This window comes from Parus major, chromosome 1, assembly GCF_001522545.3.
Source record: "Parus major isolate Abel chromosome 1, Parus_major1.1, whole genome shotgun sequence".
Taxonomy (NCBI): domain Eukaryota; kingdom Metazoa; phylum Chordata; class Aves; order Passeriformes; family Paridae; genus Parus; species Parus major.
The window spans coordinates 74,888,651-74,946,127 of record NC_031768.1 but is presented as its reverse complement, the minus strand read 5'-3'; the positions used below and the strand labels follow the sequence as shown (position 1 = coordinate 74,946,127).

At 36.1% G+C, this 57,477-nt stretch overlaps 2 protein-coding genes across 2 annotated transcripts; one reads left to right on the top strand and one right to left on the bottom strand.

Annotated features, from left to right (window-relative positions):
- Positions 1-2,874: 2,874 nt before the first annotated feature.
- ANGPTL5 (angiopoietin like 5) lies at positions 2,875-13,505 on the bottom strand. The gene is made up of 8 exons (XM_015633076.2): positions 13,373-13,505; positions 11,527-11,671; positions 10,452-10,555; positions 9,946-10,039; positions 9,067-9,167; positions 6,412-6,532; positions 5,199-5,384; positions 2,875-4,099 (listed from the first exon to the last, which is right to left on the bottom strand). The coding sequence occupies exons 1-8, from the start codon at positions 13,472-13,474 to the stop codon at positions 3,780-3,782; spliced, it is 1,173 nt and encodes a 390-aa protein (XP_015488562.1). The 5' UTR covers positions 13,475-13,505; the 3' UTR covers positions 2,875-3,779.
- A 2,675-nt stretch (positions 13,506-16,180) lies between these two features.
- Positions 16,181-54,571, top strand: CEP126 (centrosomal protein 126). Its single transcript, XM_033514284.1, has 12 exons — positions 16,181-16,237; positions 16,295-16,788; positions 17,531-17,656; positions 26,325-26,470; positions 27,783-27,903; positions 31,267-31,465; positions 41,368-43,480; positions 47,378-47,502; positions 47,834-47,921; positions 48,446-48,655; positions 51,002-51,065; positions 53,681-54,571. Coding segments are annotated over exons 1-12 (3,744 nt in total). The 3' UTR covers positions 53,682-54,571.
- The last annotated feature ends 2,906 nt before the right edge of the window (positions 54,572-57,477 follow it).

Genomic DNA, 57,477 nt, shown 5'->3' with positions numbered 1-57,477 from the left:
GAAAGGAAAGGAAAGGAAAGGAAAGGAAAGGAAAGGAAAGGAAAGGAAAGGAAAGGAAAGGAAAGGAAAGGAAAGGAAAGGAAAGGAAAGGCCCGACCTCGCGGCTCCCGGCGCTTTGGCGCCCCCTAGCGGCTGCCCTGAGCAGTCGGCGGCAGCGTGAGCCCCGCCGGCTTTGGAGCCTGGTGGGATTCAGGCAGAGGACAGGAGACCTGGAAAAACACTCACAGTTTTGAATGGTTTTTGTAACAAAGCTTTACTGGACTCAAAGCTGAGCCTAGTCTTTGCTTCTAAAGGCTAGTTTTTGACTTTGTCCTCCTGACAAGGATAGCCTGCCACAAGCACAAAACACAAAACTGTCGGATCAGATGAGGCTCGGGAAAAGCTGAGGCAATGGAGGATAACACATGGAAAATGTATGGTTGTGAGCCCCTTTGATACGGGTATTAGCAGCCTTCTTTCTCACTGGGAATTGCATTGGAAATACACACGTGGGTTTGTCTGCTTGTGTGTGATTTCTACGCACACAGACACACGCAAAGCTAAAAATTGAAATGACAGAGCAAAAAATCTTTCTGTAATTAAAGGACTAGTCCCTTCTATACTTGTATCACATCTTTGTACGATTCTGAATAGAACGGTGTCATTTGCACTGTTGTGTTTAAAAAATATTCATTTAAGCATGTAGCAAAGTAACAACTTCTGTTTGATGAATATGAAACACATCAGCAAAATCTGTTTCCACTGAAAGCCATTGATGCCTTTCTTTCCTCAGTTTTAACTCAGTTTACAATAAGCTGCTAAATGAAGTGCATCCTGCCTTTATAGATCAGAACACCTGGCAGATCAATACCCAGCTTGGAAATGGATGTGCAGATTTCCAGTGCCCCTTCTGTAAATAACTTACATTTGCTGTACAGCCATACCAAGAGAATCCCACAAAAGACTTCTCCCATGCCAAGGGATTGTCTCTGCTGGCTTCTGGTTTGGCAATGGGGACAATACAGGGCATACTTCAGAGGGAGACATGTGAAACAAAATTAAAGTCATCAGAAATGTTTCTTGTGACCAGAATGACCAAATAACTAAACAATTTGAGTTCACCAAACTGAGATTTACAAGTTGAAGACATACTATTGGAAAAAAAACAACAAAAGAAGTGCAGTTTTTTAGCATCACAGATTACGTGTCTTTTAATGGCAACTTCTCATAGTTTGAAATATTCCTGGAATAGATACTAAGCACAGTTGAAACACTGAATTGATTTCTCTTAATAAGCATATTAAGACACCCTACATGTTTCCTTATAGTTGAAACAAGACTGTTTGGGAAATAACCAACTGAATATCAGTCCTAAATATATGGCCACATAAATCTTATGCTATTTTATGACAGTTGGGAACCATCAGCTGAAAATATGAAACATAGGCCCCTGGAAAAAGTTTAAAGTACCTGAAAATTCTCTGTGTTTAACTAAAAATTTGTTTTCCCAGTTTTTTTGTTACAAGGGAAAAGAATCTTTGAAGACAATAGCCATTTATCACACAGAAAATGTTCTCTTGTCACTGCTGTATTTCAGATATGCACCAGGAAGCTGCCAATTAATCTCTAGCACTCTGATGTTCTAGGCATATTCTACATTTAAAAACAATGTCTATTTGCAAGAATGAATCTTTAATCCCTAATTATCTTTTCAGGTCCATCTCCTTTAAGATTTGTTGCTGCCAGCTAATCTAGCCAATGCTGACAATGGGGAGATTAAACCTCATAATTAAATGCAGTAATATCTGCCAGCACAAGTCTGCAATCTTCATTTGCCACCTTCATTTTTAAGTAGGCATTCTAAATAGGCCAAAAGCAGCCTCTGGGTGTCAGTAGAATATAGCTATATACATCCAAAGTACCTACTTGGACTCCTGCTCACAGGCTTGGACCTGGTTGTCAGAACAGAGGCCACACCATCGAAGTTTGAGGCTTTCATTAAAGCCATTACATTTCCATGAAATTTACCCACAGGCATTCTCCAGTAGGATTCTTGTGCCATAGGCTGAGGACTCTTTCTGACATAAGAGCCCTAATACAGTGACAACATCCAGACTTGCAGTCAGAGTTAATCTCCTTTTTAAGCTCCAGTGCTTGCTAATCTTAGTGCAGAAGCTCTTAAGAATCTACCTTTATAAGTCTGCTGGGTCCAGGCTGCTGTTCAAAGCAGTTGCATTCCTAATAAGGCTGGTATGAGGGCAGGTTGAAGAGGGTGTACAGACAATTTATTCACCTCTAATTTCAAAGACTGCAGTATCTGACAAAAACAAACCCCCACTGTGCTCAGAGAATTCAAACTCCCCAAAGAGCAGGACCTATCTCCTTTCTCACAATGCCTCTACAAAGCATGGTATATTTTACAAGGTATCTGTGATATTTTTCCTCAAGCTACTTCCTATCGTGCTTCTCCTGTAAGCCTACCCATAAGGATAGCCCTCAGTTTCCCTCTAGCAGAGAGGAAACCTGCTTTTAGCAACTTCAGCAAGTTTAGCAACTTTTTGTTAAGGCTAGACAAAACCACATACTAGAAAAATACAAGAAAAGAGGAATCTTTTCTCCCCTTTAACTTTGTAACATACCCTATGAAAAACTTTGTTTCCTCCTATGGCTACATAAATCTTTGGGAAGAAATCCTAAACCGTGGTGTTTCTGAATTGATGATGATTTCTGCTTGTTGTATTAATGCTTGGTTAAAATAAAAAACAGCAAAGAGAAAATTAATGGAGTTTTTAACTATTTTCATCCCACATGCTACTACAGAGCTGAAACCGAAGCAAAGATGAGAAATACTATGCCTAGCTGCTACAGATTTGATGCCAAGTTCCAGAAACACTGTACTGACAATATTCACATTTTTATTGCTATTATTGTATTTTTACTGACAGAAATTCAAAGAATCACAATCCTTAGTTTTAAATGTGCTCACACAACTTAAGTTGGTTTTATTCATTACCACATGATCGTTCACAAAGTGAAAGCCACTAAGAATAAAAAACATAAGATCAGGCCCATATATCGAAAAATTAAAACTGCAAAGGTTCTATGAAAAGCTGTAAGTTTTCTTTGAAAAAAAGGTTTTCATTTGTAGTCAATTGTGAAATAGACAATGGTAGAGTCAAAAATGGATTATGAAATACATTGACTGTGAAAATTAAATATAAAAATAGTCATAGTTCTTGAATGTCGCTATCAGCCTTACTTGTATAAAAGTTGGGCCCTGATGGTATACAAAACTTTATTTATACATTGAAACAATTGTTCTCTTGCCTGATAAGGAATATAGAAAGAAAAACATTCTGAAAATTTAATTTAAGTTGAAGTATTTTTCCAAAATATTATGATAAAAATGGTACTTTTTTTTTTTAATAAAATTTGCTGAAACTTCTTCCGCGTTTATATTGTGGAGAGAATAGAAAGAGCACATACAAAAATCAGCATTACATTTCTTTTTATGTTTTTTCTGCTGGTTCTGAGATTTTCTTAGAGGCAGTTGAATAAAAGCTGACAAACACTCAGCTTAATCCTTTTTCTGAAAATCCAGTTTTTCTCAGGTCTTTCTTTCTCAAGCTGGAGCACTATAAATGTTGATGTTTCACAATAAAAATGAGTAATTGTATTACAGAAATATCTAATGAAGTTTTAGGACTGAACTGTTCAAGTGAACATGAAAGGTATTTATGAGTGTTGTGATACATCATTCCACATAATTGCAAGGAGAGATATGTTTCTGTTTTCATATGTTAATGGAAATACGGAAAATTGGTTCTCCGAATTTTCATTGAAACTGATTTAATTTTGACTGGTTTTTTGTTCATTGTCCATGTATCCCAGTGAATCCCAGTTGTAAGGAATCTACCTGTGTAGCGATGAACACCATTAAGATTTGCAAGGCCACACTTGTTGAACCACCATCCAGTGTTGTCACTGAAGTTACTGCAGCTCTTTACAGGCTGTCCTTTAATAGTGCACATTGGCCTGCATCCATCATTATCAACATCAAAAGTGCTGAAAGGCATGGAATTTTGGTTGTCTTCTCTTCTATATCCTCTAAATGCATCACCTAAGTGCAATAGATAAAACAAAATAATAAAAAAGTTATTTCCGGAGAAATGTTCCTTTCTTGATGCACACCTCACAAACTTTTCCTCTGAATCTATTTGAAAAGTAGAATTTTTCAGAAGTGGTTCAAGAGCATCAGCTAATGAGTTGTAAAAGTGCTAAAGATGCTGGAAATAAAAGAATAAAATACTAAGAAATATGGAAGAAACTGGAATTCAGTGAAACGCCTTTGTATTTTTGCTGCTTTTAGCAATGCATGCTGGCTATGAAGGTAAAGGCTTCTGTTCTCAGAAACAGAGGAAGAAGAAAGTAAACAAAAAGGGTTGTAACTTCAGATTTTCCAGTAACATGCCCAAAGCCCCAGAATGAGTCATGAAACAAGATGGAATTGTTAAATCACAAAGGTCAGTTATTACTGTCTTTGTTGTCTTACAAAACAAAAACAAAAAGAACTTACTGAAGTAACAGTATTTTTCACAAATACAGAGTAAAGCACAAACACCTTTAGAGAGCAACTATTTCATTGATAATAAGAGCCATTCTTGCATAACATGGAAAAAAGCAGTAAGGCATGAGGCAATGCTTAATGCAAAACTCTGCACGCGTAGTATATTTATGCTGTTAAGGGAGGTCTGGAATTAATTTGTATCTATGTATACCCAGCAACTGTTACACACTGTAGGCCAGCTTTGCTCCACTCTGTTTCTTTCTCTATCCTTTGTACATGACTATCTGGGCACTTCTGAACTATATAAAGCATCATCAGGAACACTGCCAATAACATCCATGATGAGATAAAAGTTATCTAAATAACTGCACCATTAGGTAAATAAATTAATTGTACATTAGGTAAATAAACACTAACACGCAAAAAATCCCTTATTTATTTTATATATATATCTCATTCAGTTTACTTTTTTTTATTATTACAGGCATAAGTGATCACCATATAATTAATACTTTATCTGCATAAGTGTTCATTATATACCAGAGAAAAACACATTAGAAATAAAATTTCTGAAGTTTATTATTTTTTTGAATGCATTTTTTTTATATCAAGAAAGGGAATCTTTAAATACTTCAAAGAAGAAAGTTCTTACCAGCATTTCCTGAATAATGCCCCAAATGGATCTTAAAAGAACATGCTTCATCCTCTATCCAAAATCCATCATATGATGCATAGGCACGTTTGTCGTTTTCTGATTCCAAATCCACATAAAGACTGAAATGAGTGGCTTTTTGATTCACTATGTCAAAAATCTTCCTCAGTCCAAGCCAAAATTCTCCTTAAAGAGAAATATATTATATAGTCTAGAAATGGAAACTTTACAAGAAAAAGTGATTGCTCCTGCTTTTTTGCTTTCCCACCTGAACCAAATGTAATAAAAGTTGCATGATAGGCTTATATTCCTCTGAAAGACTAATGAAGGAACAGAGTAATCTTCCTACTTCCTTAGGAAATCCCTCAGAATTCCCATGTGTGTATCATCTTTTTTTTCCCTGTGATATGTTTTAGAAAATTGTCCAGACTATAGATTTCAAATATTCATCTTCAGTATATCTTAGAAAACCACAAAAACTTGATGTGCTAAAGATCCACTTGCATGAACAGAGCTCAGTAGCACTCCTAAGGGCAATACTGAGAAATGATAAATGTTAGCATCCTATGAAATGCAAAAAAAATGCAAACCCTATTCTTGAAATTTAAGCCCTGCTCTTGAGATTTGCTGCCTCCATAAATCACACTTGTAGCCCCATATGAGGTGCACTTCTTTGTACAAAAAAGCTGTGTGCTTCCATTGCAATCCCAGATAAACTTCTGAAAAAGCCAGTGGGTTTAGACTTGTGGGTTATTAAAGGTGGCAATGAAAAATTAATATCACAGTTGTATTGGTACAAGCTACTGAAATATTTCCATTGTTTATAACTTTGCATGCCCTATGGTGAAATATTATTGAGTTTTGTCTGTTCTAAGGAAATACTTTGCAAAAGTGATTCAAACCAACAAAACCACATTTTTTTTAAGCTGAAAATATAGGAAATACAAGCTATAAACTATTTCAAGCAGAAAACATTATATTTGAAACACTTTTGTGAGACTGCAATAGCTAAAGACTATAGTGGAGTAATAGTCACTATTGGGAAGATCACACAATAGGTTTGATGAAAAAAAATCCTTAAGTGAAAATAAGACTTTTAAGAAAAAAGAATTTCATACTACTAAAACTACTGCACAATTTAGAGGACTGTAGCTCACATAAAAGCAGAAGAAATGTGGAATCCAAAGCATTTTAAAGTATTTAAAATTAATACCAGTAAGGTCACCAAATCCATCCAGATATTCAGACCATGTTCTCTGAAACTTAACGATTCCATCAGTTCTTTTCTGAACCACAGTCCATCCACCTCCTCGAAAATCCATGTCACACAAAACCTAAAACAGACATAGACATGATTAAGCATTCTTGAAGCAGCTATTATGAAAAACACATTTTAATTAAATAAAGGTGGAATATTCAGAGTTTTGCTAAGTAACATACTTCTCAAATATCTTTTAAAAAAAGCTCTAAGAAAATAAAAAACAAGCTGCAGTATTTTCTTATATGTTCTTGTAGAACTTTTGGATTTGTATATTTCTTCAACCGATAGAAACAGCTGTGTGTAATAGTCTTCTCATAACAGATATAATAAATAAGCTTTGATAAATGTCACTGTAACATTTATAGCATGAAAGGGAAGTGATTTGCAATGTCATGTATTAATCAGGCAAAATATCATTGATACAGGTAGCAACACTGAATGAACTTTTATTTCAGCAAAGCAAAATAGACACAACTTCTTGTATGTTCTCCATCACCATCATGTCTTCTTCCAGAAAATACTGTGTTTGTGGTGCCTGGGAAGTTTAGAGCCTTTAATAAAGGGTGAGGAAATGGAAAACAGTGATAGCAGTAACCCAGCATGTAACAATAATTTGCAGCAGCAAAAACCTCTACATAAGAAGTGGCCCCAATCCAGGGAAGCCCCAATGTGAACATATAACTGCCTGCAACTGAGCAGCACCACTGAATACATAAGATCAGCTCTCAAATTTATGAGTCTCTATAAGTCTTTGCTAAAATTTGTGCCCAGCAGTTTGTCAAATGGCAGGGGTCCAGCTGCCATCTGCTCTGTTTTGGAATATCACATTAAGTGGCACGTTTTCTCCTCAGCCCATCTAACTTAAGATGTGTAATTGACTTTCCTAAGTAGATCTGCAGTGCCAAATCTTGATCAGTTCTAACCAGGATTATAATGTCTGGGAACCTAATGTAGAAAAATCACATGGCACATTTATACACTGCACTACCTAAGATAACCAAGGAAGTTCTAAGGGATAGTATCCATAATTAGCATTTAAAAGCAGGAGCTCATTTTTGTCTCCAAATGTGACTAATATCAGGAGAATTAACCTGGAAAATGCTTATAAGTAGTGAGCCAGTAAGCTTCTTGTAGTAACAAAAGTAATTTCAGAATATAATGTTGCTCTGATAACATTAAGCCAATGCACAAGTGATGGAATAAAGAAATTTTTTTTTTTATGTTACAGGAAATGTACAAAATTAAACGTTTCAGAAATGAGAGATTTGCAGTCTTAGACAGCTGATAAAAGTGGAAACTAGGTGTCAGTTAACCCTCAAAAAAAATTATGGCAGACTGAGAATTTTATGTTGCACCTCCATTGCCTGTAGTAGCTAGATAATTTTCAGGAAACCAGGTGAACACTGCAACATGTATTTGCCTTTCTTTTACATAGAAGGGAGTTGTTGATGAGTTACAGATCTTTTCCTGAGCTCACTGCTTTGTATGGAGAGAATGACAGGTTTTCATATCAAAGGTTGCAGAATCAAGTTCATTTTTCCTTTTGAGAAGCCAGCATAATTCTGAAACCTTTTCTTAACCAGTTTAAGCTCCTTTTTGTAGCATTTTGAAGTGCCCCGGTTGGCTAAAGATAAAGGGATTCATCCTTCCTTTGTTACATATAAAGGAATGATACAAAGTTAAATATTAAACTTTACTGGTTATTAGTTGGCTTAAATTCCTCATTTTTTCTTCAAAAAATAATGACCTCAAGCTGTATGGCAAAGCTGAAGGTTTGAAAGTGCCATATCTGCCTTGCCACTATGCATAAGGCCTTCATTAACTAGAACAACCTGAAATGGAAATAAACGCATAAAATAAAATATTCCTTGTGTTTGCAAGGATCTTAATATTCTCAGTCTCAAGAAATTAGCCCAAAATTCCTTTCTTCTAGATGAGCACTATTAATCTGAGCAATTACATAAAGTGCAGGCAGTGATAGGAAGTATGATTGCTGCAGCTTGTTTTAGGGATATATATCCTTGTTTCAGGAATATAAATCCTACAAACTGGAGAGAAAAGACACACTTTTAGATGCCTCTGTGCCTCGAGATTGGATTATAATGATACTTAGACAAGAGCTAAGCACCTACTCCTCAGACCAAGGCACATCTGCACCTACACTTGGATGACTCTGCATCAGTGGAGTCCCATCACAAGAGAAGACAATGTTATGCAGCAGAATAACTCAAAATCTAAAAGTCCCATCTTAAAAGCAAAACGGATCAGTCAATTGCTCTTCAGTTTTCCATCTCTAAAACACAGAAGAACAACTCTTCTCCATACCCAAAAGAGGTGCTGGAAAATACCTTGGGTTTTCCTCTTTGCTTTCCTCTGTGTTTCACTGCATATAAAAACTGACAGTGGGCTCTTATGACAGAGATTAAATTTCTTTGTAGAAAATAAGAAACTTGTCAAATTTACAGTAATAGCAGACATGTACAGATGATTTAATATATTTTTCATTCATCTGTTGAGAAATTGTAAAGGAAAACGCTTTAAGTCTACTAGAAATAATCTAAATGCATATTCTCAAGCAAATTGTGACTGTAATAATAAATGTATTACCTCAAAAGGATAATTTGATCCTTCTGGATGGATAATGTACAGACCACTTGGAGTTTTTGAAATGGAACCAACAGTATCTTTAATATGAGTGCAGTCCAAACCTAGAGACAAAAGTTATTCAATGAAGTTCATTAGAAAAATATGTTTAAAAAAAAAATACAGATTAATATAGGAATATTACTTTTCTTGATGCAATGAATTATTTAAAATATAATTTTCTTCTCATGCAAACTTCAAAATCAGGCTTTGTCATGAATTTACCTTGTAAATTAAAATTCTCTAAACACCATTCAGTTTCTAAGTACAAATGACACTGTATAGACAAAGTTCTTTCTAATCTTAATAGACACGATACATACCTACGCAAAATTAAAGATTATGTATCTGGGCCAATTTACAGATTATTTTTTCATTTTATTTATAACACCTGTACTGTGAAAAAGACATTATCTGGGAAATGAAATATTTGTCCTACAGATACTTGTATTTATACTTGTAAAAGCCTTTCCATCATAAAGTATATGTGGAAACCATTCCATTTGAATAAGGATACTCTAGATGCAGAGCACACTTTATTTCACTGCAAAAGAATATGCCATTCAGCAGCCTCAGGTCACTTACTAGCTGATAATCATTCTTGGTATTTTACATAAAAATCAGCATGCTTAACAGGATGTCCAGAGTTATCAGCTGCAAATTATTTTAAGCAGTATTTATGATAACACTTTTAAATAGTTTCTTAAGTTTCCAAAGTTTATATGTTACTAACACAGGATAAATGTCAATGTTACAATTGCTTGCCTTTGCTTTAATTAGCTCCTTTTCAAGATACAAAGATAAAAATGGAGGGTGTCAAGACTACATCTGAAAAGTACTTACCATGAGATTGAACTGCTTTGTAAGGAAGTGGATCTAAATGTTTTCTCAAAATTACTGTGTTCAAAAGAACAATTTTGTTCATGAGTTCATTCACCTGCAAATTCAAATAAAAGATCTTCAATTAGGTTGCAATTAGAAATTTTGCATCCTAAAGGTTTTTTATGAATCCCAGTAAACATAATCTGAAGTTAACTTTTGTGATGTGTAGTAATTTGTACCAATGTGAAGAAATGGTCCTCCACTTACCCAACTGCAATGCATGACACTAAATTGTGAAGCAGGGTGCCTACCACTCCTCACAGAAATGGAACTCACACCCTACCAAAGGTACAAGGACTGGTGATAAAACACTCTAATCCTACTGGTTTAATGGCAATTTAATGAACCCTATTTTTTCCTCAATAATTCCTATAATTTCCTATTTCTCACAGCAGGTGGTGTTGGAAAGACACCACCTGCTGTGAGAAAAAACAAATGCAAATCTTTATAATAAAGAAAAAAAGTACCTGATTAGAAAGGTAATCCAGTGAAGACTGTTGATCATCCATCATGTCTCTTACAAGTTTTTTTGTGCTTCTGGCATATTCAGCAAGAGAGTTCTGCAAATTTCCTTCAAAAGAAATATGTTCATCCACTTTCTTTTCATAGCTCTAGAAATATTCTTGACTAAATGTCAACATTTATTACATCTTAGTGAATACTGAACGTGGTTTACCTTACAGCACCTAAAAGTGAAATGAAAGTAATACAGAGACCACAGATTAAAGCCAAAGCTGCAAAAAGCTTCAGACTTTCTGACTGCAGTAAAGACATCTTAAGTGATGGGTCTTCTCATGTTTTGAAGAAGAAATTAATCTTATCCTTGGGTAAACTGGACAACCAGATAATGGATATCACAGAAATATAAATGCGTATGATAAAAGACAGATATATATATATAAGGTTTCTTGTCACCTGACATTTGCTCATTCACTGTACTACTCCTGGTTTTTGCCTTGATGCTAAAAATCATCATCACCATCATCATGGCATATAATTAATAGTGTATATTTTTAAATCATATGTGGAAACCAAGAATTTGCACAATTATTTTCAGAGGCTGATTGTAAAATTTGCTGTGCAGTTTGTCAAGGTAGTGAATAGAGAATATCCTGTGTAAGCCTCTATAAAAGGTAAGGTGAAGTACACATTTACTCCCATGTAACTCACTAACTAATTAACTACCTCCCACTTATATCCCCACATCCAGCTATGACCTTTGAATGAGGAACAGACATCCTCCTCTTCCTCTAATTGAGATACTGACATTCAGAGGGTAACAGATCCAGGTGGGTTGTGCAGCTCCTTGGATTTGCCTGTCTTCACCAATGATTATGCTTTGTCACACCAGCTGCATCCCAAAAACAGGACATCCCAAATTTTCTGGACAATACACAGTTTGGGCAGCAGGGTCACAAGGGTGTCACATGCGCTCAAGAATATTAAAAAATAAATTTGCACAGCATAGCGTAGCAGAGGAGAGGATTGCATAGCATGGCACTGATTAGCTCATCACTAAAAGTATTCTTTATTAATACATACTGCACATGTAATGTTTGTCCCCTTGTAAAATTTTAGCTTGAGCATCACATGGTACAAGGCATTGTTCTTTTTGTTTTGAAATATCTGCAGATTTATTCTCTTCTGCCTGGAGTGGTTCCTCCACAGCTCCACCATTCCTTGTGTCCTGTTGTACCAAACAATGGAAGGGGAAATAAATGGAACATGAAGGACACATGAAACAGCTCAGTCTGCCAAAATGAAGTAGATTGCTTCACAGGACTTCCTTCAAAACCTGTTATTTAAAAGCTTTATCAAGGGATAATTGACAGAGGTGAGACCAAAACTGATTAGATGTTCTCTGCTTAGCCATATCTCACAAGAAAAAAGTAGAGTCAGAGATAAAGAATAACCTCTATAAATTAAAAAAATACCACCACCATTTGTGGTGAGGTATTCTACTTGTGAGCACTGTAAATGGGAGGCAAGAACCTGCAAATCCTGCATTTTAAGAATCACCACACTCAATAGATATCTCAAATGCTAAGGAACTTATTTTCACTGGAAAGGAGTAGGCTTTCCCATTTACCAGGTATTAGCAAAATACTTTTACTCTTGAAAACACCTAAATTCATTATTTAGATACTGATTGGGGAAATACTTGCATAAGTTTTTAACTTATGCACACAAGCAGTCATGAGAAGATTTGCAAATTAATTCAGCATTAAAAAAAATATATTTTAAATGTTCTTATAGGGGAAAGAATACAGGAACAGTAATCCTGGGCACATAATTATCTGAAATAGTAACAATAATAGCATTAGTAAAAGTAGTTACACCTATTACTGTTATTTTAAAATTATATTCTCATATTTAATAGTTTTTCTTCCATGGTGCCACATGAAATAAAATAAGGGAATGTCTCTGAATAATCACTTAAAATAATTACTAAAAGTAATTCCCAAAATATGTGTCATTGTCAAAAGATTAAGTAACATGTTTTTGTATGAGTCTTTGTTTGATAATTTCATAATCTCAGCAAATCATTTGTAGTATGTTCATATATTGTGTTTTCAAATGTAAATAGGATCCTTAGAAACATCAAGATTTTAATTAAAAACAAAACTTATTTAGACTTGAATACATTTTCAACATAGTTGTTCTTTCCTGCTTCATTTTTCTGATTCTGAAATTGGCACTATACCAGCAAGCACTGAACAGGGATTTTCCCCCTGATTTTTGCTCTTAAAAAGTGAAAGTAAAAACTACAAAAATCTGTTAACAAAGGAATTTTGTAAAAACAGTTTTCTGAATTACTAGTATAATTGCATTTTGTGCCTGGAGAATGGTAGAGAAGTAAAAAAAATATGTTTCTTTAATACTGAAAAAAGCACAAAATAAAGAAAGAAAAATTATGTAAGAGTTATAAACAGATCTCTAGAAACTTATAAATAGAACACTTGAAAGTATGACATGTTCCAGGGCTATCACAGATGTGCAATTAAACACTGTTAAGCAAATATGTTTAATCAATATTTATCTTTAACAAAAGCCAACATGAAACAAGCAATTAAGTCTGATCTCAGCAATTCAAGCAAAAACTCACTCTGCCAAAAACAACAGTAACTCTGCATTTAAAGTCACGCAGATGAGATTAAAAATATGACATAACAACTGAGCTGTGATATTAACACACAAATGTTCTAATATGCTGAATTCCTACAATTTCAATATATTTTCTTTTGTCTATCTTAAAATAGCTGATTTTTCTCTATTTTTATATCTACCTTGAATAAGACAATCCATATTTTTAAAGGATGTCACTTTTCTGAGAAATCATTCAGTTACATTCCTTATCTTATCTAAACAAAGTAATAGAAAATCTTACCTTAGGTGAACAAGGTTCGCCATTATTTATGACAGTGTCTCCTAAACTGAACAAAAAAATATTAAGACAAATAAATGAAGTGACCCTAAAGTGGTGGTTCATCTTTTACTTGAAGAAATGCAAATGTTTTGATGGGTTTCAAATTTCTGTGGAAAGAATTGTACACTATAAAGGCCTGATCTAACTATTTGGGAATGTCTACAGCACAAAGGGCAGCCAACACATCACTCCTTTACTGCCTGGATTTAATAAACCACATTTCAACTGCACAGTAGATTTTATATATTACTGCTTGCATCCTGAGGAAAACTACTGCTTATCACCTCTACATGACACATCAAATATATGTATTTTCATTGTGATAAACTCTGACAAATTTTCTTATATGATACTTCTGAGCATTTGTGTATATTTGGTATGAGTGTTCTGGGATACTTGAAAGAAAAAGTAGTATTACTTGATGTTTTCAATTTTTTATCAAGTTTTTTATCATTAAAATTTAGGAGTCTGTATTGTTGTGGTGTTAGTGAACTACAACAGGCTGTGGAGGCAATTTTTGAACAGGTCATCAAAATAAGTTCAAAATAGAAAACATTATTTTAAATTAGTACTTTGTATTACACAGAAAATCTTTTACCAGGAGAATAATAGTAGTATTTTGGTGTCACTGGTAGCCCATCAGCTTCCAATGTACCACTGGGAAATATACTGTCTAAAGGATTTTCAGGATACGCTGTTCAATCACGTGTTACACTGGTACACAACAAGACTGTGTTCCAAATTTTTCTTGATAATGTGGTTCATCTCCACCTCTATCTACAGCTGGAATACACTGGAAATAGCTTTTGCTACTAAGATTTGCTGGGAGCAACCAACATTTGCTGGAAATGGGGATTAATACACTTTTTAATCCAATGTTTTATTTTAAAATTACTAACTAAATGGTACTAAGAACCTGTAACTGAGAGGAGTATATTCAACTGCCTGTGAAATTATGAACAATTTTGGCTCTACTGTATCTCTCAAAATCAAATTTTTAATTTTTTCTAAAGGACCACATGGTACATAATAGTTTTCCAATATGAGACTTACTAGGGTTTAATTAGTGTGTCAGTTGAAGCTCTGTCAAGAAGATGTAGGTTGTGATCCTTAGTTCAGCCTCAGGAAGAAGATTTCCATGGCTTTCTATATATCACATTAAGGGCAAATTAACAGTTTTTCTTCTTCTTTCTATGTACATAAATAGGCAGAGTGACAAAGTTCAGGCAGGAATGGTTAAAATAGTCAGAACATTAACTTCTCCCATGCATTTGCCTACACAGGTTGGAGAAAAACTATAGGACATCAGCAGATTAATCCTTCACTGGAACAAGAAGGAAAGAAAAATGTGTTTTTGCAGCAGCACAGCTATGCTCCAGCCTTCAAGTAAGACTTGTAATAAATTCAGACTACATCCCACAAAGTTTTAATAGGTTATTTTTATACTTCACTGGAATATCTATGTCCAACCCAAAGTAAAATTTATGAAACTTCTTTCAAACCAGAGCAGGACCTTCCATCCTATTACTGCTTAAGATCAGGTTTCTTGCTGCCCCAGTATAATCATGCACTTCTGAATTACATGGCCCTCAGCTTGTCACCTTCTTGTTCCACAGTCTTCATGAAAGATGTGAGGTTACTCATGAGGAGAAATAATCCAATAACCGTAGAGGAGGACTATGAAAACATAACAAAAAAGTTAACAACAGGAAGACAGAAATATATGTCTACACTATACTTAATTCTGAATCTCAAAAGGTATCTTAAGGTGAAGCTGCAAGTTGTGCTGTGTTAGATCAAAATTTTCAGTAAACCTAAGGAAGCTCAAATTCTATCGGTGCATGAGCTGACCACGACCTTCAATCTTCCTAGGTGTGACAATTGCCCAAACTGAAGTTTCCCAGTCCTGCCTCAGTTCTGCTTGGGTGACTCAGTTCTCCATCCTGATAAAGCCTTGTACTGCATCCTAAATGAAGCAGTGCATTTTATCAGGCAAACTGCAATTTTACACGTGGGCAGGGCAGAGGGGTGAAAAGCACACAGCAGTAAATTGCCAATCACTTTTCCCTCTTCTGCAACACAACAGAGCTCATGGGGAAAAGAAGTGCTAAATTTGGGGTTGTTTTTCTGAACTAGAGATGAAAGACTTCCATTTTAGGGTCATCTTCTCAACTACAATAACTAGAATACTATAAATATTAGACACATTTGGCAACCTGACCACCACTGGTCTTGTCTGTAAAATGGAAACAGCAAAACCCACTTCCCAAACTGTGCTACAAATATGGGGGGTGGTCTGTGGAGAAAAGTATTTTACAAATGCAGAGTACTATTTTTACCTTCCTAGTCAAAGACATAGAACAGCTGCACACTGGAAAAAAAAAATAAAAATAAAAAAAAAATTTCAGTTTAAGCTCAAATACACCAGCCAAGAAATGTCTCGCCAGGAAACCACCAAGGCATTTAGCCTGTTGCTGACAGCTCATCCAAGGCGGGGCAATATCCCAAGACAATACGCCCTGCTTTGCTTAAAGAAAAAAAAAAAAAAAAGTATTGCAGTCTTAAGAACAAACTGGGGTGGTTTTTTGTTTTCCTTTTTTTTTCTTTGTGCCCATTTATAAACTTTTTTATAATTTAATATTCATCATTTTGTGCATCAACTGATGCACAAAAAATCTTTTGTTGGTCGTTGTTGTTATTGTTATTTCTACACCCTGTGGTTAAAATAAAATAAAAAAAAAAGTTTATGGTGTTAACTCCAAGGCTCCAATGGGTTTAAAAGAGCTCCGCACGCCGGGCCGGGGCGGTGTTTGCCTACGAGAACACGTTCGCTCGGACCCCGGCTGTGTTTGGGGCTTTTAAAGGTTATCCCGCGGTTTATAGCGCTGCAGAGGATGGAGGCCAAGCACCGTCCCTGGCGCGGTGTCCGGCACCGCCGTCCCGGACGTGACCGGCCCTCGGCGAGTGCCCGGATCGCTTCCTACTCGCGGCTCCCGCCCTGGCAGGGGCACCGCCGAGGCCCTGCCGGGCGAGGGGGTCCCGGCCCGCCCCGAAGCCAGCACATGCTGTGCCGGCCCGGCCCTCCTCCCTCAGCGCCGCGGCCCCGCCCCGTTGCGAGGGAAGCGGCGTCGCCGGTTGCTACGAGGCCGGGCAGACGCGCAGAGCTGGCGGCGGTGCGGGCACGGCGCTGACACGGGCGCTGCATGGAGCTCGGCGAGAAGGCCGGCGGGGCGGCGCGGGGGCAGCTCCTCGCCGGGGGCCCGCAGGACCGCGCGGGAGGGCGGCGGAGTGTCCCTGTGTATCCTTGCTGAGGCGGCCCCCGAGCGCCGGGGCCGGGCGCTTTTTGGCCAAGCCCCGCCAAGGGGGGCCGGGGCTGCGTGCGGCCCGTGTGGGGCTGCGGCGGGGCCCGGGCGGCGGTGTCCCAGCCTCCGCCCTGCCCCCCGGGCAGAGACCGCCTCGGGGGTGTCTTCTAATTAAAGCTTGTACATTGAGGGGTTTAAACTGCCGTGGGAAAGTTGGCTTCCCAAGCAACTTCGGAGTTTTCTTGTTTTCCCTCTTCTAGGAGATTATGCCACTGTGAATAGTGTTTTTCATCCTAACTTGTGGGTTCTTGTGGTTTTGAGTTTTAGTAGTAAGAACTACTGACACAAACTATTGAGATGCACCTGCACAGTTCTACTTAAATAATTACTGGCTTGATGCAGGACTGATCTGGCTCTGTGGAGAGCTTTTATTTAGTGATTACAATCCTTAGTTTACAATTAGTAAACAACTAATCCTTTAGGATGTGGGGATGTGTGGGGGGAGGGTGTTTACTATTTAACACTTTCCCTGTCATACCTGCATCCTTATATTACAGGTTTAGATAACTACACAAAATGTCCCTTCAAAAGAACATAATGAAGGTGGGATTTTTCATCTGGTGGTATCATGAAAGATGAGTGCAAAGCCTCTTCTAAAATCCCTTTAAAAAGTAAAATGCAATTACATTTTTTTCTGGATGAGCATAAAGTTAGTTATGACAGTAAGATACAATTATGAACCTACTCTATATAAGGTCAATCACACAGGCTATTATATCTTTTAATCCAGTTTCTATTGTCCTTAACACCATCTTAGGGATAGCGATTTCATATTTCATTTTGAACAGGATTTACAAGAAGAGCGTCGAACATTGAGAGAGCATCAAAAAATGCATCGGAGCAAGGCAATGAAATACTTGCTGGAGACAAACAGAAGAAGAAGGCAAGTAACTAGGGTTCCTTTAATGGAGGATTGTAAAAAAAAAAATAAAAGAGAGAAAAACAAAGCAAAAAGAGTCAAAACCTTAAGACAGTTCAATATATCTCTACTATTTTCCTGTTCACTTTGATAAGTAGCTCACTGCTTTGGCCTAGAGGAATCTAAGCTGAAAAGTTTCACCAATTCAGTTTCTTGCTATAGGATAAATAAAATATAAAAACAATATTCTTATTTACTCGCTAATTTTTGGAAACTCACTGTAGTCACATCTCATATAAACGAAAGGTAAGTATCACTTTCATCTTGTGGCTCTGATCTGCATTTCTAGTGTTCTGGGGTTTATTAGCTTCAATAGAGGTATGAAAAATGCATTCAGCTGTACAGCGTGGGCCAGCAGAAGGCAGTTGTTGCCTTCAGAAGTGTGTGCTGTTCTGTCTGCATGGCCTAACAGCTGCACAGCCTCCCCTTCATGGCAAGGCTTTGCTCCCACTGCCTAATAAACACAAAGCAACATTTTTATTGTAAAGGATTATACTTATAATAAAGATATTTTGTACTGACATTTTAAACAGAGCTTTGCATAGTCTGTCTTCTGCGTACATGAGAGTGCAAAGCCGTGAAATATTCTGTGACAAATGGATTAAATAATTCATGCACTGAAATGTCTCAGTGAAGTGCTCTAAGTAGTTTAATGAGCATAGAGGTCTTTTCCCTCGCGCTGAGGTGGTGCTCACACATACAGGGGGCTCAGCTGTGTGCAGTGGAGAGACAGATGGGTTCCTCCTTGCAAGCCCCCAGCCTCAGACCAGCTTCCTCTGCCTCTTGTTAACTCATTAATATTCATGCCCCACAGTTCCCCTATCAGATGACTTCTGTTGTACAATGTTTACTTATTGGCATATGTTCATAACTCATAAGAGAGGTGATATATATTGTTTATATGGTCATTTTAGCCTGACAGTATGTGCTATCAACTTATGTTTGGAAATATAAAGAAAAATGGAAGAGGAGATATAATAACCTGTGAGTAATTAAAGACAGAGCACGACCCACAACCTTTGCAGATAATAAACTGAGTCTCAGTTGAAAAATTAAATACCTAATTTCATTTTCTGGAACAGAACCACTGTAATGCTACACATCTCAAATGAACACTGTTTATTGTATTACTGGCCTTGAAATATTATACTCTAATGTAAAAGCAAATACCAGACAGCCTGCATATTTTTGACAGACTGGTGTAGTTAAAGTAATACTCATGGATACATAAATACATTTCCATATGTATTTCATTGCAGCCTTAAGAAATACAGTATAAATCCAAGCTACTCAGGTGAGCCACTTAAAAATTTAGATACAGTATTCATAAAATGAAGTTGTTTCAATTTGTGAAAATTGAGAATGGCAAAATTATTAGCACAGTAATCAGTTCAAATGGAAGTCTGTGGTAACAAGTTTTCTCCTAATAACTGAAAAGGAGTTGTTTAATTTTAGGTAGTAAGTGCATACAATATTATAAGCTGTGACATACATAATTAAAAAATAAGGGTCACTGCATATGTGCAGGAAAGCAATTTGAAAATAAAGATCCTTGAGTCTATTTTTTTTTTTTTTCCTGGCAGTTATGCAGGAAAGAATTGATTGATCAATTCTCAGGTCATGTCTAAAGTCTGTATGAGCCAAGTTCCATTAGCTTTTACACATGTAAAGGTGTTAGATACGATGATGGTTTCTCAAGGGTAGCATGATGTTCTTAAGCTCCACATTTTCACCTGGCAGCACCCAAAATTCTCCCTGCCAGTGCTTACAGGCATGCATCAGGAGTTATTCTTGGCACTGCTACTGCATGATTTCAAAAGAGAATTTTTATCTTTTTGCCTTTTTTATATGGAGAATGGGAAGGAGTGCCCTGTGAAGTGTGACAGTCCATTTTCTACCTCTGACCTTCAAATAGAGTGGTTGAGGTTGGAAGGGACCTCTTGAAGTCATCTGGTTGAACACCTCCACTGAGGAAGGGCCACCTACAGCTGGTTGCCCAGGAATAGCTATTGAGCTTCTCCAAGAATGGAGTCTCCACAACCTCTCAGGGCAATCTGTGTCAGTGTTGTCATCCTCACAAAAAAAAAAAAAAAAGTGTTTTCTGATATTCCAAGGGAAACCCGTGTATCAGTTTGGTCCTGTCAGCAAGCATCACTGAAGATAGCCTGGCTCTCTTATCTTTGCACCTTCCTTCCACGTATTTATAGACATTAATAAGATTCTTTTGAACCTTTTCTTCTCCAGGCTGAACAGTTACAAATCTTTCAGCCTTTCCTCCTAGAGAGATTCTCCAGACCATCATCTCTGTGGCCCTTTATTGGACTGTCTCCAGTCTGTCCATGTCTCTCTTGTACTGAGGAGCCCAGATCTGGACACAGGCCTTCAGCTGTGACCTGGCTAGTGCTGAGCAGAGGGGAAGGATCACTTCCCTCTTCATGCTGGCTAAGCTCTGCCTAGTGCAGTTCACGATACCATTGACCTTTGCAGCAAGGTTGGTCTCTTCTCTCAAGTAACAAGTGCTACAGCACGAGAGGAAATGGCCTCAGATTGCACCAGGAGAGGTTTAGTTTGGATGCTAGGACAATTTTCTTCATGAAGAGGGCTGTCAAGCATTGGAAAAGGCTACCCCTTGGAGTGGTTGCATGTGGTATACTTCAAGATGTGATTTAGTGGTGGACTTGGCTGTGCTGCATTTGTTCTTGTAGTTGAGGACCCTAGATGTCTTTTCTAACACAAATGTTTCTATGTTTCTATATTTAATGAAAATGTTAAAGAGGATTTGGCCCAGTACTGACATCTAGGGTCATCTATGTACTGGCCTCCACTAGGACTTTTTGTTGCCAGCCTCTGGGCCTGACCATTCAAACCATTTACATTCCGCTTCACACTCTGCTAATGTACAGCAGCATCTCGTTTATGAGGACCCCCTATGGGAGACAGTACCAGCAGCCTTAGTAAAGTCCAAATAGACAATATCTACTGCTTTCCTCTCATCTATAGGACTGTCATTTCTTTGTAGAATTTTATGAAGTTGATCAAGCTTAACCAAATTTAGTGTCAACCTTAAGTTTATACATTTTTCTACTAAAAAAGTAAAAGCAGTTAATTTCCTTTAGGAAGAAGCACTACTGAAGATACAGGATAATTTCTGCTCTCTCCTTAATCTTGCATCATTTAGGTTCATTCTCTTCATATTGTTTTCTGGAGGAAAACTTTTCTGTGGGTTTTTCTTTGTGTTTTTCCTCAGGAACCACCAGCAGACCTCCTTTAAACAAGGTTGTACCAAAGCACTTTTTAAGCTAATGAGACCTGTGTATGCATATGCAAGGTTCTTGCAGATTGAGGTCTTCTGTTGTCAAACTTTTCTATATGTACTTGTTATGAAATTTTCCCTGACAGTGTTCCCTTGATTTGTTGTCAATACTTCTAGAATGCAGCAGCTTCAGCATTAAAAATACTCATCTTCTACAAGCTGCACTCAGTTAATTGGTTTAGTAGCAAAAGACAAAAACATCACTTGGTCAAACTGAGCAAGAATATCTTTGGAAATAAAAGTCTCAGTAACTTAAATCACATATCTTTTTCAACCCCCCTGATGTCATCTGTTTCTTTGCATCCCTTGTACTGAGTCCAAGCTCCTTAGTTTTAACTACAGTGCTTCAACACAGGAAAAAACCCTAGCCTGCAGTTTATGCAAGTTGCCCAAGTATCAAGAAAGTAATTTCTTTATTGTCTCACTGATACATGAAGTTGCAATTTCAAGATCAGATTAAGAATCAAATATTCTCTGGGGTAGTAGCTGGCAGATATTCTGTTTAAATAACAGTATTCTGGAAATAAGAGCTACTGACTAAGCACATACTTGATGCAAATGAATAGGATATCATATTTTATGTTTCTATAACACACTGCTTTCTAAATATCAGCTGTCAGTTTTGCTGGGGACTATAGACTTCATGCTGTTCCTGCTCAGTGGAAAATGTGTGTCCCATTTTACTGGGATGTTACTGTCTGCAGGTAGCTGGTTCGTTCTGGAAATGTAATTGTCTATGTTCATTTTAAAATAAATCTTACAGCCAGTTATCTGTAAGTTATCTGGTTCAGCATTTTGAATTACCTTGAAATAGCTAATCCATCTGTTGAAACTGGGGAAGGAAATATGTATCGGTTTCTAATCTATTTGTGATCTATTGTTCTTTCTGTAGTACTTTATTTTCAACATACACACAAGCTATGTGCTCCACCTACTGGCTGATTAACACTGATTATTTAATAAAAGCTCTTTAAATCATTCATTAGTTTTGTTGGTAGAGAATGAAAAGCAGTCTACAGCCAGAAATATGAGAACAATGTGAGCATTTGGTAAACAGAGAGGGCAGACTGTTGAGAATTTCGTGTTTCTTTCTACATCAGAATGGAACTGTGAGAAGTAGGTGATCACTGTAACCATGTGGACTTGAAATGTAGTATTACCATTTCTGATAATGGGCCACAGGACTGTGCTGAGTTTCCAAGGCCTTGGAACAGATGCTTGTCAAGCTTACTCTCTTTGAACTTTTCTTGACCTGAAAGCAGCTTTGTTTTGCTTGGTTTAGCTGTAACAGAAATTTCTCTAAAAGACCAGGTGTCTGTGGCTAATTTGTTTTGCCTTTGTTTATATTTATATTGTAAGACCATAGTTTTATATAGATAGCAGTAAGAAGCAGTTATTCTATGCAGAGAGTGAGATACTTATGGGTCTAAAATAATGAAGTAGTATAGAGAAGTGCAGGCCTGGAGGAGCAGGATGTGGCATGGAGGAGTACAGGCAGGGGATGGTAAGAGATGGCACACAGGTTTGGCACTGGAGACCCATGGCTATACTCACCAATAGTCAGCTAAAGAAATGCAGAATTAGGTCTGACAAACCTGGCTTTAGAGGTAACGAAGAGGAGTAAAGAATAGTATGTAACATACATAAAAGGCACCACGTATGGAATATTTGGAGGTACTGTGGACCTACAGATTGACAGTGATAGAGCAGAGGTGTAAAAGTGTATTAGCAAACATAACAATGACTCCAAGTGTTTCCTAAGGTGAGGGAAAAGAAATAATTTACATGAAGATCCTGTTGGTCCTGCTGAAGGGACTCCAGATGCTTCCAGTTCACCCTGAAACTCCAGCACAACTAGAATGAAACTACAAGCCTTGGGATGCAAAAGAGCAATACAAGAATGAGCATCAGGAAAAGGAATAGAAACTCAATGTGTGAATAACAGTTCAAACTGGTTTATTGCTATTATTGAGCCTTTTTCTGTATAGAAATATTCTAACAGTGTCATTATTTTTCAGTAACAATTCTGGATTAATGATAACTGGACTCTTAAGATTTGAATTATGCTAACAAAAAAATTCTTGGCTGTATAAGGTGTGCCTGGGTCTTGCCTATGAACAAGACTTGGAATGTGACAACTTGTACGTAGTGCAGGCAGCCCTCCTGTGGACCTTTGGGGCATACTGCAGGACAGCCCTCTGTGAGCCCATAGAGTATTGTAAGGGCTGGTCCTTCTGAAGCTCTTGCAGCAATTTCAGGCTGTCTTTGTATTCAGCATATGATAATCAATGGAGATGAAGGAATAGTTTTAATATATGTTCCTGGTCTTGGTAAGTGTCTTAAGACAAAAAAGTTGATTTCTGGGCAATGTCCACATATCTTTTTGAGGACATAAGATTGCTTCCTGTTTGCCCATGAAGGGAATTTTGAGTGTGACACCACATTCTAGCCTTTTCTTGAGCCTACTGTAGTAATTGACTTTACAAATATCTCCCTATCTCCATTTTAAAATTACTGTGCACTGGTTTGCAACATGATATCATAATGGAAGAATAATATCAAGTCAGTATCAAAAGTATCAAAAGGTTCATTTCATAGCATTCCATACACACTGTATGTACTCCTTTTTTAATTAACATTTTCATCCAAGGCAGTAGTAAGCATTTAGTCCACCTGGGAATATAACATCTATCACTTCACTGTGAAAACAATTTAATAAAATTAACCAGGAAATAGTTCCACCATCTAGTCATACTGTTTTTAACATAAAAATGCCTTCCACATAATGTCCGTATATGTGAGACAGCTAAATATTTTAAGTTTTGTATTCCAAATTCTCCATAAATATTTTGGCAGCCATTTCAAAAATTGCTCCACCACTGGGTTGTTTATAGTAGACAGAAAAATTCTGTTAAAAAAACACCAGTCAGGAAATTCTTCTGCTAACTCTCCATCTTAAAGACATACTCTTTTGCCAATGTTACATCTGTGATATGAACCTAAGGTGGTGGCTTAAGGAGAGTGCATGAACAAACATTTGCTTTAACTGTTTTTCTGTAAGATGTAAATGTGCATTTTTTAAATTACTTGTTTTACATAATGCACCTGGATGTTACATTTTACACTCTGCAAGGTCAAGAAGTTCATAAGGGTTCACCAAATAACTTTCATGCATTTCCATACATTAAAATAAGATCTTTTTTTCTCCTTCTTGTCTTAATCCAAACCAAATAGTGATCGTGATGAGCTGAAAAAGACATCTTGCATCAGCATTTGGACCTGCTCATTCCCAACTATATGGAACAGCAGTCCTCTTTTTAATACTTGTTAATCAGGAGTGTGGAAAAGTGCAGCTAAGTCATATTCAAAATAATTTTTAAAAAATAAATAATCTGTCAGAATTGACTTTTTTCCTTTTTGGACTTATACACTGGAATTACTCCAAGTGTAAAGTTGTAGAATTTCCCACATCTGAATTTAACAACTACAGTTCAACTAAAGGCCTTCTTGAAATCTTCAAGCCTTCTCTGAAGGCTTCTACATGCCTTCAGCTTCTAGAAATATTAAAGGGCATCAAGAAGAATAGGCTTGAAGGATAAGGAAGTCTGTTTTCTCTCTCATGATTTTCATTTAGTCAAGATAAAATTGCAGATTTCTTTATTAGATTTTAAGGTGAGTTGAATTCGGGAATACTGAAACTGGACAATAAACTCTAGTTCTACTGTTTAGTTGTAACATGTTTTGATAGACATGTATATATGAGTTTTCGAAACAGTGGAAGTTCTTTGTCTCTCTCTGCTACACTTTGGCTTCCAAGTGGATTAAAGTGGATATTCCTGTATAAGTGTGTGCTTGGGAATTAGTTGGCAGTTTTTCTATTTTTTACTATTGTGCAATTACAGCCTGTAGTCTTTCTAAAATAAAAAGTACCTAGTTCAAATTATTTTTGTGTTTGTTTTCACAAGAGATCAGTCATCATTTTGAAGGGATACTAGAGAGGGTCAAGATGATTATTTCAATTTGAACTTTTTTCCTGTAAAGCAAAGGGAAGAATAATTAAAATAGCTTGAGTTAAGGAGTATCTCTGTCAAGTAGCCGATTTGCTCCATTAAGCAAGAAAAACTATGAAGCCACTGCTAGTGATTAGAGTTATGGGAAGGTATCTTACTGTGATGAGAGAAACAAAGAACATACAGCTAAACATTTCTTTCTACTATTGCTGGCTAGAGGGGGACCCTACTTAGTGTACTAGTGACCTGTTAAATCCCATTACTAATACTCAGATGGGAAGTTCCCAGCTTTAGTGATCTTTACATGGCAGGCTTTGGAAGTTTCATGTGAAGACCATTACTTTTATAGTATTACTACTTTTAGAATAGAATGTTTCCAGGGATGGGGCATCTACAACCTCTCTGGGTGACCTCCTGCAGTGTTTCACCACCCTCACTGTAAAAAATTTCTTTCTTATATGTAGTCTGAATCTATCCTCTTTTAGTTAAAGAACATTAAATATGACTTGCCTACATAGACACTGTGCCGATTAATATTCTGGGTGTATTTCACCCAGGGAGCTAGTTTGCCAGTAAAAGTTGATTCTGTCAGCAGGAGAAAAGATTCCACATAGGTTCATGAAGCTCATGCCTACTGAAGGAAACTTTTGTGATGATGGTTGTTTTTGACTAGAGCCTGCTTTGCTTTTCAACCACTGAGAGGACACACATTTATATTCTAATAATAATAGATTCTGTCAATTATAGTTTCATGTTACTGTTTTATCCCATTTTGTACTGCTAAACTGATTGTCTTTCAGGAAGCTTCTTAACAACTACAACTTGATACTTACTCTTGCATATTTATAGATAAAAGCTGTAGTTCCTTTGTGTTATTTCTAAATAACAGCTTTTAACTGTTATTATTTCCCCAACAGCTTGTGCAAAGTACACACAGAGCATTTGTAGTTAACCTTCCTACTGATCTCCTCACTGTGATACACGGTTGTGGTACTGTAAAGGCTGTTGTAAAAGTCAAATTGGTGACAAGAGCTGGTTGAGTCTGCATGTTAATTCACATATAAAAAAATCAAATCCCTGACTGAGTCTAAAAAACAAAAATATGTTGGGACTCTTCTTCACCATCCACTGTCCCATTTACATTCCAACAAATTAGAAATCCAGCTGTGCTGAAGTTAATTGCAATTCATTTATGGGCAAGCAAGCTTTTGTACTAAAATAGCAAGTGGGTAAGCAGGTAAGTTGCTAATATTTTGGTAAATGTAATTCACAAACATAGGAATGATCTTCTTTTGCTTCTTAAATACAGAGCCTTTGAAGAAAGGCAGAAGGAAGTAGAAGCAAAAGAACAAAGATTTAGAGAACAAGTTCTGCAGCAGAGGAAGATTAAATTTCAGGAGGCAACTGCTAAGTTCCAACATGCTCATCAGTCCTTTTCTCAGCACAAACAAACAGGTTTGTCAATTAAAAATTAACCATTATTCACAATACAAGTGTTTTTATAGTCACAGAATCATAGAACACTTAAGATTGGAAGGGAAACTGGAAAACAACTGACAAGAAGTTCAGATCTGATAATATGATAATTGGGTAGGGGAAATAAAACCAGATTTTTTTTCTCCTAGAAACTGTATTGTGAGATATTTCACTATATTCTAGGCACAGTACATAAGTACATGACCTCCTTGAGGTATTGTGGCTTCCTGGGTTTTCCCCACTTTTTTGACTGCAATGTGCCTATTGTAGTATTGCAGCACTGTGCTTTCATGGCTGGCTGAGAGGTGTTACAAGGCCACTGACAGTTACTAGGATAGTGTAATGATCACTTCTTTGAACCTTTGAATAGAAAAATATTTGAAAATGTGCATTTTATTTATCATTAAGTAAATGCAGTCCTAGAATATATTAATATGGTACATAACTTTTTTTTTTCTGAATTAGTCCACTTTCTAAGCTGTTCTCTTGCTGGGAAGCAATGATCACTTCAGCTCAGTTCCTGCTTTCTTGGAATCAGTGCAGATTGGCATGAGTTTGTAAGAGCATTGGCCAAGTCTGATTTCCCGTCAACTTTCCAGTGTTCAAATGCTTAAGATATGGTCTATTACTTAGGTATTCTTTAACAGATTTACTCTCCCAGCTGCAGTTGTGCCAGCTGTGAGGTAATGTCTCTGACTTCAAAATCAAATGTCAGATTAAAATAACAAAATAGAACAGTACTGGTTTAGGGCTTCTTCGTAACTCCACTGACAGCCCAGACTGTGTAGCAATAGAAGGAATCACATTTTTTTTTTCTTGGTTTTCTTTTAAAGAAATTCTGCCTCTGCTACTCTCTACCCTACTTCTACTCACTTGAAAGTGGCACATTGTGCCTGTCTGGACTCCTTCTTTCCCCACTGGTTCAATTATTAAGTTACAATCTGGCCTCTGTAAAATATCTGCAAGCCATAACTTTGGCTTAGTTCATGACGGGAATAATCATGATGTAAAAACAAAGTTAGATTTTTTTTAACCTCATATTTTTTCAACAGTACAACAGTTTAAAAGCAAATACAAAACTGTTGAATACATGTGTGACTGTAAACACTTAAATAGACTGGGATTTTGTTTCAGAGTATCTTGAAGTGCTCTTGCATGTCTAATAATGCTAAACTACTGTGTTTATTGTAACTGTCTGGATTTAGGCCTCCAAACTTCAACAACTTAACCAAACCATTTATGGTAAAATATTGCAATTTTTAAAAATCTTTCCCCCATTGTATGTTTTTAGCTGTGATCCCTCCAGTCCAGACAAAAGCAGCTTTTCAGTTAGAAGAAGCTCTTGAACAGATTAAAGGATCAGTTTTAACACCAGGACTGGGCTTGCCAAACATAAACAAAATCAACTTCAGGTAAGCATTCCTGTTTACTCTGAATATTCAATAAACAGAGGACAATTACCTTTAAGAAATTGTAGGGCATTTCTTTCATGGCAAAGAAAGTATTTCTGTGAACTTTTCCAATTAAACATTATGCAATTTCCTTGAGTTGTTTGTGTCCAGTTGGTAAGACAGCAGAGGAGATGACACAAACCTTTTCCCCTCAGTGGAATTCTGGGAATAGTAAAGCCTAATCCGGCCTTCAGTCAGTTATTACCTAACTCAGATTGTCATGGTTATCAATCCATTTGCTGTTCTCAGAATGTTCTTTCTGGGTGATTTCTTATCCAGATTGCTTTTCTTTTGACATTCAAGGATACACTAGTTTATATGTTCTCCCAAGGATCTTCTTTCCAGCTGTCATTCCTTTATATTTGTCATTCCTTACATGAATTGAGGGTGTTCTGGCAACAATTTGACCTGTAATTTCATTTTTATCACATAAAATTTTATTTGCATGCCTTTCATTCTACCCAAGCACTGTTTATAAAACCTTGACTTATAACAGAATGTTCCTTCATACATAGTTTATTTATCTGCTGTATTTCCTACTAGTTCCTGATTATCCCTTTCCTAACCTCTCATTTCTTCAACATTTCAACTCAGGGGGTTATTTTTGTTGTTGCTTCTTTTGTTATTGCTTTCTGCATTTCATTTATTTTCTGTATGGTATAAATTGTCCAGATATTCACAGAATAGAGATAAATTCTGCCTGAAATGGGTCTCCCTACTTTTGAGTTTCAGTGTGTTCTTCATGGTGATGTTATTACTCAATTTGTTTACATATCTCTGCTGATAAACACATTTTCAGGTGATAAATTGGTCACTTGGGAAAATATAACTCATAGAGCTTAACACTCATACTATTTTCTAGTCAACATTCATAGGAATATTACAGCAACAAAAACAAAGAAACAAACAAGAAATCTACCTGTTAAATCTGACTTTAATTTATGGCAAAAATATAGGAGTTTCTGAACCCTGTCTCAGGTTTCATGATCATTTGTCTCATTTCACTCACAGGCTTGATTAAAGACAACATCTCACTGCCTTAATAATTCTTTTCTTTATTTTTCATCTTTTTTCAAACTGCTTCTTGTGCAACACACTGGTATCTCAGGACTTGTACAAACCACTTACCATTTCTTACAATGCTGTCACTCCATTTTAATTTGTATACTTTTAAAAAGTCACTATTCTTTAATAATGACAGTGTGTTCTTTTTCCTGATTTCCTAAAGAAATTTAAATTATACATTCATATTATTTTACGGTTTGTTTTCCCTTAGTAACCAAATTTGAGAGAAAGCTAAGAATCTCAGTTAATTATATTTATGTAAGTCTGAAATTAGAAATTGCTCAAGGAAAAAAATGAAAATACATGACCCTAGCATCAGAAAGGTTTAAAAGTTGAGTCCATTGTGACCTATTGGGAGGTCAAAAGACAGCTAGTTCAGAGAAAACAGAAGAGCATTTTGAGAAGATTGAGAAGACCAGTGAAGGTTCTTCAAAACCCACCAGTTCTGAGCAATAAAGCTTCAAACATTTCTTATAATGCCTTTAATTGGAAATTTTGGGATGGGTAATAGCTAACTCATATGAAGTAGTAGATACCTTTCAATATTTCTGTTGCTTCTTACAATTCTATAAATGATGAAGCCGTAAGTCTTGTGTCACCTTTAGAATTTACACTTCCTCAGAAAGAGAAAGCACAGAATTCATTGACAGACCCCTGTTAAAGGGGAAATGAGTAGTACATTAAGTATGCGAGAGAAATATCGCTTCAGACCCAACTGAATAACTGTGAATTTTAAAAGATTCTAGAATTTTTCATGTCTGTGTTTTAAAAGGTGTAAAAAAATAAATTAAGCAATGGAGACATATTAACTCCTTTTGGAGAAAGTGAAAGTCCTGAAAGACCTAATAAGTATATTCCATGCTGCAGTAGAGCCATTTTGCTTCTAGTAGGGTTTAGTTATTGAATGCTAAAGTGAAAATTTTGGAGAACTCATTACCCAACAGACACTGGGATGTTTGTACATTAGGTGTGGCATGCTGCTCTTTGTACAAAATATATTTCCCCGTTGGGGTGTAAATTTGCTGTGTTTGATGAACTTCAGTCATGGGATATACATTTTAATATGGCAAATCAAAAATGGTCCATGGAAAAATTGGAATGTTGAAACTTTTATAAATAGAAATGGTCCAAGTGTGCAGAAATTTTTATAAATATGAATGGTCTAAGCACTCAAATAAATATAAAGTTGTGTGTGTCCAAAAAACCAACAAACCTGATTTTTGGGGCCCAGGTGTCTGTCAGTCTGGACCACAGTAACAAAAAATTTTTGGAACAGGGAGGACATCTGCCATTCAAAAGAAAACAGCATGCAGTTTAATGAGTTAAATAAATAAATGTCTGCATTTGTTCTCCCTTTTTGCTGTCAGCCATCTCATCAGAAATAATAAATTCTGTTTTAGGCTCTCCTTAGGTCACTGCAATTAAGCCAACATTTTTTGTAGTCTCGTATAAAATCTCCTGAAAAATAACAATGCTTAATTGTTTGAAAATTTCCGTTTTCTATTACCCTGAAATTATAAGTGTTGTGATAAATAATAAAAAAAAAAGGTCTTATTAGATTATTTACCCACTTGAAACAGATTCACTAAAAATGGAAAATTTTAGGTGCAGGAAGAGAAGGCTCAGAAGAAAGACCTTAAGCTGAAGAAATGGATAGAAATTAAGGAAAGAGGTTATTAAATTTCTGTACATATGTGAAACATTTATCTTCAGCTGAGAGCTGGTCTCAGGGCCCAACTACATTAGCTACTCTAAAGATTTTTTTTGTCAGGCTGCAAATTCCAATTCTTTTAACATATCAAAATACTGACATTACACATCATGGGTAGATTTGGGCTCTCTGGGTTGTAGAAAGCCTTCTTGCTCTTTGAAGTAAGAGAATACCTGACAGCATCAATATAGTTACACACTGCATAAGCCAACTTTATGGAAAAATAAAGCCCATTTTCCTGTTTGTTTTTTTTCTTTTTTTTTAAAAAAACCCCTCCGTGTTCCGTTTCTGTAAATTACCAAACTGTTGGCTGACATTTTCCATATTAATGAAGCCTGGGGCAGTCACCCAACAACCCAGTTAGAAAATTCTATTTATGAATAACAGAAGTTTTAAAATGGAAAGTGTTGGACACTTTCAGATAGTACTGAATTTGTCAAGCTTTTCATCATTTATTGATGGTGTATACTTTTGGTAAGAAACATTTAAAAATGTACAGTTGATGCATAGAAATAAGACAAAGTAATAATTTTCTTGTTTTTATCAAGAACCACAGATGACACTTCATCCTCATCAGCATCTAGAAGTGATTCTTTCCATCAGAAGCAGAATTCAGCAATGTTTGGCTGTGATGGAGCAATACAGGAGAGCAGTAGAACGAACAAGGATAATCACCAACTTCTCTTCCAGAAAAATCTGAAAGAAATGCAACGGCTCCTTGAAAAACAGCATCTCAACAACTTGGAGGTATATTTTCATTTCCATGTGATTCAATTCAAGATGCTTTTAAGCGTGGCAAAAAGTTTCTTGAATGTGATAAAAATGAAAGTTCTGTTCAGCGGTCTTTATTAATTAGACAACACAGGACTACACATTGGACTATGCCTTATAACTAGATTATTTTTAGTAAAATCATACATATTTTCCAGTAAGAAATCAGAGATCTTTAAAAATATTTATAAGAATATTTTCACAAATTCATCCAAGATACTTGTTATGTTGTTCTTTTTTCCTGTTAACATAAGATTTGTATGTCAGATTTCTTGTCTCTGACATTGGTAGCCATTATTCAATCACAGGAGTCTTGTGCTACCTCTGAACTGAAATTGATGGTTTTCAGTGCACACCCAAGTTTCTGCTGTGCTGATTGTGACAGCTCAGCACAAAATGCTATAATAGTATAATGATGGCATGTCAAATTTTGGGGGATTTTTTTGTCTGGTTGTTTTTTTCCCAGTGTGTGATGATACGTTAGAGATTGACTTCAAGTCTCTTGAGATCTCTTTTTGTCAACTTTGGAGAAGCTGCAGGTGTTCCAGCAATGAGTTTTTTCTGCCTAAATTAATTTTTAGACTGAAAATCAGTTTTAAGAGTCACCTTAGAAATAGTGAAAAGCAATCACTGAAGTGATTTTTTGTTGCGCACCTTTAAGTGTGATTTTATGTCTTATTGTTGTCTTTGATTTTGGAAATACTGTCTACAACATTACATTTTCTGGAAAAAGGAGGGAGTACTTTGGGGCTCATTCTTCTATTTCTGTAATACCTGTAATATCCAGAGTTGTGGTATCTGAAATGACCTGGACTTCATGAAGCCTGTCCCTCTAATTTGGTCATGGCTGGAGGCATGGTGGGCATAGAGCAAGGGCTTTTCCTTTTAATACAAGTGTATAGATAACTTGTGAAAGACTTTAGAGAGTTCAGATATGGTTTGACATTGATTTTACTAGGAGCATTCATCTCTACCTTTGTATTTACTTCGTTCTGATAGTTATGCATGAAAATCTTGAGCAGCTGATGGCTAACACAGAAAATCTCACTCAGCTGGAGTGAGATTCAAAAAAGTTAATGGAGAGAAAGTATAGTTTGTACTGGCAGTGTTCTTTCTTATTTCTAAGCATAAAAGAAGGAAGAAAAAGTGACAATTTATAGATGAGAGCTGATGAAACTGAATTCTAGATAACCACATTACAAAAATACAAAAAGGTCTAGCCTTTTTTTTTTTAATATCACATTTGGCTTTCTCTAATAGGGAGTTAACAAATCCTTCCCTAAATGGTGATGCTGAATTTGGCAGAAGCTGCATTAGAACATCTTAGAATTAGAAAACAAAACACGTTCTCTTTCAGAAAAATATATTAGAAGATTCTTCTAAATATATTATAAGACTTAAATATTGGAGTGTTTTATCAAACAAAATTAACACTTCCTAATTGAATGCTAAGGAAAAGTGGCTATGAGTCATGCATAAATTTTTGTCTTTGTTTTCTCTAAATGTTATCATCAGCTTTGGACACTACATATAATATAGGTATTTGTGTTTACAAATTAATGTATTTTTGAAAATACCTGTAAAAAAATTTTGCTTTTTTTCCAGAAGGTATTTTTCTGCTACCACTAGGGGTTGCTCAGCTTCTTTCCTCTGATGAATAGTTGCACAATGTAAATATTTATACTTCAGACATTTGGACTCGCTTTCTTGAAATTGCATGCTTTGGACTCTGATTAGAAAAATAGTCAAGAAAGCTATTGACCTTGTTCCAACGCCTGAGTTTTGGAAGTTTAATCCTTGGATTGTGCTGGTGGCTGGTGTGCATGTGCATTGTAACTTCCTGTTTTGTGAAATATATATTTATAATAGTCTTACTAATAAAATTTATCTTTTCTAATGATTTAGAATACTCTTACTGAAATTAATAGACTTCAGTAGTCTTGATACTAGCTATTGTCCACAGTAATTTCTGAAATTAAAGTATTTCATTGTGCACATGCTTTGCAACCTGGCCATCCATTGAGATCCTTTGACCTCTCTTTGTTTCTGTTTTTACAGGCCCAACAGGATTATAAAGATTCCTAAAATTCTTTACTTTCCTACAGGGCAATAAAGTTCTATGTGAACCTTTACCAATAGATTTGTTGTGTTCCCTGCTTTACATCTCTAAATATTTGTACAGATTCATCAGTAAGCCAAGGGTTTTAGTGGCTTCTACCATTTTCCAAAATCAGTTTATGTAAGGTATTGAGAGCAGTAGATTTTCTTTTGCGCAATAGTTGCGTCCAAGCCACTGCATCAAGTTAATGTTTTATGTTCATGGGTATGTTCCATTTTGAAGAATTTAATATTGCTAATTTCATCCATAAGAAAAGGTTTTGTCCCTCCATCCTTTCCTGGTTTTATTGCATGCATAAATAAAATCTTTAAAGTGGAGCAGGTAGCATGGTCTTTAGCTAAAACTGCATGCAGCTTTTCATTAGGTGACATTAGTCCCAAGTTGCTCAACATTTTTTTTAACTGTTAACTCATTATGTTGAAATTTTCCATTTCTGGTACCTGCCTTGAACTGAGAAATATAAAAAAATTCCACTAAGTGGCTCAAATGTGACAAGGAAGAGTATTGTTCAGGTATTTTTTGTCTTTTTCTTTTTGTCACCTCTTCAATTTCATGGTCATGCAACATTATTTTGGTCAGTACAATATTTCTTGGCTCTAGCAGAAAAATACATTAAATTAATGTCCAAATTAAACTGAGAGCATAACATTTTATGTCTATTGTTTCATTTTTTAAACAAACTACTTGGAAGTAAGAGCTAATTCAAGACAAAATAGGTATAGATTATCACATGGAGATGGTGTTTTCCTCTTCCCTCCTTTATATGACCATAATTAGGTTACTCAAGTGGTATCTGTATCTGAATTTAAATCCACTTCTGACTGATTTGAAGCAGGATTTTTACCTTGGTTCACTGTTTTTTCTGAGCATATTGTATAGCCATTGACTGCAAGATTCAATACCAGTCTTTCTATGGATACCATTCCCCTTGGAAGAAAACACTTCCATTTTTATTGAAATAGGAGTGGAACACTGGTATAATTTTTCAGAAACTGCAATCCAGACCCTAACCTCAGCAGGTTATTCTTATGTCTAATATGGGAATTTTTTTTATCTTACTGTACTGTATGTGTTTATACATGTTACTTGTAAAATCACATAAATCTCTGAGAAACAATGAAGAATATTTTCTAAGTGATGTGCCACTGAATGGTATGGACATCACCTGCCTTGGAGGAGCTCACTTCTAAGACCGTTAGCTGTTTGTGTTACTGGGCTTTTGAGTTTCACAGTGTCTGTGAACTGGAGATGTCTCAGGTAAAACTGATGGAAAAACTGTAGTATGACAGGAATGAGTTAACTAAAGCTTCCTTCTGCAAGGGGTGTTGTGTCAGTCTAATTCTACAGAGCCACAGGCAAGACCAGCATGGAAAAAAGGAGTGCTGTGTACAGTCTCTCTCAAGCACCAAGAACTTTTAGAATGCTCAAAGCTATTTAGTGGGAAAACGGACTCTGACAGGGAGGCTAAGGATAAAATGGCCTTGAAGCAGAAGTCAAACTCGATTTTGTAGAGACCATTCAACAACTTGAAATAGGTTTCTACAGTCACCTTAAATCTAGAAAAGTTGGCCATTTTTTGACTTGTAAATGTGAGTGTTAACATTTTTATGCTGATCATTTAAATTATATGACAGGCCTGAGTGATTTCCTTACTTATTTTCCTTTTGGCAAGAGGAGAGGTGTTCAGTTTTCATTGGCTTTCAACCAATATTGTGACTAACGGCTATCTTCAACATTATTTTAGTAATCCAAAATTCACATGTGCTGTAAAGACAAATTGAAATGTATCTCCAGACTAAATTATCTTACCCAAATACTCCAACTTGTTTTGATTGTGTATTCCTCAAGAGTAGGTTTTGAGGTTTCAGGGGAGGTTTTTCATAAAATAACTTATTCTAAGCTTGTGCTGTGTAAAATCACATGACAGTCTTCATATCTGACCATCTGGAGCTCATTCAACAGTGTCCTCAGTTCAAAGCCCTTCTTGCACTGGTAATAATGTAGGATTGAAGCTGAAACAGCTTTTCAGTACAAAAGAGATGATTTCAGGTTAGACTAATACATGGATAAGGTTTTGCTTGTGAATACGTTATGACTGTTATATATACAGCATAGCTCACAAACCACAGGAACAAGGAAATGGTTACTGTTCTTTAGTATATACCTGTTCATTTTTTACAAGCATATAGTTTTTTCATAAGAATTGCCATACATATTAGCATGACTCCATTTTTGGGTTTACATTCCTATACATATATGAAATATTTATGTACAGACATGCACTAAAGTATTTTTACCATACTTCATGACTGGTTTTGGAGGGAATTTGTTTTATTGCAACAGAGTAAGATGTTCATAAATGTAGCTGAAAGAAAGGAACAGAGTAAAAATAGCAGTATCAAATCTTTAGTGTACTGCAGTTACAATAAGATGTTTGCTTAAAGGACAGGACTGGAAGATGTAAAGTTTGTGCATATGGGTCTACCAGGATGCTGCATTATGCTAACGTGGTATTATCCATGATAGTATATACTGGTTTCTCAAGGGGATGCTGGAAAATCTATTGATTTCTCATGGAGATTAAAGTATCAATCTCTAAAGCAGTTTTGCCCTTTGAAGATGACAGAACTGTGTTTTAGGTTTTTTTTTAAAAAAAAGACAAGACTTTCATGAATTGTAAAGCAACACAGAATTCATCTTTTTTCTATCCTAGTATTCTAATGGTGGCCTGGGTACCATCAAGTATTTCATTGTTTCTAATATTAATTATTATCAACCTGCAGCAGCACTTCTGTGGTATTTAGTAGCTTGAGCTTGGGCAGTTTATGCCCAATACTTGCATATCTCCATAAGGATGTGTGGTTCACCATTAATAAAGTACAAAACAAAGCATCAAACCAAACATGCAAAATTTAGAGGACAAGGATAAGCAGAGAGTAACTGGGACCTCTTTCAGAAGACTGAAAGTTCTTGTAATAAACAAAGAATTCCAATATTTTAAAGAGTGGCAAGATTTAAAAAATTAACCTTTAAATTCGGTAGGCTATTTAGGGGAAGGTAGATACTGAAAGCTTGTACAAGTTCTTATAAATCAAATCTGTGACGTTCTTAGGAAGCATGTCTTGAAACAGATCTGACTGAAAAATGTTGAATTTTTAAAACAGGTAACATGTAAGTCACAGAATTTTTTTAAGATGAGTGATTATATTAATGAAGCATGCAGTGAATGTTGGAAATTACATGAAACTGCCTTATTAGGTAAATTTATTTCTAGAAAGATATAAGTACAATAAAGTGCTCTTAGATATATCATTTAGCCTTCAGGTTGCCCTGTATGGAGTCAGGCTTTGTACTCAGTGATCCTTGTGGGTCCCCTTCAGCTTGGGATGTTCCATGATTCTGAAAATATTTCTGTATCTGACCTTTAGGATTTCCTTACATAAATCCACCTTATGCCCTGTCCGCTGCTGTGCAGTACACAAGAGTGGGACCATGTTAAAAAAGCTTTACAAAGTATACTGCTAAAAAAAAACCACAATAATTTTCATTGACTACAAAAACGTATACTATTTTTTTAGAAAATAAAGAGCTCTGATAGGGCAGTTCCTCAGCTGAAAGAGAGATTATTTTAAAAATTGTATTCACACTGATTCATTCAGGAACTGTGTACTGGTCAAGTAATATTAATCTATTCTTTTTTACTGATGTTATGGCTTCAGTTCATTCAAATTTGTTAAATGTAATAATTAAAATGATTATTTAAACACTAAAGAACTTCTAGAATTCATAATTCATATCCATGCCTAGTATTTCTCTATGACTATTTGCCTTATCGTGGTTTTTAATTATGCAATCCCATGCTGCTGTTGCATGACAAATTTTTGGGGTAGACAACGCTTGCTCAAACTAAATTTATTAATGGGTTAGAAACAAAAAAGGGAACAATGCATTATGGTGCACACTGCCTCACCATTTAATCATTTAACTATTTTAATAGTATTTAGACCCAGCATTATAAATTGCACTCCTGGAACTGAATGACCAGATTAGTGTGTGTGAGTTAGACACTTGGGACAGGGTACCTTAAAAACAGCACTCTGAATACTGAGATGCTAAAGCAACAGAGCGTCAAGTTCAGCTGAAAATCTGTTTCCTACACAGTTATGTACATTTACCTCAGGGCTTATTAAGACTGAAAATCAGAATAAAACATTGGTATTCAGTGTTCAGATTACTTTTCTTTTAAAATCTTCTGATAGTATGGCTTACTGAAATTGCCTGCATGCCTGTGAAATTAGAAACAAGTTCTTTTTATCCTCAGAAGTTTGAACCTGCATTTCTAGCATACTGTGATGACTTTCCAAACAGGCAAATCAGGTCCTTTCAAAACCTCTTCAATTCATAGATAGGTAGTTTCTGTATCCTTAGCCTGGGAGGAGATCAGGCACCTACGCATCAGACTGGGAAAGACAACAGTGTTGCTAGTAAACTTTTCTCTGCTCATCCTATACCTTCATAGATTCTTTGGTGAGTTTGGCACAATAGAATGTATCTCTTTTTTAAGGTAAGCACCAAAATCCTTGCACAGTGTAACTTGCTCTCTTGAGTCTGCCCAGATCTCCTGAGAAATAAGTACTGTGTATTGCTGTGTACATGATGTTTTTCACACTCATATAGAAATGAGATTATTAATTTTGAATGAACGTTCCCATTCCATACTTGGTAAATTTGAAACAGGTTGTTTAGGTACCTCACTGACTTTTAAAGTTGGTTTTGCATCTAAGTTCAGTGGTGTCTTTTACTTCACAGTCAATGTCAAGTGTAACATGATAAATATACATATATAAAAGGCAAAAAAAAAATCTGTAAAGTAACCAGTTGAAATTATCAAAAATAGCAAGTAGTGTTAGAGGTGTGAGTGACCTCAGTTTTCAGAATAAGTAGCATTTTTTCAGGATTTTTTCTTCAGAAGTGCTCCCATTCACCTCTTAGAATTATGAACATTCAGCACTTCTATAGCGGAAAATGTCAAATACACATGTAGCAGCTCTTTAATGTAATAGCATTCTAACAAAGTCTTTTGGCAGAAAATTCACTTGTCAGGTTCACTTAAAATTTTACTTGTTGCTATGTTGTCCTTTCACTGGCCTTATGAAAGATCTCTGAGGCTCATGTTTTCTCTTTGTTTTAGTGCTTTACTAAAAAGAAATTGCTTGACACAGCTGTTCTAAGTCATACAAGTGACCTCTTTAACTCCTCAGAAGCATTCCTTTCATAGGGACATGGATATGTGTGTTAGATTTCATGAATTATATCATAAGATAATACAGACTATAGGCAATACAATAAATCATACTTATACAGCAGGAAAAATGCAAATCCAGTAAATAACAATGTAGTACTCTATGAACATTCTGGTTTCTTATCATCCTGTAATATTCTCATGGATTAAATAAAATTAAGTCATTGGGATTTCCAGGTTTATTTCCCTTCACTTATTGATGACTAAAAAAAGGATAATTGTTGAATGCTTTTTCATTTCTGCAAAAGTACTTCTGATTGCACATTTTTACAAGGAAATGGGACATTTATTTGCATTATATAGTAGTCTAAAATGGGAATTATGTAAATATTTTAATGAGAATGTTAAGCATCTTTAATGTGTGAAAGGATGAAATTGTATGATGCAACAAAATAAATGTAAATGAACTAAATTTGCATGAACTAAGTAAGAGTGAGTGTGTATTGAAATGAGAACTTCTTTGTTCTTTAGCTCCTAACATTTCTAGATGTTACCTGAACTGAGATTTTGTTTTCCATGGGGTTTTGGTTTATAAGGAGCATACTTATTTATATAATGTAGGAATATGTCTTTTTTCAACCTCTGAGCACAACTGCTTAGAATTTTATCTTATTTTTAAAAATTGGAAATTTTCTTTCACCCTCCAGATTTATCAGCTTGAGCTAACCTGCTATCAAGAGAAAGTTTTTTTAAAATTGATCTTCCCAAAATTTTTCTTCTGTCTAACTGTCATTTGAGAAACCCATGTTTTGCTATACAGGTGCAGTTTCAAAATTAGACTAGAAGTAAGCCTGACAACTGTAATTTCTTTTCACTATTTTTTCCCCTTCTGAAAATTTCAAAGTTAGTTCTTAAATTTGTCCTGATACAGAGAACTCTGGGGATATGCCTTTTCCTTGTTTGGGAAAGTTCAAGCAGAGGTTAACAACATAATTTAGCCAAAAATAAAGGTTAATAAATAACTAACAAAGTGCTACTTATTCTTTTCTATTAGAAGGACACTGGTTTGTATAAGTTTAGTTTGAAAATGTTCCTTAAAGGAATTTTTCCCTACACTTCCTTTTTTGATCTTCTATTTAGTACCTTTATCTCAGATCATAATTATAATGGAAGACTGCACAACCTCTAAACATTTATTGTAAGGTAAGATTTAATTCAACCATAAAAAGTCTTTCAAGACTTACTAAGCTTTTCCTTCTGCGACTTTAATATATTTGTACAGCTACAAAATATACACTATTTAGATATAACAATTTATTAGAATAAAAAATGTTTACTATAAAAATGTATTATTAGTCACTAAAGAACTCTGGTGAGTTTTCAAAATGTCAATTCTATGTCATTGCTAGGGGATATATAGTCACTCATGTAGGGGATATACAGTCACTACTTAACAGATTTTGCTAGTTGAAATATTTTCCATGTGAAGTCACTAATGAAAAAAAAATCTATATTGCATATCTAATTCGGCTTCTCTTAATTTTTCACATCATTTTTATCCAACATTAGGTTTAAAATAACTTTGCTGCTGACCTGTGTGAAAGTGAACTTCCAAGAAGGAGTGTATGAGACTGTGAAAATTATTGACTTGTTTGATTTTCTTTATGTTTATGTGTATTTTGAAGTCCTGTACTTTACAAAGTATGTATTTTCAACCATGTCAGCATATCAGTGCTTGGATAGAGGAGTAATAGTATTTTGTATAGTACATACACACAATTGTCCCACTGGTGTTTCAGATGGTACCAGTTGCTGTTATTCATCACTCCATTAAAATTTAATGAAAAGGTTGGGGAAGTGGATGAGAATCCCTTATGCCCTGGGACTTGATCTGTCCTCATAGGACAGAAGATATTTTATTCTCTCTGAAAGACTTGAAACAGGAGAGTTTCACTGGGGGGAGTTGTTAATCACTGTGGATATGATAACCAAGAGACTTTTATGTGTTTGCCATGACAAGGCTTAACTCAGCATCACTTGTGGCACTTTGTATGAAAAGAAATACACTCAGTCCAGTATTATGGAAAAGTTGCAGTTTGGGGTAGATCCCCTAACAAACCTTCATTTTCATGGATTCTCTTTCAATTTGTAACTCAAGTACCCTTACAGAGGATGAAAACCACCCAGTCTCATAGAGAAATTCAGAAACAGTACTGTTGTTCAGACAACTCTAGTTCATTTTTTATGTTGCAGAATTTATATATAATTTAAGATTAAATTCGTTTCCACTGTGCTGCTTTCTCCTCTGGATTTCTTCCCAAACTATGTAATTTTCTTTTGCAATTTAACACAGGTAAATTTTGACTTGATGGAAACACTCATGGAGATATGACCCCAAATCATAAAAATGCTAGGCTCAATATTGATTTGGTCTAAGCTCTCATTAATGAAAAATTATTATCAGAAAAACCTCATTTCTGATAAATCTTAGAGTTCAGTTTTATGCCTGTATTTCAGAATTTTCATCAAGAAGTCAAAGAAACAGATGATTCAGAAAGCCTGATGAGCCTTGACAGTCTTGAGGCTGGAGAACAAAATGGAAATTGCACAACACGGGGTGAATCATCTTTTACCACACAGTGTGACTGTGCCCTGTATGATCCAGAAAAATGCCAGACTAGGAATAATGGTTTACTTCGCACAGATCAAAGTGCTTCTAAAAATGCACATCTAAATAATTGTCTGAGAAATGTAGATTTGCTGCACTACCACAACATACCTATTCATGATCCTGTAGCTAAACATAATGTTCTAACTCCTGCTGAACATGTAAACACTTCAGAAGAGGAATTACCTACTTCTCACAGATCTGGAAAACAACCTGCAGAATTCTCTGCCTCTGGTAAGCAAAAGACCTCTGTAAGTAATGCATTTAGTTTTCTGCAAAATATAAAAGACAGAAGCAAGCCGTCTTCTGCAACAGTTAGCACATTTGCCACTGGTCATCCTGTTTTCAATCCTAGCAGAGCCTGGGACAGCCCTTATTCTATTCCAGGAGAAAGAATTCAGGATCTGATGCAAGATCAGAGTTTTAAAATGACCCCACAGGAGAGAACTAAATCTATGCAAGCATCCAGTCAACCTATTGCAACATCTGTAATCTTATTTCCTAATCAGGGATGTTCCACTGGCATTCCCAGCACACATGATGTATTACCAAAGGACAAAAACATCAGTACAAGCTTTTTTAAAAATACCTTAGGAAAAATGACTAAAACAAAAGAAGAAAATATTAAATGCATGAATGATATTATTTCAGAAACATCTTTATTTCAGGACATGCCAAATGCCTCAGTTCTGTTGGAAGTTAAGCAACTGAATAATAAAGGAGGAAAGAGAAATATTATTGAAAATATTTCACTGTTACCTGATACTGAGTTTAATTCTGATGCTCCTGCACAGGAAAAAATCCTGAAAAATAATATTCTTGAAAGAAAAAGAGCTAAGTTATTCAGGAGTATCTTAAAGAAGGATTCTAAATATGAACCCAGTCATTTCAAAGCTGTGGTTACAGACCATGGGAACAGTCTTGGAACTCAACTCATGTCATCTATCAGAGACAGTTTAGAACTGGCAAAAATAAAAAAGAAAAGTGCAGAAAATGAAAAATACAATAGGAAGCTAAAATGGTGTGACCAAATTGACCAGATAATAATAGAAAATAATGAAAAATGCTATGAAAAAAGCATCAATGAAATATCTTCTTCACAACTGCAGTGTGTTCAAACTGAAAATAATGCTCCTAAAAATAATTTAAGTGTTGCTCAGCCTTCAAACCCCATGTTCGTAGAAAATCATCAGAAGAATACTCATATGTCCAAACCAAATGTTAATACTGAAAAATCAAATAAAGAATACCCTTCTCAGAATATATTTACACCTACAGGATCCTTTTCTGCTAAGAAAGCTTGGATGGTATCAAAAGATGAAGCAAGTGAACCCCCAGAATGCAGCAATAATGCTAAAATTGAAGAAGGTGGTCAACTCAAAAATAAGGCAAAAATAACCAGAAGAGCAACATCTGTAAGAGTCCAGTCACATTTTATGCCCAAGAAGAAAAAAGGCACTATGATCCAACTGCAGTCAGCCACTGAAGCCAATAAAACTCAAAAAGCTCCAGGGAAATATCTTGCACCTCACGCACCTTCCACACCTCTGCTGGGAAACAGAAGTGTTGAAAACACAGCCAGCCCTGGGTGTCAGTCACTGCTGCCTGCCAGCCTGCAAGCTACCAGTGATTTCAATGACAGGCATGTGGTGCTAGCAAGTCAGGTTTTAAATAGGAACAGTGCAGAAAACAGTGAGAATACTGCTGGTCATGCTGGCTTGGCCACTGCCATCTCTACACCTGACTGCAGCACAGCCAAATATGAACCTTGGGCAAAAAATACTTGTTCTGTAAATAATGTTCAGGCAAGCGCCTGTCAAGATCATTCAGTAACTTGCTTTGAGAGAAAGCTTGTTAACACAGAAAGGGGATTACAGCTCCATCATATCCCAGCAGCTGGAAAAACAAGCACCTTCTGGCACAGAGCACATTCTACCCAAGCTCCAAAAGACTCTGCTACTGGTAAGAGTCATGTTTCTGGGTCTGGGGTGGGGGGATGTTCAGACAAAAGTCTTCTTCACACACATCACAGATTTGTTTTCATTTAAAACATCCAACCTTTCATCCATTCGCACAACACAGCCAGTTTTAACAAGCTTTCACCATTTGTCATTCTCATTTCTATTCTAGTGGTGCCCAGAGGCCTCTGTAATGTCAGTCCTCATTTCTAATAGCTCTCTGCATAATTAAATAAAAAAGAAGTATTTTCCCTGAGATTATATTCATGACTAATGAGCAGATGTGACAGGTGGTCTAAATAATGATATAGGAGGAAGTGACTAGGTTTATACAAGTCAGTTTTACAAGGTAACTGAGAGTGATAACTTGTCCAGCAATCACTGCCATATGAAAGACATTTAGTTCTACTGTGTTTTTAAAATGCTGACACTGTAAATGTCTACAATTACTGAGACTTAGTCCCAATAATACTATTAAAACCTGAGCAGTAATTAAAGATAAGTAAAAATTAAATAGCTTCTGTCAGGCAAACTTTTCTCTGCTGCAAGATATATCTGATTTATGAAGAATTTTAAGAAAGAGGTACAATCCTGCATTTTATTAAAAAAAAAACCTTGGGAACAATATGAGGCACAGATTGGTTGGTAAGATACAGGAAAGATGGATAAGAAATATTTGTGAAAATAAACTTTAATCTCCTGGGGTTTACATTTCAATTTACATTTCAACTTACATTTCATGCATTTTGATTTGCCTTGTTTGTCCTGTGCAGCCTAGCTATATTCTGTGCCTTGGGCACTGATGACATCCTTGTACCTGTAATTTCTATTTAGTATGCTGGTTTGCTTCCTACTGAGGGCTGCAGCTGGAGCTCCTGAGAGCTGCAGCTGAAGTTCCTGAAGCTGTAGTCCCTGCTTCAGATATAGGCAGTACTCCAAACTGCTTCACATACTGGGATCACCCCAAGGATTGCCCATGCAACTCAAAGATACTTCTAGCAAAATAATGAATACCTATAACTTTAAACTCCCCACATTTCTAGTTTTATCTACAATAATACAGAGTTTTAACTATGGAGTAATTCAGAAAAACTCTGTTGTGTAAGAGCAGATACAGGCAGGTGAATATTCTTGGCCTAAAGCAGGGGTGGGAAGAGAAAATATTATCTGCTTGTCTGTTCCAGTTCAAAGTCAAACATGAGTTTAAGATCTGTGTGACTTAACCTATTTGATTTTACATTGGAAATGAATGAAGACTTGCATTACCACACCTTGCCTCCAGCAGACATTTTTGTCTCTTGATGTCCTTATCTTCACATCAGATCAATGAATCAGGAAATGTCCTGGGTCCAAGTTGTGCACTACTAACAGTGTCTTCACTGCAACTTTAAATGCTGCATCCCCAGCGTCACATACCTCCAGCTCTTTTAGAGAAGGGCTGAGTTACTGCCTTTTAAAATTTATGTGGGTTGCCCTCTCTCAGTATCTGCTTATATTTTGTATTTTGAAAGTCTGATTGATTTTAAATACTCTAGATAACTCTTACTGACTTGCTGTTATTTGTTCAGTTTCCTGCAAATGCACACAGACACCATAGTCTTGTCCTAAAGTGCTTGCAGTGAGACTGAATACTGCACTGCTCTCTAGTAAAGGATCCACAGAGTTCCATGAAGTTTGTGAAGACACTGTAGAAAATGTGATCTGTTGCAATGCTTTGCCAAATGTAAAGAAAGTGAGAACCAGATGAATACAACTGTTTTCCATGAGGATCTTAATTTAGTTTGGCTTCCAGGCTTCAAGTTTAAGTTCTTCTTCTGCCTGACACATATTATAACATATTATTGTAGCAAGATATTAGAATTTTTAGCACCTTTCTTGTTCAGTCAGTAAAGGCTTTAAAAATGTGTTTAACCTTTAACCCATGACAAATATGGAGCAAATTAACATGCTTACAGTTAAATAGCAGTAGACTGTTCAGTATTCCCTTAAAGATACTATTGATTATTATTATTATTATTTTGTCTTATATGTCTCAAAGGAATCTTCTCCTTGGCATTGATCTAGTTTTACAAATTAATTAAATTAAGTATTGATGCATACACATAGAACAGCTTTGAATTCTATTTTTTCAGAAAAATATGATGTTATTACTTATATAACAAGAGGGTTCTTTTTTCTTTTTCTTTATTTTTTTATTTTCTCTCATATTCAATATAACATGATCACATTTCCTTTCCTTTTCAGGTGCTATTCAGCACCATGTATCATGTTACAAAAATTTGCATATAACTAGATGGCAACATTTCAAAGCTAATATGTTCCATGTTACTATTGAAGGCAGCAGCCAGATGACAAGTTTCAAATATGTTACTAGGATCAGTTTTCTTTTTCTATGAGTGATAAGAATTCTGCTTTAATGTCACTGTAATAACCAGAAAACATATAAATAGTTTTAGATGTAATGTAACTCTTGGTCAATTATGAACTGTACATTAAACTGCACATGTAAATATTTATTGTGTAAATAAATAGGTGATTTGTTTTCCCAAGTTTAAATCAAGTAACTCCATTTACAAATCTAGTAACTGTGTTTACAAATTAGAATACAGTATCTCCTTGCTATGCAGATTCTTGAGTTACACATGAAAATTCTAATTTGCATCTCCAGTTTGTACGCAGGAAAGTTTAATTAAGAACATAATTTTAATCTGAAACTCGACACTTCAATTCTGAAAATGTATTGCTACACCAGACAAAACTGAGATAAAATGGAAGTACAAATTAGACCTCTCTCACTGAGAGAATATGCTGCGCAGCAGTACTGCCTTTTAAAAATTAGCACAAAGAGATATTAATTAATAAGATTAACTACAAAATGCCAAGCTATAGAAATAAGGTTTAAATCCATGATTTTTAAACCTCACAACACCTGTGAGGCCACATCTGGAATACTGTGTTCAGTTCTGGGCTCCTCAGTACAAGAGAGACATGGACATGCTGGAGATGGTCTAGCGAAGAGCCACAAAATGGTAAAGGGACTGGAGCACCTCTCCTATGAGGAAAGGCTGAAAGAGTTTGGGATATTCAGCCTGGAGAAGGCCTTGGGGAATCTTACCAACATCTATAAATACCTGGAAGGAAGCTGCAAAGAGGATAGAGCCAGGCTCTCTTTAGTGGTGCCCACTGAAAGTACCTGGGCAGTGGGTACAAACTGAAACACAGGAATTTCCCTCTGGACATCAGGAAACTTCTTTTTTTATTATGACAGCGACTGAGCACTGGCATAAATTGCCCAGAGACTTTCTTGAGTCTCCGTCCTTGAAGTCACTCAAAAGCCATCCGAGCATGGTCCTGGGCAATGAGCTCTATGTGACTCTGCTTGAATGGGGGCACTGGACCAGATGACTTCAGAAGGTCCCTTCCCACCTCTGCCATTCTGTAATTTTGTGAATCAAATAAACTCTGTGAACTACTACATGTTTTCTGCACACTACTATGTAATCTTAATGAAAGTTGAATCAATTAACATTGAGATACAACAATTTCTCAACAGTCATCTATTGTGTTGGACAGTTAGACTTTAAGATTATTCTCTAAATGTAATTTATTTTCTAAAGCATTACTTATTTGTTATTTTTTATATCACAGCTCACCTTTCTTTCTCCTTTTTACTTGGTAAGACCACCTTGTATCTCTGTACAGACCATCTTTATTGTCTGGGACTCAACATTGGGCTTCACTTAAGCTGTTTATGTCCACTTCCAAGACAATTTAAGGAGATCAGATGTAAATATCTAAATTTAGACAGAGACATTTACTCATCATTATTAATTTTGCAACTACTATATTTATCATGTTGTTTACACATTTTTGGTTTAATTTTGTCTGCATGTCATTTAAGGTGGTGTTCCTGTTACAAGACAAAATCAGGTTTTTGACAACTATGAAAATAAACACCGAGCTTTTTCAGAACGCCGAAGACAAAGTGTAGTCTCTAAAATATGGAAACCTGCTCATCATGCACAGGTTAATATAAAATACTATAAAAAATAAAAATGTTTTTTATCTTCAAAGTGGAAAGAGTTTCAGGAATATCAAAGATTTGCTCCTTGTCACTTGATTTTGAATCAATGTGCTTAGTCAGCTTGCTGTCACTGCAAATGAAAGGAATAAAACCAATAGAAATATAATACATATATATAAACAAAATACATAGAATACATCTCTATACTTGTTTACAGTAATTTTTTTTCAGTTGAAAACATTTGGTACTACTAAACAATAAATAAAACATGTTCAGAAGGTAGTATAGTTGCCTTAAATTATACTTAAAATACTCTTACAATATTTTTTATAGAATTCATTATGTGCTGTCCAGCTGAGTCCCATTAAGTCTGCATTTGTTCCAGTACAAAGAATGAAAAACATCTCTAAATCTGAGGAAGGTACAGTAAGACAACTCACTTTAGTTCTTGGTTATACATAAAGTAGAATGACAGATATACCCACTGTGTAACATGACTTGTGTCTTTTGGCATCAGTGATTCTAAGTAAGAAAGGGTAATTCTCTACAGCAAATTTTTTTCCTGTAAATGTAAGACATAGAATCATTGAGCATGATATTAATGGTTTTATAAATGCTTACAACATATATTCAGTTTTTATTCCATTCCTCCTTGTTTTTAAATGCGTTTGTCACATATAACTGTATGATGTGGACAGGTATTGCTTGCTATGATTACGTATTTCCAAACTCATTAGGACTTTCTCTGGTGCCATTTGTAAGATGCATTAGTGTTCTTAATTATTTCATATTCTAACATATAATGTTTCTTGATTTTGCTACCTTTCTCTTCTTTTAACATCAATTTTGTGTGTTTCACAGACCAGTCATGAAAACGAGTAGTTTATTTAAATGATTATTCAAATGAGGCCTTCTCATTTGAAGTTCCCCCTGTAATCTCTTCAGTTTCAGAAAGCATTGCTCAGTTTCTAGTGGCAGAAAAACTAGCGAGTACACCAATTGCAGAGGATGAAATTCTGGCAGCCATGGACCGTGTGCAGCCAGCCAGCAAGTCCTCACTGCTTAAAAGGGGTCCGTGTCCAGGCAGGAGTGCTCTTTCTGCAGAAGAACACAAGATTTTCCAGTCCCTGGATTGTCTGAATCAAAAGCTACAGAGTAAGTTAGATAATAAATGGAATGCTACATCAATTCATTAAATAACTTTATATTTTGTTGGCATAGATTTTTTTTTATTAAAAAATGGGAATCCTGGAATAGAAATATATTACATTATGGTTGTTGTTGTTATTTACTAAATGCAACAAACAGTGTATTAAAATCAGGAACCCCCTATTCAAGTCAATTAAATTAATTTAAAATAATGGTGACTTTGTCTTGGTAAAAAGCAACTCTAAATATGATGTGAGGACACCTTCAGAAACTGTCTCAGCCTAATTGTACATGCTGTTTGTAAGAGATGTTTGTCAAAATTGTTCCTTCAAGGTGCATCAGATGCATCAGCCTCACTTGGAAATCTGTCCTAAAGCTTAACCATCTTAATTTTTTTGCAGTCCTTTTTTGCAAATTATTGCCCTCTATGTCATATAGTTTTACAAATGTAGCCCTTTATAATGAATGGCTTTTCATTTTCTTCTAATATTTTAGAATGTTCCTCTTCTTCATGAGTTCTGAAAGGCTAGAAATGAGTTCTGACATTGCTGCAGAAAAATAAAAATGTTTAAGTGAATATTACTTGTACAACCATTTTTAAAACGTCAGACTTACCTAAGTGTTCTCTAGCTCATTCTTCTTTTATGCCAGGTGGATTTCTTACCTGCTTTAACTGGTGCTCTTTATATGAACTCCCCATCACAGCTTCCATTTTGCTGAAGAATGTAGGGAAAAAGTCTGTACTCTATACTTGATAAATTTTTCCCTAGTTATTCATTAGCTAACGCTTTCATTAGTTATCCTATGATAACTATTACGCTTGAAGAACAAACTTATTGAGTCTCTTGCTACTTTTGGGTTTGCTTTGACCAATGTGATCATTCAGGTTTTCCATTAAAAATTCACATTAGTTTGGCATAGTTTTGTTATTTTGTACTTCCATCCTGTACTTGGAATCAGTGGGGACTTTATGACTTAATCTCTTCACATTTCTGCTTGGCTTTTTATATGATTGGAATAACTGCTTGCCATTTGTGCTCTACATGGAATTTCCAGCTCTCCAGAATTTTACATTTTCCTTGGACTTTTCTCATATAAAAGTTTACATGCCAATTATTTGAGTTTATTAGAGTGTGCTTTCTTAATGTCTGTTGATTTCACTTTACTATTCCACTACTAATCCTTCTGGACTGCACCATTTCATGGTCAGGTTACCCAATTTTCCCCCTTATTGACCGGAATCAAACTAAACCAGAGCTTATTAAACTTCTGCACACTATCCTTATATTTCTACATTACACGGTGAATAGTCTGACTTTGAGGAAAAAGGCTTCAGTTTCCTATAAACTACAAGAGAATAAAAGATCTTTTCAATTGTTTAGAAACTTTCTGCAGCTGTAGTTTACAATTCATGCTTGTCAAACAGTGGTTCAGAATTTCATTTTATCATAACCTGTGGTTATTGCTTCCAGGCAAATGGAAATTAAAGAATCCATTCTTTACCAGAGAAGTGTTTCAGTATGATGTGCTTAGGTTAAGAAAGTAGATATGAAATGAGAAATATGAGCATATAAAACTAATTTTCTGTATAAGTAACAGAGAAGATGCAGAGAAGGGAAAGGTAATTTCAGAAAAAGAACTGGAAGCATTTGAAAACGCTGAGGTTTTCAAAGTGTGAAAAGGGAAACTGTAAGAAAAGTACATAGCAATATGGAAGAAACAGTAAAAGAATCATAGGAGTTAACAGATTGCAAATGAAGTAACTGTGAAAGTTAGTGTAATACATGCACGTACGTATCTCTGAAATTTAATTAGCATGCCTAATTATTTAGGGATTAAAATTGGTAATAGGAAGCTGGGAAATTTTACAGGTAGACTTACATGTAAGTACTTGTAAGTAGGTAAGTGTTGTATGTATTTACATGTCATACAAGTACATTGCTTTTCTAAACTGTTACCTTTTTGCACCCCTTCTTTTGGCTTTGTTTTCACATGTTACAAAATTGAAAAACTGTAGCTTTATATGGGTCTTTTTAATGAATAGCAGTCAATCACTAGCCAATCTACATCCAGAATATTTGCTGCCAGTGTAGATGGCATTCTTTTCTCTAGATTTAGATGTCTTTATTGATACTAAATTTTTTGTTCATATACTATTTAGATGCAAATTTTAAAAATAGAGGCATTGCCTATACTTCAGCAGCCTTTGGTAGGGGAGATAAAACCAGTGCTATTAAATTACATTTTTACAATATTCAGAAAGTTTTGAGTGGAATATTTGACGGTGAATCTTATTTTTATTGAAATATTTTGTTTTATCATATTCATTATATAATTTCACGTTTTTTTCAGATGTTCAAGAAGCCATTACCAGAAATCCATTTGCTTTACATATTTTGCAGATAAGCAACCCATAGTAAGTATTTAATTTAAATGTGTTCAGCTTTAATTTCTATAAACTAACCTTATGGTTTATTTTATTGCAAAAATATCATTGAAAATACTGATATCTATATATCTATATATAGATATCTACATCTATCTATCTATCTATCTATCTATCTATCTATATATATATATATATATACATATACTGAAATAGCTTGCCCTATTTTCTGGTTATGTAAAAAGCCCCAACAACCATGAACTGTGTTATTAGTAAACAGGCTTTAACAATTTATATCAGACTGCCTCATCCTCTGGTTTCATTTTTGTTTAGTTATCTGAAGACACTTGCTAAGTCCAGGAAGTTCCAAGAACTTTTAAGTAACAGTAATTTAGCAGGATCCATTTGAAGTATATATAACTCATAAGTAATTTGTATTTCTTAACAACATAGAGAAAAGGGATAATTATGCAAGACAGTGCATAAAATAATTATTAATGCAATGCATTCCTACTTTGACCTGAAAATATACCATTTTCTACAAGTGATAGGTATTACTTTTCTTCAGTAGGTATTTGTATTTTGTTTCGTATATCTAGATCTTGTCAGCTGGAAACAAAAGATGATACCTGGAATGTAAAGAAATTAATAGGCATATGAGTGTCTGAAGTACAAAAGTTACTTTTCAAAAGTTCAGTGTATGATGTTAGTATTTATACTAACTATACTATAAAGTATTTATACTAACTATATTATAAATACTAACTGTATAGTATTTATAATTCTGTATCATCAGTCTTCTCCTATACTATAAATTTACACTGAAGAAAAATTACAGATATGACCATATGCTTAGAAACATAGGATCACACAATTGTTTGGGTTGAAAAAGTTCTCTCAGATCAAGTCCAACCATTAACCAGGCACTGCCCAGTCCATTCCTAGCCCACATCTTTAAGTGTCACATCTACACAGGATGTGGACACCACCATTACCCTGCAGAGCATGTGGCAATGACTGGCAACCTTTTCCATTATTAAAATAATCCTAATATCCAGCTTAAACCTCCCCTGACCCATTGATTCAGCCTGTCCAGATTGCCCTGCAGAGCCACCAGCAGATCAATACTCCCACCCAATTTGGTGTCAGCTGCACAGTGACTGAGGGTGTATTTATCCCCTCATCCAGATCAGTGATAAAGAACTTGCCCAGCACTGAGCCCTTGGGAAACCCACTTGTGACCAGGTGCCAGCTGGATGTAACTCCAGGCACCACCACTTTCTGGGATCAGCCAACTAGACAGTATTTTACACCATAAAGCAGCCAGTTTTCCAGGAGACTGCTGTGGGAAACTGTGATAAAGACTTTACTGAAGTCCAGATGAAGAATAAGCACAGCCTTTCCTGCATCCACTAAGTGGGTGACCTGGTCATAGAAGGTGATCAGGTCAATCAAAGAGGACCTGACTTTCCTAAACCCTTGCTGGCTGAGCCTGATACCCTGGTGGTCCTGTACATGCTGTGTGATCACGCTCTAGGTGATCTGCTTTGCACACTGCATATACTTTCCTGGATAAGCTGTTACCAAAAATGTTAAAGAAAATGTTTTTTATTTGTAAAGATTTTGCAGCCTTCTGGATTTGAGACCAAAACACCCCAGGAAGCATCCCAGCTCCTAAATTCAAAATGATTGCCTGTTTTGAAGTGAGAATGTGAAAAGACCATGGTGCCTCAGTGCCTTTCTTCTTCTGAATCTCAGTAATAGGTGTGACTTGGAATGTCAGCTTCCTTTCTTCTGCCTCTTATACATTTAGTTGTTTATGTCTAAATAACTTGTATTTTTTTCCTTTTTCTGCACAGTTACCTTTATTGGATCTAGATGTGTTTTAAAAATGCATTTTTGAGCTTTTTCTCTGGTCTTCATGGTCTGTCCTACATTAAAAAGAAAAGGAAAAAAAGCTGTTCTCCTCACCAATGCATTTCCCTGGCTTTCAGTAGACAGAATTCTTTCTTGGCTGACTGGTCTGTGGCAAAGTTTTCTCCCATTAATTCATCTACAAGATTTTAATTTCATGAATAAGATATAAACACTAAATATTGCTTAGGCTGTCCAGTCTCTGGAACTGTAAGTTCTCTGATGGACATTTAAGATCTTTCTTTCACTACAATTATATACTTACACATTGAAACAGGTGTCCAGCTATAGATATACATTTGTTACAAACCTCTACTTAGTGCAACACCACATACATTCAAATCTCAGCCACTGGTTTGGAATTCTTCTTGATGACAAGAATGAAGTGTCATACAAGTATCCAGCTGCCTAAAAATACACAGGGATGAGATTTCATCAAAGCAATGGGATTTTAAATTTTTACTTCACCAAGAGAACAATCTGCTTCAGCTCTCCTTGTTTCAGAGCACCAAAATAAAATATGGATATTTACTCAGTAATTTCTGTGAAGGACATTATACTCTGTAATACCAACCTCTAAATCCAGATGAAGGTGTGCAGTTGCTTATAGAATGGAAAACAGGCCACAGAAGCATCATTTGATACCATCAAATGATGCTTCTTGAATGTTACACATAATTACATTTCTGTTTATATACATGCATATCTCTTTATTTTCTGTTTTATTATAGAGTATTCAGCAATGCATGTCCTCTTGGGTCAGCCCTGCAATAGCCTCACAGCAATACCAGAGTACCTCCAGCTGGTAACCCACTGCAATTGTGCAGGAGACACTGACATTATCTGCTACAGGATCTTGTGACTTTATGTACTTCATATGCAGTGTGTATATTGTTTGATGCCACAAAATTAGCAACAAAATCAAGAAGAAAGCAGAAACTCAAATAATGAATGTCAATTGACTGGTAAGCATTTTTAGGATAACTATTTTATTCTGCACTTTATTGTAAAATTTTTAAAAACCCATCTGAATTGTTATGCCAGTTCTGGATTAAAGGCCTTTTGTTAACCAGCATGATACCTTAATCTGTGAAGTTAGTTAATTGCTAAGAAATTGTGACTTTTTAACTTCTTTTTCACTTCCTCTGCTGTTTCAACAAAAAGTAGATAAGTATTCATAGAATCATAAAATCACACAATCATTTCAGTTGGAAGATCAAGTCCAACCTGACATGACCACATTTATCATTAAACCAGTACCCAGGTGCCACATCCACATCTCTGTATTTTTAAAAACAAGCAGAATCAATCAACAAATTTAGGCTGTAATTAGCTGCAAGAAACAATAAAAACAATTTATAAAATCTCAAATTTCTAACTCTATATTAGATGCCTGATTTTCTGTTCATACCTACAGAGTAACAATAGTAGGGTTTGTCTGGAGCGTGAAGCACTCTGGTACTTTGACCAGAGCTGTGTTTTATCCGCACACAGTAACATTGTGTTACTGCTAATCTTTGAAACAAAGTGTATGGAAGTTTAGGAGAGCCTTATTTCAGGAGTGGACTCACTGCTGCAACAGTGCAACCACAGGAACACATCCCCCCATTTAGAGACTGGTATCCTATAAGTGGAATGCATCTTGCCAAAAGAAGGTTTTAAATTATCATTTAGAAAAAGCTTTAAAAACTTTGTTGTTCCCCATCATAACAAGATCATCATACTATTGTCTTTAAAAAGTACTGTCATTTCTTAGGAAGGAACCAGTCTGTAAGAAAAAGAGAAGAGGAAAATGTGCCCATCATAGCAATGGACTGTTTATCAGGGTTCAGAGCTACCTGCTGGTGCATTGTGTCAGCCAAGACTAAGGTGAACTACATATAGCAAATAGCAGCTTAAATTTTACAAAGAAGGTTTAGGAAAAGATTGATTTTTTCAAGAAAATATTTTGAAGAATGGAATAATAATTAATAAATAGCCTTTCTCCTCCAGCTAGGCATTACAACATCATTGGAGGAAAAATCTGGGTTTAAGGGGCTCACTTCAGTCTGGAGCCCATTAAGATAAACTGTATTTAAACATCAAAATTGCAGAAACTTGGTTTCTTATGACCACTGTTGCCATCTGTTCTGAAAGTTCTGCCAGAAAAGGGAAACTATAGCTGAAGTCCACATGCCTAAAAGATTTTGATGTGTGTCAGTACTTACTTCATCTTTGGTGGTCAAATAAATGTAGAGTTCATGAAAGAAACTAACAAGGAGAATTTTGAGTTGGAACTCAAAATTGGTTTGCCCTGAAATACTGAGCCCTTACATCTCTGTTTGTCAGCAGTCCCCTATGACATTCCAGTATGCTGAGGATTTAACATTTAAATAGCAGGGGAAGGTTTCCCCACAGAGATTAAGAGAGGGAAAGCAAATAATCCAAATACCAGAGGCCACGGTAGTGGCTAGTCAGCAAGCCAGAGCAGCAGCTTAACCAGGTTTCTCCTCCTGTTAATCAGTTTAGGTGGCAAAAGTAAAGCACATGAGTCAACTTCCTCAATTACATGAAGATATTCTTTCAAAAGCAGGTACCTGCATTTACATTTCCAGGAAAATAATTTCTAATTAGTTTTTTGATTTAGAGTTACAAGCTTCAACTCAAAGGTAATAACCTTGTTTCTGAGGTCACTTTGGGTTATGACAATAGTGAAGTATAGTTTTTGTTTAGGTGTCTAAACAGGGTGACCCTTGGGCATCAGGAGTGTGCACTGTGAGAGTGGGCCCAGGGGCAGCAGCTGGATTCTGAGCATTTGTGAAAAGCCAGAGCAGAGCCTCATGGGGGTGTCATTGACAAGCAGCCTCCCAAGCACAGACGTGACCAGGAGAAGGCCAGGGTTAGAAGAAATGGGCTGATGTTAACACAACCTTTATGCCCCATCAGGGCTTTACAGGGTGTGAAAACACCCCTACCCTACCAAGGTCCAGCTTTTCCTCCATCACCTGTGTAGCAGCCTCCAATGCTGCTAAGAAGAAAATTATCTACCTCTATATCTGGGAGGGCACCACAGCCAATAGCCCCATCCACTCCAGCACCTGGGCTCTAGGATGGCAGGAACCAGTGTACCTGAGGCCTGCCATTGGCATTGGAGGCAGAAGTGACAGGCATGGCTGTTCTGTGGGTGTGAGGGACAGGTGAAGCTACAGACACATGGGGACTGTGACAAGTCCTCAGTGCTGACAGGGACAGGCAGCAAGCAGGGAATTGGCTGGGCTGCAGCTGGAGCTGCCACAGCAGTCTGGGAGTTCTGAACAAGATTCTGGTTCTCCTTTCTCTTCTGGAACTTTCTTCCAGACAGGGTCATTAGATCAGCAGGGTCCTTGCCTATGCTCATTGATAAGGTTTTGGCAGTGGCAAGAGCTGCAGCGATAATGGGTGGGAAGAGGGGGGACTGGGAGAAGACAGAGACCCTACTCCTCCTCCAGCTGCTGTTCCTGCTCAATTTGAACAGTGTTTTGAAGCCAAAACAGGCACAAGTAAACCCTTATGACAGTGTTTGGGGCAGGCAACATGTGTGTAAAATTGCAACAGTGAACACTACTCTGCTATACAACCACAGGCTGCTAGGAGGGTGCATCAAATCATTTGAGACAAAAGGACTACCTCAAAATATGCATTTGCCTGTGTTAGGCCAGTATATAGTATACAAGTCTTGAGTTGTGTGGCAGCATCTTTGGTAAGACCCTGATGGGAAGAGAACCTGACTGATACTGTCAAATTCTACAGACACAACAGGAATAACAATGCACAGTAGAAAAGAAACCAGAAACACATGGGCAGAATGCCATCTAAAACATGGCTGGTGGTGTGTGGGAATGGCCAGACTTACTTCTCACCAAATACACTAGAACACATCTGCTCCATCAAGTAGACAGGAGGTGCCATATCCATTTTTCATCCTTATCATAATATTCATAGTCATCTGGCTCATAATGATTCCTTCTGTAGTACCATTGCTTTCATAAGAGAATTCACCCAAACTGATTTTGACACCCTATATCTAGAGATGACTCCACAATATTTTTGGAATTGTATTTCAAATCATAGCCACATGATTCCTTCAATATTGAATATAAATCCCAGACCAGCAACAATGGTGACAGTGATCCAGGGTGACCCAAGTGTCTGTGGGTGACACAAATATACATATAAAGTTTCTATTATTGTATATAATATTTTTTTATTTCTTAAGAAGAAAGCAATTGTTTAACATTTTTATTTAGTTTTTATCCAATGGTTCGTACTCTTTCAGAGGAACAAAAAAGGAAAAAAGAAGGAAAGAAAAATGAAAAGAAGAAAGAGAAATAAAAGAAGAGGAAGGAGGAAGGAGGAAGGAGGAAGGAGGAAGAAGGAGGAAAGAGGAAAGGAAAGGAAAGGTGCGGAAAGGAAAGGTGCGGAAAGGAAAGGTGCGGAAAGGAAAGGTGCGGAAAGGAAAGGTGCGGAAAGGAAAGGAGAAAGGAAAGGAAAGGAGAAAGGAAAGGAAAGG

Coding starts and splice junctions, on each gene's coding strand:
- ANGPTL5 (XM_015633076.2), bottom strand. CDS start 13,474: ATGAACCACCACTTTAGGGTCACTTCATTTATTTGTCTTAATATTTTT. Junction 10,556..11,526: donor GGACAAACATTACATGTGCA/GTATGTATTAAT, acceptor TTTCTTTTGAAG/GAAATTTGCAGAACTCTCTT. Junction 6,533..9,066: donor GATCAAATTATCCTTTTGAG/GTAATACATTTA, acceptor TGTCTGTTTTAG/GTTTTGTGTGACATGGATTT.
- CEP126 (XM_033514284.1), top strand. CDS start 16,181: ATGGGTTTAAAAGAGCTCCGCACGCCGGGCCGGGGCGGTGTTTGCCTA. Junction 27,904..31,266: donor ATAAACAAAATCAACTTCAG/GTAAGCATTCCT, acceptor GTTTTTATCAAG/AACCACAGATGACACTTCAT. Junction 43,481..47,377: donor TCCAAAAGACTCTGCTACTG/GTAAGAGTCATG, acceptor ATGTCATTTAAG/GTGGTGTTCCTGTTACAAGA.